This window comes from Rutidosis leptorrhynchoides, chromosome 3 (assembly GCF_046630445.1).
Source record: "Rutidosis leptorrhynchoides isolate AG116_Rl617_1_P2 chromosome 3, CSIRO_AGI_Rlap_v1, whole genome shotgun sequence".
In the NCBI taxonomy this organism is placed as follows: Eukaryota; Viridiplantae; Streptophyta; class Magnoliopsida; order Asterales; family Asteraceae; genus Rutidosis; species Rutidosis leptorrhynchoides.
Genome location: NC_092335.1, coordinates 641,579,826 through 641,651,914, shown reverse-complemented (window position 1 = coordinate 641,651,914; position 72,089 = coordinate 641,579,826). Strand labels below are relative to the sequence as shown.

At 32.1% G+C, this 72,089-nt stretch overlaps 5 protein-coding genes across 6 annotated transcripts; 4 read left to right on the top strand and 1 right to left on the bottom strand.

Annotated features, from left to right (window-relative positions):
- Window positions 1-25,965: 25,965 nt before the first annotated feature.
- Window positions 25,966-30,158, top strand: LOC139899122 (uncharacterized). Its single transcript, XM_071881939.1, has 7 exons — window positions 25,966-26,366; window positions 27,022-27,121; window positions 27,502-27,564; window positions 27,713-27,830; window positions 28,749-28,831; window positions 29,557-29,618; window positions 29,795-30,158. Exons 1-7 carry the CDS (start codon window positions 26,152-26,154, stop codon window positions 29,904-29,906), a joined length of 753 nt encoding a protein of 250 aa, XP_071738040.1. The 5' UTR covers window positions 25,966-26,151; the 3' UTR covers window positions 29,907-30,158.
- A 7,130-nt stretch (window positions 30,159-37,288) lies between these two features.
- On the top strand, window positions 37,289-39,386 carry LOC139899121 (F-box/LRR-repeat protein 12-like). The gene is made up of 2 exons (XM_071881938.1): window positions 37,289-37,337; window positions 38,093-39,386. Exon 2 carries the CDS (start codon window positions 38,114-38,116, stop codon window positions 39,254-39,256), a length of 1,143 nt encoding a protein of 380 aa, XP_071738039.1. The 5' UTR covers window positions 37,289-37,337; window positions 38,093-38,113; the 3' UTR covers window positions 39,257-39,386.
- Window positions 39,387-41,553: 2,167 nt separating this feature from the next.
- Window positions 41,554-44,488, bottom strand: LOC139899120 (26S proteasome non-ATPase regulatory subunit 4 homolog). The gene is made up of 5 exons (XM_071881937.1): window positions 44,414-44,488; window positions 42,428-42,533; window positions 42,193-42,319; window positions 41,869-42,087; window positions 41,554-41,736 (listed from the first exon to the last, which is right to left on the bottom strand). The coding sequence occupies exons 1-5, from the start codon at window positions 44,423-44,425 to the stop codon at window positions 41,574-41,576; spliced, it is 627 nt and encodes a 208-aa protein (XP_071738038.1). The 5' UTR covers window positions 44,426-44,488; the 3' UTR covers window positions 41,554-41,573.
- An 884-nt stretch (window positions 44,489-45,372) lies between these two features.
- Window positions 45,373-65,662, top strand: LOC139899118 (F-box/LRR-repeat protein 12-like). 2 transcript variants are annotated; one of them, XM_071881935.1, is made up of 2 exons: window positions 45,373-45,415; window positions 64,180-65,662. In XM_071881935.1, the coding sequence occupies exon 2, from the start codon at window positions 64,187-64,189 to the stop codon at window positions 65,354-65,356; it is 1,170 nt and encodes a 389-aa protein (XP_071738036.1). In that variant the 5' UTR covers window positions 45,373-45,415; window positions 64,180-64,186; the 3' UTR covers window positions 65,357-65,662. The 2 variants fall into 2 exon arrangements, with proteins under 2 accessions (XP_071738036.1, XP_071738034.1); XM_071881933.1 differs by lacking the exon at window positions 45,373-45,415 and adding an exon at window positions 63,299-63,354.
- LOC139899119 (F-box/LRR-repeat protein 12-like) lies at window positions 46,208-47,738 on the top strand. Its single transcript, XM_071881936.1, has 2 exons — window positions 46,208-47,397; window positions 47,486-47,738. The coding sequence occupies exon 1, from the start codon at window positions 46,218-46,220 to the stop codon at window positions 47,058-47,060; it is 843 nt and encodes a 280-aa protein (XP_071738037.1). The 5' UTR covers window positions 46,208-46,217; the 3' UTR covers window positions 47,061-47,397; window positions 47,486-47,738.
- Window positions 65,663-72,089: the final 6,427 nt, after the last annotated feature.

Below are 72,089 nucleotides of genomic sequence, written 5' to 3'. Positions count from 1 at the left end.
TATCAAATCATAATAATAGACCACAAGATTTCATATTTCAATACACATCCCATACATAGAGATAAAAATCATTCATATGATGAACACCTGGTAACCGACATTAACAAGATGCATATATAAGAATATCCCCATCATTTCGGGACACCCTTCGGATATGATATAAATTTCGAAGTACTAAAGCATCCGGTACTTTGGATGGGGCTTGTTGGGCCCGATAGATCTATCTTTAGGATTCGCGTCAATTAGGGTGTCTGTTCCCTAATTCTTAGATTACCAGACTTAATAAAAAGGGGCATATTCGATTTCGATAATTCAACCATAGAATGTAGTTTCACGTACTTGTGTCTATTTTGTAAATCATTTATAAAACCTGCATGTATTCTCATCCCAAAAATATTAGATTTTAAAAGTGGGACTATAACTCACTTTCACAGATTTTTACTTCGTCGGGAAGTAAGACTTGGCCACTGGTTGATTCACGAACCTATAACAATATATACATATATATCAAAGTATGTTCAAAATATATTTACAACACTTTTAATATATTTTGATGTTTTAAGTTTATTAAGTCAGCTGTCCTCGTTAGTAACCTACAACTAGTTGTCCACAGTTAGATGTACAGAAATAAATCGATAAATATTATCTTGAATCAATCCACGATCCAGTGTATACGTATCTCAGTATTGATCACAACTCAAACTATATATATTTTGGAATCAACCTCAACCCTGTATAGCTAACTCCAGCATTCACATATAGAGTGTCTATGGTTGTTCCGAAATATATATAGATGTGTCGACATGATAGGTCGAAACATTGTATACGTGTCTATGGTATCTCAAGATTACATAATATACAATACAAGTTGATTAAGTTATGGTTGGAATAGATTTGTTACCAATTTTCACGTAGCTAAAATGAGAAAAATTATCCAATCTTGTTTTACCCATAACTTCTTCGTTTTAAATCTGTTTTGAGTGAATCAAATTGCTATGGTTTCATATTGAAATCTATTTTATGAATCTAAACAGAAAAGTATAGGTTTATAGTCGGAATAATAAGTTACAAGTCGTTTTTGTAAAGGTAGTCATTTCAGTCGAAAGAACGACGTCTATATGACCATTTTAGAAAACATACTTCCACTTTGAGTTTAACCATAATTTTTGGATATAGTTTCATGTTCATAATAAAAATCATTTTCCCAGAATAACTACTTTTAAATCAAAGTTTATCATAGTTTTTAATTAACTAACCCAAAACAGCCCGCGGTGTTACTACGAAGGCGTAAATCCGGTTTTACGGTGTTTTTCGTGTTTCCAGGTTTTAAATCATTAAGTTAGCATATCATATAGATATAGAACATGTGTTTAGTTGATTTTAAAAGTCAAGTTAGAAGGATTAACTTTTATTTGCGAACAAGTTTAGAATTAACTAAACTATGTTCTAGTGATTACAAGTTTAAACCTTCGAATAAGATAGCTTTATATGTATGAATCGAATGATGTTATGAACATCATTACTACCTAAAGTTCCTTGGATAAACCTACTGGAAATGAGAAAAATAGATCTAGCTTCAAAGGATCCATGGATGGCTTGAAAGTTCTTGAAGCAGAATCATGACACGAAAACAATTTCAAGTAAGATTTCCACTCGAAATAAGATTGTTATAGTTATAGAAATTGAATTAAAGTTTGAATATGATTATTACCTTGTATTAGAAATATAATCTACTGTAAGTAACAAAGGTTTCTTGATCTTGGATGATTACTTTACAAGATTGGAAGTGAGCTAGCAAACTTGAAAGTATTCTTGATTGTATGAAACTAGAACTTTTGGAATTTATGAAGAACACTTAGAACTTGAAGATAGAACTTGAGAGAGATCAATTAGATGAAGAAAATTGAAGAATGAAAGTGTTTGTAGGTGTTTTTGGTCGTTGGTGTATGGATTAGATATAAAGGATATGTAATTTTGTTTTCATGTAAATAAGTCATGAATGATTACTCATATTTTTGTAATTTTATGAGATATTTCATGCTAGTTGCCAAATGATGGTTCCCACATGTGTTAGGTGACTCACATGGGCTGCTAAGAGCTGATCATTGGAGTGTATATACCAATAGTACATACATCTAAAAGCTGTGTATTGTACGAGTACGAATACGGGTGCATACGAGTAGAATTGTTGATGAAACTGAACGAGGATGTAATTGTAAGCATTTTTGTTAAGTAGAAGTATTTTGATAAGTGTCTTGAAGTCTTTAAAAAGTTTATGAATACATATTAAAACACTACATGTATATACATTTTAACTGAGTCGTTAAGTCATCGTTAGTCGTTACATGTAAATGTTGTTTTGAAACCTTTAGGTTAACGATCTTGTTAAATGTTGTTAACCCAATGTTTATAATATCAAAAGAGATTTTAAATTATTATATTATCATGATATTATGATGTACGAATATCTCTTAATATGATATATGTACATTAAATGTCGTTACAACGATAATCGTTACATATATGTCTCGTTTCAAAATCATTAAGTTAGTAGTCTTGTTTTTACATATGTAGTTCATTGTTAATATACTTAATGATATGTTTACTTATCATAATATCATGTTAACTATATATATAACCATATATATATCATCATATAGTTTTTACAAGTTTTAACGTTCGTGAATCACCGGTCAACTTGGGTGGTCAATTGTCTATATGAAACCTATTTCAATTAATCAAGTCTTAACAAGTTTGATTACTTAACATGTTGGAAACATTTAATCATGTAAATATCAATCTCAATTAATATATATAAACATGGAAAAGTTCGGGTCACTACATTACCGGAGAGAATCCAAGAAGATATAAGTTCACACGAGCCTGCCTCCATACAAAAGGCATGTAGAATGGCTCACAAACTAGTGAACCAGATTGAGGGAAGAATTAAAGAACATGCGGCCGAAGAGGCCAAGGTGAAGCTAGTCAAAAGAAAGTGGGAGGAAAACGGTGATAAGAGTCACCAAAACAACAACAACTATCCCAACAATCGTAACATCAATCGCAACTACAACAAACGGCACAACAACAACAACAACAACAACAACAACAACAACAACAACAATAACTACAACAATCATCCCAACAACAATAACAACCGCAACAACAACAATCAGAAGCAGCTATGTCAAAGGTGTGAAAAGTATCACTCGGGGTTCTGCACCAAATTTTGAAACAAGTGTAAAAGAAATGGTCATAGCGCGGCGAAGTGTGAGGTCTACGGACCTGGGGTTAACAGAACGAAAGGAACAAATGGTGTCGGAACGAGTAATGGCGGAGCAAGTTATGACAATGTAGTTTGTTATAAATGTGGAAAACCGGGCCACATTATTAGAAATTGCCCGAAACAGGAGAACACGAATGGACAAGGCCACGGAAGAGTTTTCAATATTAATGCGGCAGAGGCACAGGAAGACCCGGAGCTTGTTACGGGTACATTTCTTATTGACAATAAATCTGCTTACGTTTTATTTGATTTGAGTGCGGATAGAAGCTATATGAGTAGAGATTTTTGTCCTAAATTAAGTTGTCCATTGACGCCGTTGGATAGTAAAATTTTACTCGAATTAGCAAACGGTAAATTAATTTCAGCAGATTATATATGCCGGAATCGAGAAATTAAACTGGGTAGCGAAATATTTAAGATTGATTTGATACCAGTAGAGTTAGGGAGTTTTGATGTAATAGTTGGCATGGACTGGCTGAAGGAGATGAAAGCAGAGATCGTATGTTACAAAAATGCGATTCGCATTGTACGAGAAGAATGAGAACACTTAATGGTGTACGGAGAAAAGGGCAACACGAAGCTACATCTTATTAGTAATTTGAAGGCACAAAAACTAATAAGAAAAGGTTGCTATGCTGTTCTAGCACACGTCAAGAAAGTACAAACTGAAGAAAAGAGCATCAATGATGTTCCCGTCGCAAAAGAATTTCTCGATGTATTTCCGAAAGAATTACCGGGACTACCTCCACATCGATCTGTTGAATTTCAAATAGATCTTGTACCAGGAGCTGCACCAATAGCTCGTGCTCCTTACAGACTCGCACCCAGCAAGATGAAAGAACTGCAAAGCCAACTGCAAGAACTATTAGAACGTGGTTTCATTCGACCAAGGACATCACCATGGGGAGCTCCTGTTTTGTTTGTCAAGAAGAAGGATGGTACATTTAGGTTGTGTATTGACTACAGAGAGTTGAATAAACTGACCATCAAAAACCGTTATCCACTGCCGAGAATTGACGAATTATTTGATCAACTACAAGGCTCGTCGGTTTATTCGAAAATTGATTTACGTTCTGGATATCATCAAATGCGAGTAAAGGAGGATGATATTCCAAAAACTGCTTTTAGGACGCGTTATGGTCATTACGAGTTTATGGTTATGCCGTTTGGTTTGACTAACGCACCAGCTGTGTTCATGGACCATATGAACCGAGTGTGTGGGCCATATCTTGACAAGTTTGTCATTGTTTTCATCGAGGACATACTCATTTACTCAAAGAATGATCAAGAGCACGAAGAACATTTGAGAAAAGTGCTAGAAGTATTGAGGAAAGAAAAACTGTACGCTAAGTTTTCAAAGTGTGCATTTTAGTTGGAAGAAGTTCAATTCCTCGGTCACATAGTGAATAAAGAATGTATCCAGGTGGACCCGACAAAGATCGAAACCGTTGAAAAGTAGGAAACCCCAAAAACTCTGAAGCATATACGTCAATTTTTAGGATTGGCTGGTTACTACAGAAGATTCATCCAAGATTTCTCTAAAATAGCAAAACCCTTGACTGCATTAACGCATAAAGGGAATAAATTTGAATGGAAGGATGAACAAGAGAAGACGTTTCAGTTATTGAAGAAAAAGCTAACTACGGCACCTATATTGTCATTGCCTGAAGGGAATGATGATTTTGTGATTTATTGTGACGCATCAAAGTAAGGTCTCGGTTGTGTATTAATGCAACGAACGAAGGTGATTGCTTATGCGTCTAGACAATTGAAGATTCACGAGCAAAATTATACAACTCACGATTTGGAATTGGGTGCTGTTGTTTTTGCATTAAAGACTTGGAGGCATTATTTATATGGGGTCAAAAGTATTATATATACCGACCACAAAAGTCTCCAACATATATTTAATCAGAAGTAACTGAATATGAGACAACGCAGGTGGATTGAACTGTTGAATGATTATGATTTTGAGATTCGATACCACCCGGGGAAGGCGAATGTGGTAGCCGACGGTTTGAGTAGAAAGGACAGAGAACCTATACGGGTAAAAGCTATGAATATAATTATTCGTACTAACCTTACTACTCAAATAAAGGAGGCGCAACAGGGAGTTATAAAAGAAGGAAAGTTGAAGAATGAGATACCCAAAGGATCAGAGAAACATCTTAATATTCGGGAAGACGGAACCCGATATAGGGCTGATAGAATTTGGGTACCAAGGTTTGGAGATGTGAGAGAAATGGTACTTAAAGAAGCACATAAAACCATATGTTCATTACATCCCGGAGCGGGGAAGATGTATAAAGATCTCAAGAAACACTTTTGGTGGCCGGGTATGAAAGCCGATATTGCTAAATATGTAGGAGAATGTTTGACGTGTTCTAAGGTTAAAGCTGAACATCAGATACCATCAGGTCTACTACAACAACCTGAAATCTCGGAATGGAAATGGGAAAACATTACCCTGGATTTCATTACTAAATTGCCAAGGACTGCAAGTGGTTATGATACTATTTAGGTAATAGTTGATCATCTCACCAAGTCAGCACACTTCCTGCCAATGAGAAAAGATGACAAAATGGAGAATTTGGCGCGATTGTATTTGAAGGAGGTTGTCTCCAGACATGGAATACCCGTCTCTATTATCTCTGATAGGGATAGTAGATTTGTTTCAAGGTTCTGGCAGACGTTGCAACAAGCATTGGGGACTCGTCTAGACATGAGTACTGCCTATCATCCACAAACTGATAGGCAGAGCGAAAGGATGATACAAACGCTTGAAGACATGCTACGAGCATGTGTTATTGATTTCGGAAACAGTTGGGATCGACACCTACCGTTAGCAGAATTTTCCTACAACAACAGTTATCATTCTAGTATTGAGATGGCGCCGTTTGAGGCACTTTATGGTAGAAAGTGCAGGTCTCCGATTTGTTGGAATGAAGTGGGGGATAGACATATTACGGGTCCGGAGATAATACAAGAAACTACCGAGAAAATCATCCAAATTCAACAACGATTGAAAACCGCCCAAAGTCGACAAAAGAGCTACGCGGACAGTAAAAGAAAAGATATAGAGTTTGAAATTGGAGAAATGGTCATGGTTAAGGTTTCACCTTGGAAAGGCGTTGTTCGATTTGGTAAACGGGGGAAACTAAATCCAAGGTACATTGGACCATTCAAGATTATAGATCGTGTCGGACCAGTAGCTTACCAACTGGAGCTACCTCAACAACTCGCGGCTGTACATAACACTTTCCACATCTCGAATTTGAAGAAATCTTTTGCTAAAGAAGATCTCACTATTCCATTGTACGAAATTCAAATCAATGAAAAACTTCAATTCATTGAAGAACCCGTCGAAATAATGGATCGTGAGGTTAAGAGACTTAAGCAAAACAAGATACCGATTGTTAAGGTTCGATGGAATGCTCGTAGAGGACCCAAGTTCACCTGGGGGCATGAAGATCAGATGAAGAAGAAATACACGCATCTATTTCCAGAAGATTCGTCAACACCTTCAACAGCTTAAAATTTCGGGACGAAATTTATTTAACGGGTAGGTACTGTAGTGACCCGAACTTTTCCATGTTTATATATATTAATTGAGATTGATATTTACATGACTAAATGTTTCCAATAAGCAATCAAACTTGTTAATACTTGATTAAATGAAATAAGTTTCATATAGACAATTGATCACCCAAGTTGACCGGCGATTCACGAACGTTACAAAATTGTGAAAACTACATGTTGTGGTATATATAGAAATATATATATGGTTGACATGAGATTATGATGAGTAAGTATCTCACTAAGTATATTAACAATGTGTGATATACATAAGAAATGAGTTAACTAAGTTAAGAAACTCGAAATGATATATATAACGATTATCGTTATGATAACGTCTACTAAATACATATGTATCATATTAAGATATTGATACACTATATTTAACATGATAAAATGATATTTAAATATATCATTAAGTGTGTTAACAATGAACTACATATGTAAAAACAAGACTACTAACTCAAGAATTACGAAACGAGACTTATATGTAACGATTATCGTTGTAACGATATTTTAATGTATGTATCATATTAAGAGATATTCATACATCATAATATCATGATAATATAATAATTTAACATCTCATTTGATATAATAAACATTGGGTTAACAACATTAATTGAGATCGTTAACTTAAAGGTTTCAAAACAACACTTACATGTAATGACTAACGAAGACTTAAAGAATCCATTAGAATGTATATACATGTTGTGTTTTGATATGTATTCTTACACTTTTAAAAGACTTCAAGACACATATCAAAGTATTTCTACTTAACAAAAATGCTTACAATTACATCCTCGTTCAGTTTCATCAACAATTCTACTCGTATGCACCCGTATTCGTACTCGTACAATACACAACTTTTAGATGTATGTACTATTGGTATATACACTCCAATGATCAGCTCTTAGCAGCCCATGTGAGTCACCTAACACATGTGGGAACCATCATTTGGCAACTAGCATGAGATATCTCATAAAATTACAAAAATATTAGTAATCATTCATGACTTATTTACATGAAAACAAAATTACATATCCTTTATATCTAATCCATATACCAACTACCAAAAACACCTACAAACACTTTCATTGTTCAATTTTCTTCATCTAATTGATCTCTCTCAAGTTCCATCTTCAAGTTCTAAGTGTTCTTCATAAATTCCATAAGTATAGTTTCATAAAAACAAGAATACTTCCAAGTTTGCAAGTCTACTTCCAAGCTTTCTAATCCATTCTAAGTAATCATATAAGATCAAGGAACCTTTGTTATTTATAGTAGGTTATCTTTCTAATTCAAGGTAATATTCATATTCAAACTTTGATTCAATTTCTACAACTATAACAACCTTATTTCGAGTGAAAATCTTACTTGAACTGTTTTCGTGTCATGATTCTGCTTCAAGAACTTTCAAGCCATCCAAGGATCCTTTGAAGCGAGATCCATTTTTCTCATTTTCAGAAGTTTTATCCAGAAAACTTGAGGTAGTAATGATGTTCATAACATCATTCGATTCATACATATAAAGCTATCTTATTCGAAGGTTTAAACTTGTAATCACTAGAACATAGTTTAGTTAATTCTAAACTTGTTCGCAAACAAAAGTTAATCCTTCTAACTTAACTTTAAAAATCAACTAAACACATGTTCTATATCTATATGATATGCTAACTTAATGATTTAAAACCTGGAAACACGATGAACACCATAAAATCGGATATACGCCGTCGTAGTGAAACCGGGGGCTGTTTTGGTTTGGATAATTAAAAAATATGATAAACTTTGATTTAAAAGTTGTTCTTCTGAGAAAATGATTTTTCATATGAACATGAAACTTTATCCAAAAATCTTGGTTAAACTCAAAGTGAAAGTATGTTTTTCAAAATGGTCATCAAGATGTCGTTCTTTCGACGGAAATGACTACCTCTTTAGTAATTGACATGTAACTTAAATTTTCGACTATAAACCTATACTTTTTCTGCTTGGATTCTTAAATTAGAGGTCAATATGAAACCATATCAATTTGATTCACTCAAAACAGATTTAAAATGAAGAAGTTATGGGTAAAACAAGATTGGATATTTTTGATCTTTTTAGTTACGGGAAATGTTTAACAAATCTATACAAATCATATCCTAGCTAACTTATATTGTATTATACATGTATTCTAATATATTATGTAATCTTGGGATACCATAGACACGTATGCAAATGTTTTGACATATCATATCGACCCATGTATATATATTATTTGGAACAACCATAGACACTCTATATGCAGTAATGTTGGAGTTAGCTATACAGGGTTGAGGTTGATTCCAAAAATATATATACTTTGAGTTGTGATCTAGCCTGAGACGTGTATACACTAGGTCATGGATTGATTCAAGATAATATATATCGATTTATTTCTGTACATCTAACTGTGGACAACTAGTTGTAGGTTACTAATGAGGACAGCTGACTTAATACACTCAAATCTTTAAAACATAATAAAAATGGTTGTAATTATATTTTGATCATACTTTGATATATATGTACATATTTGTATAGGTTCGTGAATCGATCCGTGGCCAAGTCTTATTTTCGAGGAAGGAAATATCTGTGAAAGTGAGTTATAGTCCCACTTTTAAAATCTAATATTTTTGGGATGAGAATACATGTAGGTTTTATAAATGATTTACAAAATAGACACAAGTACGTGAAACTACATTCTATGGTTGAATTATCGAAATCGAATATGCCCTTTTTTATTAAGTCTGGTAATCTAAGAATTAGGGAACAGACACCTTAATTGAAGCGAATCCTAAAGATATATCTATTGGGCCTAACAAACCCCATCCAAAGTACCGGATGCTTTAGTACTTCGAAATTTATATCATATCCGAAGGGTGTCCCGGAATGATGGGGATATTCTTATATATGCATCTTGTTAATGTCGGTTACCAGGTGTTCACCATATGAATGATTTTTATCTCTATGTATGGGATGTGTATTGAAATATGAAATCTTGTGGTCTATTGTTACGATTTGATATATATAGGTTAAACCTATAACTCACCAATATTTTTGTTGACGTTTAAAGCATGTTTATTCTCAGGTGAATACTAAGAGCGTTCGTTGTTGCATACTAAAATAAGGACAAGATTTGGAGTCCATGTTTGTATGATATTGTGTAAAAACTGCATTCAAGAAACATATGTCGATGTAATATATTTCTATTGTAAACCATTATGTAATGGTCGTGTGTAAACAGTATATTTTAGATTATCATTATTTGATAATCTACGTAATGTTTTTAAAAACTTTATTGATAAAATAAAGGTTATGGTTGTTTTAAAAATGAATGCAGTCTTTGAAAAACGTCTCATATAGAGGTCAAAACCTCGCAATGAAATCAATTAATATGGAATGTTTATAATCAATATGAACGGGATATTTCAAAGAGATTAATATATCACATAATATTTACATGTTAACAATATATAGTTTCCAACAAAAATGTTAAGCAATCGTTTTTCAAGTAAACACGGTCGAAGTCCAGACTCACTAATGCATCCTACATACTCGATAAGACACACTAATGTAAATTTCTGGTTCTCTAAGACTAACGATCGGATACCAACTGAAATGTCCCGTTCATATTGATTATAAATGTTCCATATTAATTGATTTCGTCGCGAGGTTTTGACCTCTATATGAGACGTTTTTCAAAGACTGTATTCATTTTTAAAACAACCATAACCTTTATTTTATCGATAAAGGTTTAAAAAGCATTACGTAGATTATCAAATAATGATAATCTAAAATATAACATTTACACACGACCATTACATAATGGTTTACAATAAGAATATATTACATCAAAAATAAGTTTCTTGAATGCAGTTTTTACACAATATCATACAAGCATGGACTCCAAATCTTGTCCTTATTTTAGTATGCAACAGCGGAAGCTCTTAATAATCACCTGAGAATAAACATGCTTAAAACGCCAACAAAAATGTTGGTGAGTTACAGGTTTAACCTATATATTATCAAATCGTAATAATAGACCACAAGATTTCATTTTTATAACACATCTCATATCAGGCATTTCGCAAACTACATAGAAATTAAAATTATTCATATGTTGAACACCTGGTAACCGACGTTAACTTAATGCATAGAATATCTACAAAACAGAACCTCTCATCTGTATAATAATCTCGAAGTACTAAACCATCCATAACCTGAATGGGGGTTATTAAGCCCAATAGATCTATCTTTAGGATTCGTGTCAATTAGGGGCCATTTCCCTAATTCTTAGGTTACCAGACTTGAAGGGCGATATTCGGTTTAATAATCCAACCATAGAATGTAGTTTTGCGTACTTGTGTCTATTTTGTAAAACATTTATAAAGCTGCATGTATTCTCATCCCAAAAAAAATATTAGATTGTAAAAGTGAGACTATAACTCACTTTCACAGATTTTTACTTTGCCGGAAGTAAGACTTGACCACTGGTCGATTCACGAACCTATGACAAATATATATATATATATATATATATATATATATATATACATATATATATATATATACATATATCAAAGTATGTTCAAAATATATTTACAACATTTTTATTACGTTTTAATGATTTGAGTTTGTTAAGTCAGCAGTCCTCGTTAGTAACCTACAACTAGTTGTCCACAGTTAGATGTACAGAAATAAAGCAATATATATTATCTCGAATCAATCCACGACCCAATATCTACAGTCTCAGACTCGATCACAACTCAAAGTATATATATTATTTTGGAATCAACCTCAACCCTGTATAGCTAACTCAAACATTACTGCATATAGAGTGTATATGATTGTTCCGAAATATATATATATATAGATGGGTCGATATGATATGTCAAAACATTGCATACGTGTCTATGGTATCCCAAGATTTCATAATATGTATAATACAATATAATTTAGTTAGGATATGTTTAGTCTAGATTTGTTACAAAATTTTCGTAACTAAAACTAGCAAATTTATCCAATTTTGTTTTACCCGTCATTTCTTCGTTTCAAATCCGTTTTAAGTGATTCAAGTTGCTATGGTTTCATATTGAACTTAAGTTTATGAATCTAAACATAAAAAGTATAAGTTTATAGTCGGAAATACAGGTTACAAGTCAATATTATAAGAGGTAGTCATTTCAGTCGAAAGAACGACGTCTTGATGACCATTTTGGAAAACATACTTCCACTTTGAGTTTAACCATGATTTTTGGATATAGTTTCATGTTCATAAGAAAAGTCATTTTCCCAGAAGAACAACTTTTAAATCAAAGTTTATCATAGTTTTTAATTAACTAACCCAAAACAGCCCGCGGTGTTACTACGACGGCGTATGTCCGGTTTTACGGTGTTCTTCGTGTTTCCAGGTTTTAAATCATTAAGTTAGCATATCATATAGATATAGAACATGTGTTTAGTTAATTTTAAAAGTCAAGTTAGAAGGATTAACTTTATTTGTGAACAAGTTTAGAATTAACTAAACTATATTCTAGTGATTACAAGTTTAAATCTTCGAATAAGATAGCTTTATATGTATGAATCGAATGATGTTATGAATATCATTACTACCTTAAGTTTAGTAGATAAACCTACTGGAAGTTACAAGAAATGATCTAGCTTCAAAAGATTCTTGGATGGCTTGAAAGTTCTTGAAGTAGAATCATGACACGAAAACAAGTTCAAGTAAGATTTCTGCTCGAATTAAGATTGTTATAGCTATAGAAATTGAATCAAAGTTTGAATATGAGTATTACCTTGAATTAGAGAGATAACCTACTATAAGTAACAAAGGTTTCTTGATCTTGGATGATTACTTGGAATGGATTAGAAAGCTTGAAAGTAATCTTGCAAACTTGAAAGTGTTCTTGGTTTTATGAAACTAGAACTTATAGAATAAATGAAGAACACTTAGAACTTGAAGATAGAACTTGAGAGTGATCAATTAGATGAATAAAATTGAAGAATGAAAGTGTTTGTATGTGTTTTTGATCGTTGGTATATGGATTAGATATAAAGGATGTGTAAGTTTGTTTTCATGTAAATAATTCATGAATGATTTATAATATTTTTTGTAATTTTGTGAGATATTTCATGCTAGTTGCCAAATGATGGTTCCCACATGTTTAATGACTCACATGGGCTGTTAAGTAGCTGATCATTGAATTATATATAGCAATAGTATATACATCTAGAAGCTGTGTATTGTACGAGTACGAATACGGGTGCATACGAGTAGAATTGTTGATGAAAATGAATGAGGATGTAATTGTAAGCATTTTTGTTAAGTAGAAGTACTTTGATACGTGTCTTGAAGTCTTTAAAAAGTGTAGTAATACATATTAATACACTACATGTATATACATTTTAACTGAGTCGTTAAGTCACCGTTAGTCGTTACATGAAAGTGTTGTTTTGAAACCTTTAAGTTAACGATCTTGTTAAATGTAACTAATCCATTGTTATAATACTTAAATAAGATGTTAAATTGTTATGCTATCATAATAACATGGTGTATAAATATATCTTAACATCATCTATATATGTTAAAATACTATTACAACGATAATCGTTACGTATATATATTGTTTCGAAATTCTTAAGTTAGTAGTCTTGTTTTACATATGTAGTTCATTGTTAATATACTTAATGATATATATAATTATCATTTTATCATGTTAAATATAGTGTAACAATATCTTAATATGAAACATATGTATTTAGTAAGACGTTGTTATAACGATAATCGTTATATATATCATTTCGAGTTTCATAATTCAATATTCTCATTTTTATGTATATCACACACTGTTAATATACCTAGTGAGATTCTTACATAACATAATCTCATGTTAACCATATATATATATCCATATATATAACATCATGTCATTTTTACAAGTTTTAACGTTCGTGAATCGCCGGTCAACTTGGGTGGTCAATTGTCTACATGAAACTCATAACAAATAATCAAGTCTTAACAAGTTTGATTGCTTAACATGTTGGAAACATTTAATCATGTTAATATTAGATATCATTTAATATATATAATTATGGAAAAGTTCGGGTCACTACAGGTGTTACATATATCATGATGTTAGAATAATGATAATGATAATGACTTCACGATGAAGAGAACACGTGAGGTATTTGGTGGTGATGATGAAATGAAACCGTATGGTCATGCCACGGATTATAGCTATGGTGATGTTATTAAATGATGAAAATAATTTCAATAATGATTAAAATGATGTTGGTGAAGTTTAGCGTATGAAGATGATGAAATGAAGAGCACTGTTATGATTATGATGATGATTAGGGTTAGAAAAGGATGATGTACGATATTAGATGATGATAGTTATGAAGTTAGGAATGATGATACAAAGTTGTTAATATTTATGAATTACGAAGGTGATAAAATGTTGATCATGATCATGGTTTGATAATGAATGTCAAAGATGATTATAATGTGATGATATCGTGATTGATAAAGAAGAAGAAGATAATAGAACACGAATAGTATTGGGTCAAATATATATGGGATAGTATTAATTTCAGAAAAACAGGCTAGCTCAGCTGGTCTAAGGGAATGTCGGGTTAGCGGGATGTCGCGGGTTCAAACCCGGACTTGGGCATTTTTTTTAAGGGCCACTTCTTTGAGGTAGTTTACTTATTATTATTATTATTATTATTATTATTATTATTATTATTATTATTATTATTATTATTATTATTATTATTATTATTATTATTATTATTATGATTTTTATTAATTTAGTTTACATTTTTATAATTAAAATAAGTATTACGAGTATTATTATATTTAGTATGAACATAAGTATTAGTATTAAAGTTATTATTATTATTATCATTATTACTTTTATATTAACAATATTATTATAACAAATAAATATTTTCTATATAAGAGTATATTTATTACAACTATCATAATATTTCATATAATTATAAATATTAGGATTATTATATAAATATTACATATAATAAATACTGATTTTTGATATAATACCAACTACAAATATATATACATATATACCTATATATATATATATATATATATATATATATATATATATATATATATATATATATATATATATATATATATATATATATATATATATTGTAACATGACTATATGTATGAATATTGATTATTTATAAAATAACTATATATAAAATGTAACTGAAGATATAAAATATAAATAAAGTATATATATTTATATAACTACAACACTTAATATATAAATATTATGTAGGAGGAATTATGTGATTATATGTGTTAATATATATACTTGATAGAGGTTCGTGAATCCGAGGCCAACCATGCATTGTTCAGTATCGTCGTATGCATATTTTTACTACAAAATATCGTATTGTGAGTTTCATTTGCTCACTTTTTAAATGCTTTTGCAATATATATCTTTGGGCTGAGAATACATGCGCTGCTTTTATAAATGTTTTACGAAATAGACACAAGTAATTGAAACTGTTATAATAATAATAATAATATAGATATGGATAGTCAATTTTGGTGTATACATATAGTCAATTTTGGTACACAAAGTATGTATTTTTATATTGAGATTTTAGGCTATAAATACTCATGAATGCAAGCATTAAACTTGCACCATTTCTCACACTTACAAAGTGTTTCTTTCTTTCTCTCCATTATCATCTTTGTTCTTACACTTCATTATTAGTATTCTTAATCAAGAATCAAATCACTAAAGGTAGTTATAAGCCTACTGAATTATAACATCAAGAATCAAACCACTAAAGGTAGTTATAAGCCTACTGAATTATAACACGTTATCAGCACGATAATCTTAATACTAAATATGGTTGGCTCTGCCACCAAAATGATATATGGTCGGTTATACCACCAAAATGATATATGGTCGGTTATACCACCAAAATGATATATGGTCGGTTATACCACCAGAATGATATAGGTCGGTTATACCACCTGAAAAAATATATGGTCGACACTGTCGCCAAATTTTCATTTATGTTTACTAATATTTATATTTTTGTTATATAACATTTATTTATGATTGCTTACACATGGTCGACACTGTCACCTACTTATCATTTATGTTATATTAAATTTATGTTTAATGTTTATATACTTATGAATATAAATTGACTCTAATTTATCATGATGTTTGTTTTAATTTTTGATAATAGAAAATGTCGAATCTGGAAAAGCTTAAATTTACTCCTTTAGAATCAACTGGAAACAACTACATGCCATGGGTTATAAAAGTAAAAATGCATCTTAAATCAATGGGCATTCTTGAAACCATAAATGAAAACAACACTTGTTCTGAAAAAGAACAAGCTACGGCATGTTGCTTTATTCATCAACATATTGATGAATGCTTACAAAATAATTATGTGACTGTAGAAGATCCCCATGTTTTATGGGAAGGTCTCAAAAGCAGATTCAATAATCAAAGAGAAATTTTACTTCCAGCTGCAATGGAACAATGGAGAACATTAAGGTTCCAAGACTTTAAGAAAGTAAATGAATACAGCTCAGCTCTGTATAATACATGTTCACAACTTAAATTCTGTGGACATGAAATTAGTGATGCAGACATGATGGAGAAAACTTTCTCCACAATGAATGCTGCAAACATCACAGTGCAAAGAAATTTGAGAATGCTAAAGTTCAAAACATATCCTGAACTTAATTCATATCTCTTAGTTGCAGAGCAAAATGATGAGCTATTAATGAAAAATCAGCAATCCCGTCCTACTGGTACACTTGCAATCCCTGAAGCAAATACTGCAAATAATTATAAACAGGGACAAGGACGCGGGCAAGGTCGTGGTTATAATAACCATCACCATCATCATGCCAAAAGCCATAACTATGGTAGAAACCATCCTTATGGTAATGGTAATGGGCGTGGACGTGGTCGTGGTCGTGGCCGTGGTGGTCAAAGAAATAGTAATCCACGAAAATATAAATATCAACCACAAAACAAGCCCATTAAACAAGATGTTGAAGAAAATTCTTCTAAAAATTCTGAAGAATCTTGCTACAGATGTGGTAGAATGGGCCACTGGGCTAATACTTGCCGAACATCTAAACATCTTGTTAAGATGTATCAGGATTCGCTGAAAGATAAAGAAAAGGAAGTAAACTTTGTGGATAACGTCGATCCAACAGTCACTGAGAAACCATCTGATTTATATGAAGATTTCTTGAATGTTTAAGTTGTGTGTCTTTCGAAAAATAAACGATTTAATATCGTCTGTCTTTGTCATTATGTTTGCTAAATGTTTCAGTACTATCTATTTGCGTTTAAAATATTGTGTAATATTAATGTACTCACTATTTATTTCTTATATATGAAGTTCAATATGAATTTTGCTGGAATACAACATCAATCAAGTGGTGGAGATCTCTGTATAGCAGACAGTGGAACTACACACACTATACTTAAATCCGAGAAATATTTTATTGATCTAAAACTAACGGAAGGAACTATACATACAATATCAGGACCTGCTAACTTGATAAAAGGGATAGGAAAGGCAAATTTCATACTACCAAATGGTACAAAATTTTTAATAAATGATGCCTTATTTTCTCCCAAGTCAAGCAGAAATTTATTGAGTTTCTCCGACATATACCTTAACGGGTATGATTATCAGTCAGTGACAACAGAAAATGAGAAATATTTAAGTATCACTGACAAGAGTCATGTGGTTGAAAAACTGCCAAGACTTAGTTCTGGATTACATTATACACATATAAATGTACCAGAAATACATATGGTAGTTAACGAAAAATATATTAATCCTGGTGTATTCAGTTTATGGCATAACAGATTAGGCCATCCAGGATCAACAATGATGAAAAGGATTATTGAATGTACTCATGGACATCCACTAAAGGATAGAAAAATCCATCATGATACAATGGTTCCATGTACATCTTGCTCTCTTGGAAAATTGATAACTAGACCCTCACCACTTAAGGTTGAGAAAGAATCACCAATGTTTCTTGAAAGAATTCAAGGTGATATATGTGGACCAATTCATCCACCATGTGGACCATTTAGATATTTCATGGTTCTAATAGACGCATCTAGCAGATGGTCTCATGTTTGTCTGTTATCAAGCCGTAATGTGGCATTTGCAAAATTTCTTGCCCAAATTATTAAATTGAGAGCTCATTTTCCTGATTACACCATTAAAAGGGTGAGACTTGATAATGCTGGTGAATTTACATCTCAAGCATTTAATGACTATTGCATGTCTATAGGAATTGTTGTTGAACATTCTGTTGCTCATGTGCATACACAAAATGGTTTAGCCGAGTCATTGATTAAACGTTTACAGTTAATCGCTAGACCATTGATAATGAGAACAAAACTCCCTGTATCTATATGGGGTCATGCAATTTTACATGCTGCTGCATTGATTCGCATCAGACCAAGTGCAAGTCATAAATATTCCCCCCTACAACTTGCTTTTGGTCAAGAGCCAAATATTTCCCATCTTAGAACATTTGGTTGTGCAGTGTATGTTCCAATTGCGACACCACAACGTACAAAAATGGGTCCTCAAAGGAGGTTGGGAATATATGTTGGATATGAAACATCTTCAATATTAAGGTATATTGAACCTATGACAGGTGACGTTTTTACAGCACGTTTTGCTGATTGTCATTTTAATGAAACATTGTTCCCTAGATTAGGGGGAGAAATGAAAAATAAAGAAAATGATGTTTCATGGTGTGAACCTCAATTAAAGTATCTTGATCCTCGCACAAAAGAATGCGAGACAGAAGTTCAAAAGATAATGCATATACAAGAACTTGCAAATCAATTGCCTGATGCATTTACAGATACAAAAACGGTGACAAAATCATATATACCAGCAGTAAATACTCCAGCTCGAATTGAAATTCCAAAAGCTGGCAATAACGTCACTCATGAATCTTTGCCACGTCAGAAACGTGGAAGACCAATTGGTTCAAAGGATAAAAATCCTCGAAAAAGAAAATCAGCTGATAATGAAGTAAAAGAAAGTGTTCAAGAAGAACCACAAATCAGTACTCCTACTGCAGAGGAGATTGATGATGTCAATACAGAAATTGCAATCAATTATGCATATTCAAAAATATTATGGAACCGAAATGAAATGAAAAATCTTGATGAGAAATTTTCATTTAATGTTGCGTATGACATCATGAATAATGATGATGATCCAGAACCAACATCTATGGTTGAATGTCAAAATAGACATGATTGGGCTCAATGGAAAGAAGCAATACGAGCTGAATTAGAATCACTCAATAAAAGAAAGGTTTTCGGATCCATCATTCTCACTCCTAAAGATGTGAAACCTGTAGGATACAGATGGATTTTTGTCCGAAAAAGAAATGAGAAAAATGAAGTTACAAGGTATAAAGCTAGACTTGTAGCTCAAGGTTTTTCTCAAAGACCAGGAATTGATTATGAAGAAACTTATTCCCCTGTTATGGATGCAATTACTTTTAGATACTTAATCAGCCTGGCAGTTTCTAAAAATTTAGAAATGCATCTCATGGATGTTGTGACTGCTTATCTATATGGATCACTTGATAGTGATATATATATGAAGATACCTGAAGGATTTAAGGTACCAGAAGCATCAAATGCAAAACCCAAAGAAATGTATTCGATTAAATTACAAAGATCTTTATATGGGTTAAAACAATCGGGACGTATGTGGTATAACCGATTAAGTGATTACTTGATAAGCAAAGGGTATACAAATAATCTTACTTGCCCTTGTGTTTTCATTAAGAAAACAACATCCGGATATGTGATCATAGCTGTTTATGTTGATGATCTTAACATCATAGGTACAAATAAAGAGATCCATGAAGCCATTCAACTTCTAAAGAAAGAATTTGAAATGAAAGATCTCGGAAAAACCAAGTATTGCCTTGGTTTACAAATTGAGCATATGCCTAATGGTTTACTTGTACATCAAACAACATATACTGAAAAGATTTTGAAACGTTTCAATATGGACAAGGCAAAACCATTAAGTACTCCTATGGTTGTTAGATCACTCAATGTTGAAGCTGATCCATTTCGTCCATGTGAAGATCAAGAAGACATTCTTGGACCAGAAGTACCATATCTTAGTGCAATTGGAGCTCTTATGTATCTTACAAATTGTACAAGACCTGACATTTCTTTTGCAGTTAATTTGTTGGCAAGATTCAGCTCTGCTCCTACCAAAAGACACTGGAATGGGATCAAACACATATTTCGATACCTTCGAGGAACTACTGATTTAGGATTATTTTATTCTAACGAATCAAAACAAGATTTGGTTGGTTATGCAGATGCAGGTTATTTATCTGATCCACATAAAGCTAAATCTCAAACTGGATATGTATTCCTAAATGGAGGTACTGCAATATCATGGCGTTCTCAAAAACAAACACTTGTTGCTACATCGTCAAATCATGCCGAAGTGATTGCATTACATGAAGCTACTCGAGAATGTTTTTGGTTGAGATCAATGACACAACTCATTACTGATTCTTGTGGACTAGAACGCGATAAAAGTCCAACAACTATCTATGAAGATAATGCAGCTTGCATAGCACAGATGAAAGAAGGGTATATCAAAAGTGACCGAACAAAACACATACCACCTAGATTCTTCTCATACACTCAAAATCTCATTAAGGACAACCAGATTGAAATGAGATATGTGCAATCTAGCAAAAACTCTGCTGATCTTTTCACGAAAGCACTTCCAACTGCTATTTTCAGAACACACGTTCATAACATTGGCATGAGACATGTTCAAAAGATGTAACAGCTGAAGCGATGTCTACTTGAGGGGGAGTCAACTCCATGCTGCACTCTTTTTCCCTTAGCTAAAGTTTTTTCCCACTGGGTTTTCTTTAGCAAGGTTTTTAACGAGGCAGTAATTTATAGTTGATCTTCAACAAAATAAAATTGCTATCCAAGGGGGAGTGTTATAATAATAATAATAATATAGATATGGATAGTCAATTTTGGTGTATACATATAGTCAATTTTGGTACACAAAGTATGTATTTTTATATTGAGATTTTAGGCTATAAATACTCATGAATGCAAGCATTAAACTTGCACCATTTCTCACACTTACAAAGTGTTTCTTTCTTTCTCTCCATTATCATCTTTGTTCTTACACTTCATTATTAGTATTCTTAATCAAGAATCAAATCACTAAAGGTAGTTATAAGCCTACTGAATTATAACATCAAGAATCAAACCACTAAAGGTAGTTATAAGCCTACTGAATTATAACAGAAACTACATTCTATGGTTGGATTATTATACCGGATATCACCCTTTTTAGCTTGGTAGCCTAAGAATTTGGGAACAGACCCCCAAATTGACGCGAATCCTAAAGATAGATCTATTGGGCCTAACAAACCCCATCCAGGTTATGGATGCTTTAGTACTTCGATTTTATATACAGATGAGTGTACCTGTATATTTGGGGATATTCTAGATGCATTTGTTAATGTCGGTTACCAGGTGTTCACCATATGAATGAATTTTAATTCGCAGGTTTTGTGTACTATTTTATTACACAGGTTATGTGTAATATAAAAATGAAATCTTGTGGTCTATTAAAATTATGGAAATGAATGATTATGATAAACCTATTAACTCACCAACCTTTTGGTTGACACTTTGAAGCATGTTTATTCTCGGGTATTAAAGAAATCTTCCGCTGTGCATTTGCTCATTTAGAGATATTACTTGGAGTCATTCATGACATATTTCAAAAGACGTTGCATTCGAGTCGTTGAGTTCATCAAGATTATTATTAAGACAATTATAGTTGGATGTTTTATGAAATGGTATGCATGCCGTCAAATTTCGATGTAAAGAAAGTTTGTCTTTTAAAAACGAATGCAATGTTTGTAAAATGTATCATATAGAGGTCAAATACCTCGCAATGGAACCATATGTTATTGTATTCGTCCTTATGGATTAGGACGGGTCGTCTCACAAATCACGATGAAAATTATTGAAATCTACAGGCAAAGGACCAACATTATCAACACCACCACTAAGAGCACTAAAAAGTGTGTGAGCTTTAAATCCACCCATATTTGATCTAGTACTGAGTTTGAAAAGAAATTTCATGTGTTCAGGATCCAACTTCCTCCTTTTATTCAACAAATTCCTATTCTTTTCAGTTATGAGTTTGTGAGTATGCCCCTCAAAAAACTTAAAAATAACAATCTTACCCTCAATAAGTTTGAATCTAATGCAAGCTTCACAATCAACCTTAATACTAGAAGATTTACGATTAGATACTTTCCTACGCTGACGCTTTCGCTTTGCAGGTGTATCAGGAATGGAAGAATGAGGATCAGGGGCAGATTGAGATGGATTGACAATAACAGGTGGATTAACAATAGCAGTGGGAACAAGAGCTTTTGGAGCAGGACGACCTGCCCTATTACACCTATAAACTTGGTAAACAATTGAACCATCTTCATCTTTATTTTCAGAAGCTTTCTTAATATTGAACCCAGCAGCCTCAGCATATAAATCATAAAAATATAAACAATCTTGCCATGATCTAAACACGGGACCAATAACAGGATTAAAATGATCTGGAACATTAGGAAACCACAATTTCTTTCCATCAGGACCTTCATCCTCATAAGAAGACAAAAAATGATTTCTACACACAGAGTTGGTGCCTATAAATGAAAAATTCCATAAAAATAGTTATAAATTACATGATGAATGATGATTGATTATTGATGATTGATGAATCATAAATGATGAAGCATGAATGATGAATCATGAATGATACATGATGAATGATAAAAAAAAATGAAACAGCATAAAGTTTACGATGAATAATAAAAAAATTCATACAATAATTAGATTAAAATGTTATATGATGATGAAATAAAAACAAATTATGAATGTTATATATTATAAACTGCCTACAGTTATAATGAATGATTAAAAATACAGATGAATGTTAAAAAAAATACATAATGGATGGTACAAAAGTACATGAAACTGCGTATAGTTTATCATACAACACAAACAATAACAAGCACTAAAAAAGTTTATAAAAAAACATTTATTATACAACAAAACTCTAAAAAAGCAGATTTCACTGATCAATCAAACATATATCTTAAACAGAAAAATTACATTTATCATTGATCAAATGCATATCTAATTCATATGAAAAACACTAAACATAAAAAGAGACGTGATGAATGATAAAAAAATATCAGATGAATGATGAATGAAAAACTTACTAGAAAACGTATCAGGAACAGAATCAGCAGCTGATTCATTAGCCGAATTCGTAATAACATGAACTGCAAAAAAAGAAACGAACGACGTATATCAATCAAACCTAATTTTAAACATAAAACTAATTTAAGTAAAACAAAAAAAGAGGATACGAATGAACGTAACCATCAGATTGAGCAATTGAAGTTGAATCTGCGATTGAAGTTGAATCCACGAGTATATGTTGTAGATTGATGATGAAGACGATGAATATTGATAACGAATACAGAGATCGAAAGTAACAGGATCTAATTCATATGAAAAACACTAAACATAAAAAGAGACGTGATGAATGATAAAAAAATATCAGATGAATGATGAATGAAAAACTTACTAGAAAACGTATCAGGAACAGAATCAACAGCTGATTCATTAGCCGAATTCGTAATAACATGAACTGCAAAAAAAGAAACGAACGACGTATATCAATCAAACCTAATTTTAAACATAAAACTAATTTAAGTAAAACAAAAAAAGAGGATACGAATGAACGTAACCATCAGATTGAGCAATTGAAGTTGAATCTGCGATTGAAGTTGAATCCACGAGTATATGTTGTAGATTGATGATGAAGACGATGAATATTGATAACGAATACAGAGATCGAAAGTAACAGGAATATGTACTAAAATTAGAAATTACAACATGAAGAATGAACGATTGAAATTGAATCTACGATTGAAGTTGAATCCATGAATATATGTTGAAGATTAATGATGAAGATGATGAATATAGATGACGAAAAGAGAGAACGAACAGAAGAGGAATGAACGAGGCGAAAAGATAAAATATACCGAAATTAAAAATGTGAAATTCCAAAAATACCCCTCCTCGTTTTTCCAGTATAAATTGAATTTTTTATTATTAAAAGTATGAAATATGAGGCTCATATTCACTTATCCAGTTTGTACCCCATTTATTGCTTATCCATGGATTGGTCATATATATATATATATATATATATATATATATATATATATATATATATATATATATATATATATATATATATATATATATATATATATATATATATATATATATAGGGGCATGATCAATGGGGAAGTAACCAATCGAGGGGAAGCGGGGGGAAGCAAAAAAAATAAAAATTTCGTTTTTTTTGGAATTTTTTTTTCCGGCATCAAGATCACACGAAAATATGAACATTTAGAAGAGACATATCGTGATGAATGTTATTATTTAGGCGGGAAAACGATCGACAAAAATAACATTCAAGATAATATTGTTCGTGAAGAATATGAACGGTTTTTTTTTCATGTTTTGTGAAGTAAAATTTAGCCCGATTTAGAGAATAAACCCAAAACACCAAACCCTAAACCCTAAACTCTAAACCGTTCGTGTTAAAAACTCAATCTAAATCCTAAATCTAAACCCTAAACCCTAAATTTCTAAACCCTTATATCTAAACCCTATATATATATATATATATATATATATATATATATATATATATATATATATATATATATATATATATATAGGGTTTAGATATATATATATATATCTAAACCCTATATATATATATATATATATATATATATATATATATATATATCTAAACCCTATATATATATATATATATATATATATATATATATATATATATATATATATATATATATATATATATATATATATATATATATATATATATATATAGTGGTAGGATCAAGAGGGAAGTAACTAATCGGGGGGAAGCGGGGGAAAGCAAAAACTTTTTTTTTCGTTTTTTGAAAAAACTTTGTTCACGAACATTATAGATGAGATGAAAATATGAACATTTAGTAGAGATACTTTTTGATAAATGTTTTTATTTTGACGGGAAAACGCTCGAAGAAGTAATATATAACAATTATCGTGTTTTTCGAGCGTATATTGAGGTTTAGATATTAGGGTTTAGATATTAGGGTTTATAGGGTTTAGATATTAGGGTTTAGAAATTTAGGGTTTAAGGTTTAGATTTAGGGTTTAGATTTAGGATTTAGATTGAGTTTTTAACACGAACGGTTTAGAGTTTAGGGTTTGGTGTTTTGGGTTTATGGAATAAACCCAAAACACCAAACCCTAAACCCTAAACTCTAAATCGGGCTAAATTTTACTTCACAAAACATGAAAAAAAACGTTCATATTCTTCACGAACAATATTATCTTGAATGTTATTTTTATCGATCGTTTTCCAGCCTAAATAATAACATTCATCACGAAGTGTCTCTTCTAAATGTTCATATTTTCGTGTGATCTTGATGCCGAAAAAAAAAATTCCAAAAAAAACGAAAAAAAAATATAATTTTGCTTCCCCCGCTTCCCCCGATTAGTTACTTCCCCATTGATCTGCCTATATATATATATATATATATATATATATATATATATATATATATATATATATATATATATATATATATATATATATATATATATATATATATATATATATATATATATATACACACACTTAAAGTTAAATTTGATCAACTTCCGTCTAGACCTCATCTCCATCATTTTAGAACCCTACCGTCTCAATGCTGTATAAGGTCTTTTGCAACCTTGCCTATAATTAATCCCTCGACCGGTATCTGTACATCTTTTACTGAAAACCAAACTTCCGTCAAACTGTAAAACTCCCATTGCCGCCCCAAATCAGCCGTCAAATTTCCAAATTATAAAACACATATCCGTAGTATTTCTCTCTCATCTTCATAGACAAATCAAAACACTTCAAATTACCTTCCTTTTTCGTCTCAAATCTCAATTTAATAGTTAATTAACAATTTAATAATAACCCAATACACCAAACGGATAAAGATTGAATTTTTCCTGATTCGTGTTTATATTTATGGCGGCCAGTGCAAACCCATCTGGGAATAACAACGGCTCAACTTCTAATGGAAATGGTACGACCACCGGTGGTAATAATAATAACGGTGGTGGGTCCGCCGTGCCGGATAATTCGGCGGTGGGTCCTACTCAATCTGCTTTAAGGCATAATCCTGGGTTGTCACTTGAATGGGCTTCTGATGAACAATCTTTATTGGAAGAACTGCTTACAAAGTATGCAACTTATATATTTTTCTTTGTGTGTGTTGGGTTTAAGATTTTGTGAGCTAATTATTGGATATTTAATCTGTGGGTTTGATTATTATTTGAGGTATTTATTGGATTTTTGGTTTGAACTGGATCTCGAAAAGGTGTGGCTTTGAGATATATTTGTTGAGTAAAGCTATATTGAACTTTGATATGGGATTTTTAGGGTTTAGGATTTGCATAATTTGTATGTAGAATTTTGCTGTATTCTTGTTATGTTTGATGATACTGATGAATCATGGTGGAAGTTGTGAAATATTTAAGTCATATTTTTGTTTCATACCCATGTAAAATTTTGATTTCTTAGTTAATAATTCATCATTTTGAGATTTAAGTTGAAGGATGTATGGATTAAGTAGTTATTTTGTTACATTATGCTAAAATTGAAGAGATTCTCTGCCAAATGTAAATGTTGAATCTTATATAAAAAAAGATGAGAATGAGATAGTTACATAAAACAGCTGATCTAAGTATAAATTATTAGCTTATCATTAACTTTGTTGTATCCCAATCAATATAAAATAGTTCATATATATCTTGCTGAACTTTATATATTACCATTACTTTTATTGATTACTACGTATTACACAGATTATAATCATATCTCATTTTACTTATGCAGATATGCCACAGATAGCAATGTCTTGCGGTATGCAAAGATAGCAAAGAAGTTACAAAACAAAACAGTTCGGGATGTTGCTTTACGTTGCAGATGGATGTCGGTATGCTCTATATTCCTCTTCTTTCGAGTTTATTTCTTAGTTATAGAGCTCAACTTATCTACGCATATATCAATTGTGAATTTGACTATACATGTTTTTCTCTTCTATTTATTAAACAAACTTATTGACATTATAACACTATGACAACTTTATGTATTTGAAATAATACTCACTTCAATTATACAATATCAAGATAAAGGGTAAGAGTCCATGTTGGTTATAAAACTGAAATCACTTTTTAAATATTGCTCGGCCTTCTAGAATGATGTGATTTGTGTGAGTGTGGGAATATAAACTATACGAGGGGCAAATTTCAGGTTTTTATAGTGCTTTGTTGATTATCATTATTAGTTGTTGCTCATCTTCTTTGTTTTTTCCAGAAAAAGGAAAATGGTAAACGAAGGAAAGATGATAACTCATCGAGGAAAAACAAAGATAAAAAGGTATGTTTTTTTCAGGATACTGATATCATTTCTATTCGTTGTATGTATCTTCTATCTTCTATATGAATTATATATTAAACAGTAAAACCTAAAATGAAGTTTGATGTTTAATGTATATTGTTTCCTTTTTTTGTGTATGTACTTGTAGGAAAAAGTAACGGAGCATTTGGCGAAGTCATCTTCTCATACTACAAATCGTGCCAACGGCCCTCCGTACGCTCAATCGGCGGTCTCTATGGACAGTGATGATGGTATCTCTTACCAAGGTTGGTACATAGATATTATTTGATACTGATATTAATATTAATTAATTTTAATTATTATTATTAATTCAGATTATATTTCATTCGAGGTCATTCTGATTAAGAAACTAAGGATTGCATATCTAGTAACCAAAATTAAGTTGTTATCTCCTGGAAATTTAACAGTTAGACTACTAATTTCCATGTATGTATTTGAGGAATTAGGTGAAATGTCTTTATGCAGCTATATGAACATGAACATCTACTTATGAGTTTTAATAGTCAACTGAACAGGTTGATTGACTTGAATTTTTTTTTCTTTTAAATTTGTAACCTACGGTTATTGTACGGGTTAAACTGAACTTCATACATGTCTCTTAACAAACTAATGACCAAAGAAAAATGACACGCTACTCTGTACATCTTTTGTTCATTGGTAATGGTAATGCATCATCTTCTAGTTTTGGTCTAGTTTGACCGTGTAATACTGAGTTTTGACAGAGTTTGACCGTGTTTGACTAAGTTTGACCGTGTAATCGGGTTACCTTTTTTTTTGCTGAGTACTCCCAAGTTCATTAATATTTGTAAAAACACCCGTTATATGTCAGGTGGAAATTTTGACTCACTGGCTTATGAATGGGCCGGGTCCATTTGTTCTTTTCTATCTCAATGTGTCAAATGAGTTTGACAATAATATTTGTAAAAACAGAACGTGTCAAATTGGGCAAACTGGTCAAAAGTCACTGATATTGTTTGTGTGGTTTTGTTATGTATACAATCTCCTATTCATATATTTCAAACTCTTAGATTAACATTGTGATTCTATTTGCTGTTGTATTCAATGCAATGATTATCAAATAGAAGTCTAAAAGATAGACCAAAAAGTGTCAAAAAAATTTTTTAATTTTTTTCCCCCTGAAGTTGTTTGTATAATGTGTGCAGCCATTGGTGGTACGGCTGGGAAGCTTCTTGAGCAGAATGCTCAGGCTTTGGATCAAATTTCGTCAAATTTTGCTGCTTTTAAGGTATACATGAAATTTTGGTTGAAAATTATTATGGTTAGAAAGACTTTTTCCTACTGAAACTCAGTACAAATTCATCTCATTTCAATATTTACAGCATTTTTTTGTGATGCCTACACCGTCTTATCATACCATTTATGCACCTAGTACAACTTTAAAATCAAGACTTTTGTGTACGTATCAAAAGACATGGTGTAAATAACAGCTCCCCAGTCAATTTGTCTAGGAAATTTAACATTTTGATTATGTGGGAATGTGGGGCCATGCATACGATGGAAGTAGTATTTGTGGGTCCCATTTCCGAGAAATCAGGATGGTCTCTTTTTTTTTTTTTATATGTAAAATGAAGTTGATTTGGTGTGAGAGTAGAGGTGGCAGTTTTAACCAATTCAGTTTGGGTTAATATCTTATCTTTAACGGTCAAATGTGACAATCTCAAAGGTTTAGATTTAAAAGAAAATGGGTCAAACATGTTGAACGTGGCCAATAGCTTACATTATCAGATGCATACAGTCTCCTAAACTGTTTCATTTAAAGTATTACTCCGTATGTAATTACATTAGCAGTAATTCTTGTAACCGTAAGTAAGTAACTAATTAATTCTAAAAAAGTAAATAAATGGACTACGTATATTACTTATTTACCCATTTTTTGACCTCGAAATTTTTTCAGTTTAGTTAAAAGTCTACTCGGGGTTAAGTATGATATTGTACTTTTATTGTTGGCAGGTGCATGAGAACATTAATCTCTTCTGCCAAGCGCGGAATAATATTCTCTCGATCATGAATGAGTATGTTATTCGCGCTCTATTTTCCCTTTACAATAACTGGAATGTAAAAATAATGTTCACATCTCATCTTTAATGACTAGCATTTTTTTTACTTATGGTTGTGTATTTTAGTAACGTTTTATTATAAAAATAAAAAGATATTTACATTTGATATGACTATATGTTGCTAAATGCAGTTTAAATGACATGCCGGAAATTATGAAGCAGATGCCGCCGCTTCCCGTAAAGCTTAACGAGGAACTCACAAACTCAATGCTTCCCCATTCATCTCTGCAGAAAAAATCTTGAAAATCTTTTTCAACGAAACTGACACGTTAGTGTATCTGAATGTGACTGTTCTCACATCAAAAGTAAACTTGGAGATGTTATTTCCAGTAATTCGTCGAAATGTCATCTATAGTTGTTATGTGGTATTTTCGAGTTATTAGATGTATGTAAATATGTTTGTAGTTGTGACAAAAGGAGGATTCTTGTAAATTTATGTAGAATTGAATCAAAGTTGATTCAAAGTTCGTTCTGTCTATTGAAGGCAATACAATAAAAGGGAATTTCCTTAAGTTAGAGTTGCCCATTTTGCGGATTGTGGCAACTTTTTGTGCTCTAAAACTTAGCACGGATTTTGTCCATTACAAATAACTATCTATCTTTTATGACTAGAAATGACAATGGTCATCCGATACGATGAATATTCAGTTGATGCATCCGCTTAATAATCGATATAGATTCATGAATATATATACACATATTTGTGACTTCACTCGTATGTGAGACTCACTTTGTCTAAATACATCTATCTATTCTATCTATCTATTACATATTATAAATCATAAAGCTTAAATCCAATGTGTCAATCCCTCCTTAATTCTCTCTTAAATTTGTTGACATGTTAAATTCCTAATTAATCATAATTATTAAATTATTAATATTATTGAATTATTAATATTAATAATTAGTTTGCCCTGTAATTTTACGGATTAGAAACTGCCAGCTTCCAGAAACACTAAATTAGGGTTAATAAAATCGCATCTAAAATCCATCACACAATACTCAACCATTCTGTACATACATCTGATTACATTGAAGTGTTCATTATCAAACAATGTTCATCATCATGCATCCGATTTGATGTGGATGGACTCAAACCACCGTCGTCACCGACGACTATAGACAAACCACCGCCGTCACTGTCGTCGCTTCTATAGCCGTCCTTAGGGCGGTCGATGCCTCAGGTTGGATTCAAACGGGTTTGTACTTATTTGTATGTATCTATCTATCAATTTATAATTTAATTATGAACCTTATGATTATGTATTAACATTTGTTATTAGTGTTAGGGTTTGATCGAATCAGAGCATTACTCGACTGTTCGTTTTGCGAAATTAACTATTCGCTGGACCTTAATTAGGGTTTACAACTGCTACGTATGTGTATTTAACTCATAATAGTTACAAATGAATATGATAATTGTATGTTATTTTGCAATTTATGTTGACGATTAGTTTTGTATATAGTCACTTTACTGTAAATTTATACAATTAGTTTTGTATATAGTTACTTTACTGTAAATTTATACAGTTAGTTTTATGTTACAAGTGGTCAGTGGATATGATAATTGTATGTTATTTTGCAATTTATGTTGACGATTAGTTTTGTATATAGTTTGTCCCTGTAATTTTACGGATTAGAAACTGCCAGCTTCCAGAAACACTAAATTAGGGTTAATAAAATCGCATCTAAAATCCATCACACAATACTTAACCATTCTGTACATACATCCGATTACATTGAAGTGTTCATTATCAAACAATGTTCATCATCATACATCTGGTTTGATGTGGATGGACTCAAACCACCGTCGTCACCGACGACTATAGACAAACCACCGCCGTCACTGTCGTCGCTTCTATAGCCGTCCTTAGGGCGATCGATGCCTCAGGTTGGATTCAAATGGATTTGTACTTATTTGTATGTATCTATCTATCAATTTATAATTTAATTATGAACCTTATGATTATGTATTAACATTTGTTATTAGTGTTAGGGTTTGATCGAATCAGAGCATTACTCGACTGTTCGTTTTGCGAAATTAACTATTCGCTGGACCTTAATTAGGGTTTACAACTGCTACGTATGTGTATTTAACTCATAATAGTTACAAATGGATATGATAATTGTATGTTATTTTGCAATTTATGTTGACGATTAGTTTTGTATATAGTTACTTTACTGTAAATTTATACAATTAGTTTTATATTTTTGTAAGTCAAATTTTTTTTATCACTAACTCTAATTAACGTAGCATATGTTGGATGTGTGTGTGTGTTTACTGTTGTGAACTGATATTAGTTGTGTAAAGCATTAGCTTCTTTTTTTGGTGTATAGTATTCATATTCAATTAGTACATCCGTGAGAAACAAGTAATCTACATTTGTATTGAATTTGTGTTATCATGATGGTTCATCTGTGATTGCTTTCCAATAACAATTACACTGATTCACTTGATGAGCTCAGAAAGGAAATGAGACCAGTGGAAGCACTGAATGGTGTATACTGCAATGCAGGTGGGTGACACAAGCTGGTGGTTGAATTTTAACTTTCGAACATAGGTGGCCACTTCAAATCATATAAAATGGGTCAATTAGGTAAGTACATCACATATTATAAAAAGCCTATGATTTGCACTACCACAACTCAATGGGTTTATGACTTTGGTCCACTGTTGTCTAAAATCCCAAAGTTCGATGCGTGTGATTTTTTATTTTGAAAAGCCTGGTGTTTATATTTAGTGCAGTACCTCTACAAATTGCTTATAAAAAATTTGATCTTTGTAGTTGATTTGATCCAGGTTACACTGCTTAAATTGGTGTAGTTTTTTGAATATGGTATGCTAAAACATTTTTGTCAATGTTTGTTGGTTATGTGTTTCAATATGGTCTTTAACCATTTTGGCATATATATGGAACTTGACCCAAAAGATTATCAGGACCTTCAATTTCTCTTTTCTTTATTTTCCGCTTTTTCTGTTTTTGAGGTAAAAGGGACACTAAATTACAAAAATCGTATCATATAGGTGATGGAATGGCTAAAATTTTGTGTTAGTTGGGCTATGCGATCGACCCAAAGATGGCATCTTTTAACATTGTTTTGACATAATTGTCAAATGCTTCTGCAAATTCTCGAGTGGAATTTATTTAAAAAATTCTTTCGTGGCACGTGTATTGGTGGCCAAATGAGGAGGGTTGATGGGTTATATGATCACTTTGGATCACAAATGGCCAAATTCGACGGTGGTTCACCAGTGGTCAAAACAATAGCGTCGTCGTCAGTCAAATGCTGTGGATCTCGAACATATATCAAACACAGTTGAAGGTTTGATCTTTAATAAAACGATTTATGTTTCGTTTTTTTTCCATTTCAATTTCATATCCAGATGAACATGCCACATCTGCTTTGCAATTTCAATTTTTCATATGCTATGACCTTGTATTTGTTTATCTTTGATTCGGTGTGATTGATATATAAAAAAGGAATTGAATTAAACTTCTTAAACATGTCACATCTGCTATGAGATCGAGTTTGTGAAATTTTATAAGAAGAATTATTCAGGTGGTGTTTGTGATTGAACGGAAAAGGGTGTAAAAATTTCACATTTGATTTTTTGTTGAAAACAGGGTGGTAGGGTAAAAGATCATAACATATCAGATTTAGAGGGTAAAAGGGTAAATATGTCTTTTACTGGAACCCAACAAAAATGCAAGGCTTGTGGGAAGACAGATTACCCTGTGGAGCTTTTGTCTGTTGATGGTATTGGGTATCAAATAACTTGCTTCAAATATAGCCATTGCAAAGGTACCCTGAAGGTATGATGATGATTTTGTCTTTTATAATGTTTATTTCATTTGATTTGATCTATTAAAAAAAGAGGTTAAAGATTGTTTTTACATTTGAACATACCGATATTTATTACACCGATAAAAGGAGGTTAAGGCTTGTGAGGATGTCGATCTTGGATTTGTGCGCGTATAATTTTGAAAGTCTGTACATTAAGGTTAGAGGTGTCAAGATAGGCGGAATGGGTAATGGGTTGAATTGGTTCAACAAAAAATGCAAGTTCAAATGGTTTTGGTGAACAGTCCAAACGGGGGCAATTACTCTGAAGTTGGAACCACATATCCGATGTATACTTCTGAAGTGTAATTTTTAGTGCAAGTTCAAATGTGTCTGCTTGATTGTAAAAATTTATGTAGATATGGGAGTTATGCTTTAAAAGGATCTTATATGATCACACATAAATAACTATGTTCTAGAAGAAAGAATATATGTGGGCTTGTTTCTAAACATGGGTTCCTCAAGAAAGATGGCTTCTTACTGTTAATTTGTGGTTTACCTCTTTTGCATTCTATTTTTCTCCACACTACATTTAACCTAGATGTGTATGAATGGAGCTTTAATAAACAGTAGCAATTGTCATTTTCTAATTGAATATATATATATATATATATATATATATATATATAGGGGCAGGATCAATGGGGAAGTAACCAATAGTGGGAAGCAAAAAAAAAAATCGTTTTTTGAAAAAACTTTGTTCACGAACATTATAGATTGGATGAAAATAAGAACATTTAGAAAAGGCACTTCGTGATGAATGTTATTATTTTGGCGGAAAAACTATCGACAAAAATAACATTCAAGATAATATTGTTCGTGAAGAATGTTAACGTTTTTTTTTTCCATGTTTTGTGAAGTAAAATTTAGCCCGATTTAGAGTTTAGGGTTTAGGGTTTGGTGTTTTGGGTTTATTCCATAAACCCTAAACCCTAAACTCTAAACCGTTCGTGTTAAAAACTCAATCTAAATCCTAAATCTAAACCCTAAATTTAAACCCTAAACCCTAAATTTCTAAACCCTAATATCTAAACCCTATAAACCCTAATATCTAAACCCTAATGTCTAAAACCTCAACATACGCTCGAAAAATACGATAATTGTTATATATTACTTCTTCGAGCGTTTTCCCGCCAAAATAATAACATTCATCACGAAGTGTCTTTTCTAAATGTTCTTATTTTCATCCAATCTATAATGTTCTTGAACAAAGTTTTTTCAAAAAACGAAAAAAAAAAAAATTTGCTTCCCCCCGCTTCCCCTCGAATGGTTACTTCCCTCTTGATCCTACCACTATATATATATATATATATATATATATATATATATATATATATATATATATATATATATATATATATATATATATATATATACTATTATATGCTCATAAAATCAATTATGTATAAGTTGTTTTATAGGTAGTGTTTGGTAGTTGATGATGTAGGTCTAAGTTCATAATTAATTGATATTTTAGTTTGTAAGTTATGACTATGCTACCCATGTATGTGTTTCAGGGCAACCTGAGTGTCATTTTCGTTTTGTTATTATCTAATGTTTACAAATGTTGTGGAATGGTAGATGTAGGCGTTCATCCTGTTTACTTAGCAGCTCGAGTTTGGTTTTTTTAATCACAAATCTCCCAAATTGGACATGTTAATTTTATGTGATGGTATGTTATGTGATTTATTTTTATTTAATCCTCTTAGTGTTTGTGTCTCCCCTAGCCTCTTGCTAGGGAGTGTTTATATATAACTTTGATGTTAAAAAAGTGTTTGTTATTGTTGTTGTGTGGATACCGTGTTATATATATTGTTCAGGTTCGTCTTCAGGTTTTGTAAACTTCTAATATATTACTTTTGTTACTGGAAATGAACCAGAGCTAAGTAAAGTAACTTTGTAAGCAAGTTGCTATTATAAAATTTTCGTTGAAATGTTGTGTCATAAACTGAGATATATTACAGAGTATCATCCATATCCTTATTTGGTTATGAGGAGAATATTTGAAGCAAATTATTTCTTGCATTGTGAAGGTATTAATGTGTTAATACATGCTTTTCGTTTTCATACCACCATTAACAAGTCTTGATTTTTTTTATGAATACGCTTATATGTTATCATTTTTTAGTTTTATAATCAAAACTATCCACATATTCACAAAACAAAAGCTGTGGTCTGATATTATCAATATGTATTAGTCAAAGTAAAGAATGGTTTAAAGAGATTGTTAACAAAGGAGATCTATCATTAATATTTGGCTCATATTTTGTTTATTTTGTTTAAGTATGTTGATAATTATTATTATATCAAGTTACATGTCAAATGTGTCAACATTAAGCTTCAATAACAATCATATTTTCTATGTAGGTAGAAATGCATTCATCAAAATAGATGCTCATATTGTGGTGTAACTCAACTCAGTTCGGTTAAATGAGCAAAAGTACGCAGCTTATACTTCGTTCTACATCGTCATGCTTTGAAACTTTCAATTATTAAAGTGTTATGGTTGTCCATTTAGACACTTTAATCCGTTTTGTATTTTTTATTTTAGAAGTCTAACATGTTGTAGACAAATGACTTTATCAAAATAGGGCAACTTCAGTAACAACATTTAAATTACTTCTTAATCTTTGTATCAATTACTTTGTTCTTTTAAAAGCTTAAAGTCAACTTGAACTTTTGTATATATGTCGTATGATCATAACATGGTAATTTCATTAATAATATGTTTTTATCATTGTAATAAGTGTATAGTACAAGTAATCGATTTCAATATAAACGCATTCGAATACTATATTTTTGAGCTGCCGTACAACGCACGGGCTCTTAAATCTAGTATACATATATATCTGTTAGGAGTACTAGTATTTATCCCCACGTCATTCGTTCATTTGGTACAAATATTAAAAACACCATAAGTTGAGGGGCTTAACTTGTACCAAAATCAAAAAGTGCTATTTCAGGATTCTATAGTTAATATTAAATCTCTAATTTTATTTATCTTCTACTTTTTAGTAAATTATTTTTTTTCTTTTCATAATAACAACTAAATAATTATTCTGTATTATTTTTATAACGAACGTGATTATCTTCTGCATCATATCTTATTCTTTTCTTTTCTTCAATCATAACAACTAAATAATTTGGGTAAGTCAGAGTGTGGCTAATATTGTGTAATATATTTGTGTGAGAATAGCAAATCTCTTATAACATACTTATATAAAATTTCTTAAACACAACAAAATATCATTCATTAGTCAACTTTTTAAACACAAAATATCGGATCACTTTTTAAAATAATTAAATATCCTATCATAAATATTATTAAAAATATAAACACTCAATTTTATAACAAAATTTATAATTATTATATTATTATTATTCAACTATGAGTTTTTTACGAAATTAATTACGTTACATATGTATACAAAATATACGTCTTAATAAAATGTTGTAATTTAGACTATTATGACACGAAAAATAGCAATTGTGATGAAAATTTAAAGAAGGTCGTGGGAGAATAAATATAATTCATTTATTCTGATCAAGTTAAGTATATAAATATATTTGTAAAAACAATGACAAGTTTCTTGATCAGAATACGTGGTTCCACGGGTCATTAAACTAAATGACTTTAACATTTACGTTCACTTAATACCTAAAACATATCATTAAACTATTTCATTAAAACAAACCCGTGGTTTTACGGGTCAATTTCACTAGTTTAAATATATACAGCAACAAGTAAGCTGATTATTATTATAAACCATAACATCAGAAGTCGAACAATTTCTAATTCAGCAATTCAGCTTCCATTGACCATCAGTACTGGTAACGCGCAGAACCTTAATGTATTAAAATAGTTACTGAATCATTTCTAAATTACGTTTATTAGATAGTTTATCATATCGAGGTTCATGTTTTGGTTACAATTATTGTGTGAACTTACAGATCGATCGGTTTTGTGACTTTTTTTGTAAAATGGTAGTGTTTCTATTATCACATACCCGTCTGGTTTAGATAGGCTTAATTCATTACTATATCTATATAATTGTTCGTGAATATGCTAGCTATATATTGTTATTGATGGTTAATAGTTTTTTTATTTAAATCGCGTACTTTGGAGATTCAAATATGATAAAGTAATTTGACTTTATTCGTATATATCACTGCCCTTAATTTTATTTCTATGATTAACTTATTGGAGATATATATAGATATATTCATATTTACAGTCAACTGCTGTAACTCAAGCTGCAGAAAAGTATGGCTTGAAATAGGCTAAAATGAAGTTTGTTACTTAATTTGATGGAAATCTCAGCTTAATTGTAGCGTGTCATGAAAGATGTGACACTTGATGCATGCTGTTTACTGTGCTTATAGTGTTAATTTGGGTCTATGCTTGTATTTGTTTTAGGCAGGTTGTTGAATGTGCCTTTGTTTGTAACTTGGTTTATTTCCTAATGTACGAGTTTTTTGTTTGCCAGTATATTATAGACGAAAAAGGTTGCATGTTGCATAAACAAATTCAATCCACGTTATATTTTTTTTTAATGTATTACTCCGTATTGCTTATGTTTCAACAGGTATGTATACGTAGAGAACTAATGGAGGATTTTTGTGCTCAAAATCAGAACCCGTGTATTACAAACCTTCCTGATCTTCCGTTGGAATTGATTTTCAGAAAGTTAAAAGAACAAGAGGATCGAGAATCTTTTGGCCTAACCTGTCACAGTTTTTTTAAAGTTCAAAACTTAAGCCAAAAAAACTTACATATTAGAAATTACCTCTTTGACTTGGATCCATGTATGCTAGATAAATTGCTTAATCGTTTTTGCAATTTACAGGATCTGTCCTTGGCCAATTGCAGGAAAATCCACAATTCAGATTTAATTAAATTACAAAAAATTGGGTCTACATTGCAGTGTCTTTCTCTTGCTTTTTGTCGTCGAGTAACGAATATAGGAATTATTTCAGTTGCTTCCTATTGTCCATTGCTTTCTGTTATCTGTCTTCACAGATGTTCTATCACTGATAGTGGGGTCGAAGTTCTAGCAAAATCCTGTAAATCTTTAATAGAGCTCGATCTTGCTTCATGTAGAAACATAACTGATTGCGGGATTCAATATATATCTCAGTACTGTCGTCAAATTAGGGCACTCTGTATACATGGCTGCATTAAAATTGTTGGTATAGGCTTCAAAGGGTGTTCTTCTACCCTGGCTATTTTAGATGCCAGTTTTTGTGCGTTAGATTTTACTGGTGTTAATGAAATCTTAAGTGGAGGTGGTCTTGAATATCTAAATTTTTCCTCACTTGATTATAAGCATACTATGGGACAAGGGCTGGCAACTATCGGTTTAGGATATGGTGCAAATCTTAAAATCCTTGATCTACAAATGTTCAGATTCGTTGAGGATAATGATGTCATAAGCATATCAAAAGGGTGTCCATTGTTGAGAGAGTGGGACCTATCGTTTTGTGATAAAGTTGGTTTGCCTGGCTGGGAGTCGATTGGGTTGTACTGTAAGAATTTGGAGATAATACGTGTGTGGGGATGTAGGAATTTGTGTGATAGTGGATTACTATCTTTAAGTAATGGCTGCAAACGCCTGTCTGTCATATACATGGGTGCTTGTCGGGAGATCACTTCAGATGGGATCCGTGCCTTCAGATTACAAAGACCGGATGTGAAGATCGAAATGAAAGTCTATCTGGGGGCCAGTTTTCCCTGTTTTAGTTTTACTTAGCCATTTGCATAATGTTTCTTTGTTTAATTCTCGAAGATTCACAATTAGCTGAAAGTACAGAAATATTAGCACAATTTGTATGATGCCAACTTTGGTTAAAAACCAATGATTATTAATGTAATGATTTATAAACCACCTGTTATAAACCACCTTATTATCTTGTGCTTTGTTTCTATTTTTTAAGATTTCACAGTTCTCTCGTGAGATTAATTTAATTTCACAGTTCTCGAAAAGTGGTAAAGATTTGATGATGACCATGTTCAGGGGCGAGTTTATGTATTAGCCCGTGGGGTCACGGGACACCGCTAGTTAAATTTTTTTTAGGTAGAAACTACTTTTTAAATTGTATAGGACACTACTAAATTTAAGTAGGGGACCTCATATATTTATCGAATTTATGGTTTTTCCTTATAAGTGCTCCAGCATATGATCACAAACGTTATATTTTCTCAGTATTAACTTAATATAATTAGTAAAATGATTAATGATCTCTGAACATGAATGCAGATTCTGGTAAAACTGTAAAAGTGATCGATCACAGTAGCAGATATAAAACTACCGTTCATGCAAATGGTTCTTCAGGGAACAATGGCTTTTCAAGAAGCTGTTATTCACAACTTTCACAATCACCAAAGAAGCAGTGCTTCAACGGTACCCGTCCCTTTGAAGCTGGGGCCCCATGTTTGGAAGCTTTACACAAATGGGCGCAGGTTCGAGTCCCGGGGGGAGCAATTCCCTCGGAGTATGCCTTCGGGTTAGGCTCGTGCTTGCCACTCATGGGGTATTCGGTGGAGGTGATTTACAGGCATCCGGCTATTACGGGGTTGGCTTGGTGGGTTGCCAAAGGCAACACAGGGTTAAGGTGTCCCTGCCAATCTACACTTTTTTTTTTTTTTTACACAACTTTCACAATCTCAGAATTTGTCTTTGGCAACCGAAAATGGGCCCGCTTCTAATGGTGTTAGTACACGAGGTTCTTGTATAGGTCTTACGGAATTGCATAATCTTAGGAACACTTGCTTCATGAACAGTGCAATACAGTGCCTCGTTCATACACCGGAATTTGTGAGCTTTTTCAATGGAGATTATTATCAACAAATAAATTGGCAAAATCCTTTGGGCACTAAGGTAAGTTTTAATCCAACCCAAAAATATATCTACTGTTTGTTATACTTGTATGCTGCTCGACACTACAAACAATGGCTTTTCATAAGTACATTTTACCTTCTTTTAGATGACATTTGGAAAATCAAATCGGTCTCCTTATAAAAAGGATTAATTGGGATTTTACAACAGTGAAAATGAGTTTGGATTGGATGAATGTGGAAAATATGATGTCATCATTATTTTCTTTGTTCAGGGTTATAGGATAAGATTAAGATGTGCTGAATTAGGTTTGAATTAATTAATGATGAAATGCATAATTTTGCTTCACTTCTATTTATGATAATATATATGTATTTTCTCGATTGTCAACTTTTCTATTTACATTAAACTTTTAGATCAGTTATCATGTTTACTCTACTTAAGGTTATTTTTTACTAATATTTTTGGGGAAAAAAAAAAATTACTTTTGCAACCGGTGTGCAAACATATATTTGGTTGTTTGGTGGATGAGAGGGTAGTCACGTGAGTGACATGTGAGGTCAAGAAATATTTTGTTACGGAGTAATACGGACTAACATGTATAAGATCCATCCCTTGGATGTTAACAAAATCGAACGTTTCAACGAGGTATTCGATTCCGTATTTGAGCATTAACGATTCCGAATTCGAGTCGAGTTCAAACAAAGGATTTTGTTGATTAACGATTCAGAATTCGAGTCGAGTTCAAACAAAGGATTTTGTTCGATTAGTTTCATGAGCCGAGTATAAAAAATTTAATATTCAGCTCGCTTGGAAAAGTTGTTTAGTAGTTGAGCGAGGTAATCGAACGCACTTGGCTCGAATAGTTCATAAGCTCATTAATATTCGAACTGAGCCGAGCAACACAAACTATGCAAAAAAAATATATAATCACACCTTACAAGATTCGACCCAAGGAACTTTTGCTCATTCGCAATGGTTTAAGTAAGCACTAAGCTAGAAAATATTTTTATTACTTTGTATTCTGTTTTGTTAAGGGTATAAAGGTCAGACTAACGATTAGCATTGAGTTAATGAGATCAATAATTAAATCTAATGGTTCGATGTTTGGCATGCTTCGTTTGATGAAAAAAAAAAAAAAAAAAAAAACACTTTATCTGCTCTTAACTTAGGCACATTGTCTCCTGACATGCTTATGTATATCAGTATATGCATTTGTAGCGGACATGGATCAAACACCCCTCTTCCTTTTGCACGACTTCACCTTACCATTATTATCTGCTTTAACATATTTATAATGTGCAGCTTGATTCTTTCCCTTGGGATCTTTGGCATTTTTATTTCTTGCTATCTCCTCTTCTTCAGCTGAATCAGATGGGAAAATGTCTGGATACCTGAAAGTAGATGTTGCCAAACAAAAAAAAAAAAAAAAAAAAAAAAAAAAAAAAAAAAAAAACAAACTAGTAACCAAAACACACTGCACATATACATATATAACCATGCGAAATGTAAATAATGATTAAAACCTGGATATGATATCAGAAGCAAGTGTATCAGGCGTAAGTTCAAAGTGTTTAATGTGGTTGTTGTAATTATTATTGGCAGCAGCAACTAATGCATCAAGCGCAAGCTTTGTATTAACGTAGCAATTCGGTATAAGGAAGTGCAAAACATCAACAGCTACACCCGTTTTATTGAACGACTTTCCATAATGCTCCCCAGTCATCATACCGAAACCTAAATAACTGGCAGGGCAAAAGCAAACATAACATATATTAATATTAAAATATAAAAAGTAGGGAGAAATATACTAGGGTGAAACATTTTAGTATGTATACATACATACATACCCTCCAATAAAGAGAAGCAACCTTCTCTCACTTGATTTTTCACATTCAAAGCTAAAACACCACCGACTAAGGCTGATCCCTCCCTTAAAGTCCAAACCACCAGACAAGGTAGGTTCATCTAGTACACCTGAGAAACAAGTTGAAATTGATTAAATAATAATGATCCTAACCTACAATTGGTGATTGGTTATTGGTGATTGGTGATATAACATAAAAACGAGAGTAGGAAGTTAACCCTTAAGGTAACTCATGATTTTATCAAGTTTTCTAGTAGGTTCAAGCCACTTATAAGCATCTTCACCACCCATTCCAAATATGCCTATCATATTCTTCGGATTAGACTGCAACACAAAACAATGACAACATTTTGGTGATGTGTCAACAGCACAATGAGTAGTTAACCTAAATGAAAAAGAATAAATAATTGAAACATACAAAGATACGAACCGAAAGAGCAACTTTATTATAATTTATCAACTTATAAAAATATAATGTCTAACCCATTGGATCTGATCCTTATAATATTAATAACGAGGTTTGGATCGGTCCGCGCGTTGCGGCGGATCTTTCGACTTGCATATGCATATTTAACGTAGCGTTTTGTATTTACAAAAGAAAAAAATGGCCCATGTGTTGAGCCCCGTTTTTAGATGTCGATGCGTTTAACGTTTTTTAAAAAGTGTCCGTTTCGAACGTATGTAGTTTCGTTTTGTGCGTAAAATTATTTCGTGTTTAATGGTTGTGGCGGTGAAAAATAACTCGCGGCAAATATGAAGATAAGGCCCGTTGAAGTTTTTGGTGGTTTTTTTATACAAAAAATTGAATTTACGTTTATATCCCTCGATAAGTTACAAATTGAACTTTAAAAGAAGGGGTCAAATTAAAAATTATGTTATTATACTAAAAGAGGCCAAAACTACACATTTTGACACCTCTTTTAGTATGTAAAGGATTAATTAGGGTTCTCTTTATTCATTTGGTTTTAACACAAGTCAGATATACCAATATATGATTCAGATTGGAAAATTACACATATATAATTTAAAAATAAATCAAAAATAATATAACCTCATTCATTTAATCATCAGCTGCGCAATACACATTCTTAAGTGAAAGGATATAGAGAGAACTTGACATAGGAGAGAACCCATAGCACCATGTTATTTCACTTACATGCCAAGCTTTTCTTAGCACCATGTTATTTTCTTATTTCACTCATATTAGTAAGGGGATTTTCGTCATATCACATCAATTCATTCTTAAACATAAATTAGGGTTTAGATTTAGGGTTTATATTGAGTTTTTTAATACGAACGGTTTAGAGTTTAGGGTTTAAGGTTTTGGGTTTAGGGACTAAACCCAAAACACTAAACCCTAAATCCTAAATCCTAAACTCTAAATCGGGCTAAATTTTGAAAAAATCGGAAAAAAAAATTTACAAAATTTTTTTAAAAAAAAAGTAAATAAATAAATTTACGAAATTAAAAAAAAAATTACGAATTTTTTTTTAAAAAAATTGAATTTTTCCCCGCCAGCATACCACGTCAGCAGACTGACTGCCACGTCAGCACAGACTCAGCCACGTGTCAGTCTATGCTGACGTGGCAATCAGTCTGTGCTGACGTGACAGTCAGTCTGCTAACGTGGCATGCTGGCGTAGAATTAAAAAAATTTCGAAATTTTTTTTCTAGAAAAAAAAAAAATTCAAGGAAATTTTTTTTTTTTTTTTTTTGAAATTTTTTTTTTTAAAGAATAGGTGCATATAGTAGGTGCATGTACATTAATATGTGAGTTCTCTATGTTCTCTTTCTATAGTTATCCATGAATCCTCACCCCATTCTTAATATATTGATACTAAATCAAGTATATATATATATATATATATATATATATATATATATATATATATAATATTAATATATATATATATATATATATATATATATATATATATATATATATATATATATATATATATATATATATATATATATATATAATAATAATAATAATAAAAAGGACCTTCAGTTTAGCTTTGCAATAGGATCGAATACAAGTAATTTGAAGCTCAAGTCCATAAGGACCTATAAGATTCATAAATGAAGAATTGTCGAAACCGATCATATCATATACAATATTAAAGCAAACAAGTTTAATTACATAAATCTATAGATACAGATACAAAGCATAAAAAGAAAAGAAATAAAGAATAAAAGGATACCTCAGCCACCATGGTTTTGAATTGGGAATGAAATTGAAGAAAACTTCCAGATTATAAACCCTAGACGAGTAATTGTGCGAATGGTATTAAAAAAAAATGGCTTCCTAGTTCCTATGTATATATCCCACGAGCAGTTCTGAATTACCCTCTTATTTAAACAATCTAATCACAAAACAGCCCCTAAACTTATTAGATTTGCAAAATCACAACTCATTTTATTTTATGGTTATGGTTATATTTAGGGGTGTTCTCGGTCCGGTTTGATCCGGTTTTGACTAAATCTCAAATTAAACTGGCATTCACGATTTCAACATATATCAAACCATACATATATCAAACCATACCACACTGAGTAAAATGTCGTGCTAGATGGTTTGGTCCGGTTTAACTATTTTGAGGTTTTTTATAATAAAAAGTTTAGTTACATCAAAAACAAACAAGGTCACTAAGAATTATTTACATATCTTTTGAGTTTCTCTAAATCATACTAGATACCAAAAGTTGAAGAAAACCTGGATACCAAACAGGAGGAGCAGTGCAGATAATTATTTAAATGTCAACCAATATAAGATCTAATTGCTCTCGCACATGCATATTTTCTTGTACAAGTGATCCATTCTAGCGTTTCCATTGAACCATTTTACCATCTTTGATGATGATGATTGTGTGTAAATGAGTAATGCTATATTCTCATAATTTATACAAATTAATATTAATAAAATGACGTGATGTTTAATATTAATAAATGAGTAGTAATATTTTAACAAAACAAATTGTTTATGTTTATATTTATGTTTATGTCTATTACCCCCCAGTCACATTATTTGGTAAATAATTAAAAAGGCAAAAAGTTTAAGGGCTTAACTTGTACCAAAATTAAATAGTGATATTTCACGATTTTAAAAATATATATACAGCAACTATAAGCTGATTAAAACCCTAACGTCAGAAGGAGAACTATTTCTAATTCAGCAATTCAGCTTCCATTGACGATCAGTACTGGTAATGCGCAGAACCTTAATTTATAAAACTAGTTACTCGTTCAATTTCTAATTTACAATTATTAGATAGTTTATCATATCGAGGTTCATGTTTTGTTTGCATTTATTGTGTGACAAATGCTAAACTTACAGATCGATCCTTTTTGTGAATTTTGTGTAAAACGGTAGTGTTTCGCTGGTTTAGAAATGTTAAACTCATTACTATATTTATAAAATTGTTCATGAATCTGCTAGCTATATATAGTTAGTTATCAAAATTTAGCAATCACTACTTATTATTGATGGATAATAGTTTTTTAATTTGAATCGCCTACTTTGGAAATCAAAATATGATAAAGTAATTTGACTCTATCCGCATATATCACTGCCATATATTTTTATTTCTATGTTTAACAAAACCTTAAGTTCAATTTATTGGAGATAGATATATTTATAGTCGACTGCTGTAACTTAAGCTGCAGAAAAGTGTGGCTCGAAATAGGCTAAAATGAAGTTTGTTACTTAATATGACGGAAATCTCAGCTTAATTGTAGCTTGTCATGAAAGATGTGACACTTGGTGCATGTGTTCTATGTTTGTGTACTGTGCTTATAATGGTAATTCGGGTCTATTGCATCATGTGCCTTTGTTTGTAACTTGGTTTATTTATTAATATATGAGCTCTTTTGTTTGCCTATATATGTACAGACGAAAAGCGGTTGAATGTTGCATAAATGAATTCAATCCATTTTATAATTTCTAATGTATTGTTGCGTATTTTTTTGTTGCATATTTTTCTTCTGGTGTGTATACGTAGAGAGCTAATGGAGGATCTGCGTGCTCATAATCGGTACCCATGTATTACAAACCTTCCCGATCTTCCGTTGGAATTGATTTTCCGAAAGTTAAAGAAACAAGAGGATCGAAATTCTTTTGGCCTAACCTGTCACGGTTTTCTTAAAGTTCAAAACTCAAGCCAAATAAGCTTACGTATTAGTAGAAATTACCGCTCTGAGTGGGATTCCTGTATGCTCGAAAAATTGCTTAATCGTTTTTGCAATTTACAAGATCTGTCCTTGGCTGGTTGCAAGAAAATGCCAGATTCTGATTTAATTAAATTACAAAAATATGGGTCTACATTGCAGTGTCTTTCTCTTGCTTTCTGTCGTCAAGTAACTGATATAGGAATAGGAATTATTTCAGTTGCTTCCCATTGTCCATTGCTTTCTGTTATCTGTCTTTCCAGATGTTCTATCACTGATAGCGGGGTCGAAGTTCTAGCCAAATCCTGTAAATCTTTAATAGAGCTCAATCTTGCTTCTTGCAGAGACATAACTGATTGCGGGATTCAATATATATCTAAGAATTGTCGACAACTTAGGGCACTAAAAATAACGTGCTGCACTAAAATTGTTGGTGTAGGCTTGAGAGGGTGTTCTTCTAATTTGGCTATTTTAAGTGCCGGTCACTGTGCATTAGATTCTACCGGTGTTATTGAAATCTTAAGTGGAGGTGGTCTTGAATATCTAAATCTTTCCTCGCCTGATAAAGAGAGTACTTTAGGAAAAGGGCTGGGAATTATCGGTTTAGGATATGGTGCAAATCTTAAAATCCTTGATCTAGAGGAGTGCAAATTTATTGAGGACGATGATGTCATAAGAATATGAAAGGGGTGTCCATTGTTGAGAGTGTGGGACCTATCGCGTTGTACTAAAGTTGGTTTGCGTGGTTGGGAGTCGATTGGGTTGTACTGTCAAAAGTTGCAGATAATACGTTTGTGGGGATGTTGGAATTTGTGTGATAGTGGATTGCTATCTTTGGGTAATGGCTGCAAAAACTTGTCTGTCATTTACATGGGAAATTGGTCCAAAATCACTTCAGGTGGGATCAGTGCCTTCAAATTACAAAGACAGGATGTGAAGATCGAGTTGATTTATAAGCCGGGGACCATTTTTCCCAGTTGGAAATTTACTTGGCCCTTTGCAAAATGCTTCATGTTTTAATGTAATTATTTATAAACCACCTGATTTTCTTGTGCTTTGTTTTCATTTTTAGAGATTTCAGAGATTGATATCATGTTTGTTGTGTGCAGCTAATTAATGAGAAAAAGTGGTAAAGATTTGATGATGACCAAGTTTTATATGTAAATGAAGCTGATGTGGAATCGAATACTTGGAAAATGATATTGAACCTGGAAGCAATGGATCTTAGCTCGGTCATAAGAATAGTAAACTTAAATTGAAATTTCTATATTTTCTTTGGATATGCAGGTAATTGGATTTTTTTTTAGACTTGTTTACTGTTAGTTTCCGTTTTTTTTTCTCTTAAATTTGACCTTAATGGTAAAGCTCTTTACGAACTGCTTTATATAAAAAGTTTTCACTTTAATAGAAAAAACTAAAAAGGAATTCTTAATGTATGAAGAGATATATAATTAGATTAGATTCGATTTGAATAATAAGAGCATGGGGAGTGGCATCGCGTCGCCACCCCTTCCCCCACCCCTCAACGCCGTCCCTCACTCCCTCCCGTTGCCTACACCCGATTTCACCTCAGTCAGTCGCCCACGCGACTTAGAATGCAACGGTTATAATTTCTTTTATTTATTTAAAAACTCCCGACTTTCTCTATATAAATCCACTCCCCACTTCAATCAAAATTCACCAACTTTAAAAACTCCCCACTTTCTCTACACAACTCACATCCAAATTTAAAAAAAAAATGGATTCTTGCATTGTTTCGATGAATGTTACGATGGCGAATTGAGCGAAGACTGGAAGATGTATTACCACCCGCAATGTAAATTGTTCGATTCACCCGATGTAACGTTGTGGGACACAACACTTGTTCAGCTATTTAAGAGAGCATATCGACTTCGAGGCCTCGGATTTTATATATATTGTTCCAGAAACGGAGAAATTTGAGTTTCTCACGATCGAAAAAAGAATGGCATCAAATTGTCAGGAAACCAAAACTCAAATGCGAGCATATCGAGTTGTATTGTATCCATATATGGTCCTGACAATTCATCACCCGATCACATCCTCACTACCCGCACAACAGTAGCGAAGAGGGATACGTGAGTGAAGACTCGATCGTACCGGTTTGAGTTCGTGTCTTTTTTTTTTTTTTTTTTTTTTAAATTTTAGGAACTCTTTGGTTTTCTTTTTTTATTTTAGGAATTGTAATGTTTTTTTATTTTATTTTAGGAATTGTAATTTTTTTTTATAGGAATTGTAATGTTTTTTTATTTTTTTTAGGAATTGTAATTTTTTTTATAGGAATTGTAATTTTTTTTTTTTTAGAAATTGTAATGTTTTTATTTTTATTTTTATTTTAATGGAAGTTATTTTAATTGAAATATAATTTTTGTAATTATAATTATTAAAAAACATTAAAAAAAAAAAAACAAAAAACTAACACACCTCAAGTGACATAAGTTATCACTTTCCAACTTTTTTGACTCAACAAGTCACCACTCACCAGTGACATGTCAAGTGACCTGGGTCACCACTCCCGGTGCTTTAACTAATAATTTTTTTCTAAAGCAATCTAGTTGGATGAGATGCATTCATTGTTATTTGTAAGCTAATTTGTAAACTTTACACTATTGTTTTACTCCGTATTAAAATCCGAATCTTATTTGTATATGCGTGTTTAGCAAATTAGTTAGAGTGTGAAGTTGTAATTTGATATAACATAATAGAAAAAAATATATGATAAAATCTTGTACAAGGAGTATTTAAGTAACTTTCCATTTTAAGCTACAAACTTCACGTTATTACCTCTAGATTTTAATCAAGAAAAATCAAAAATTCTAATGTTAACGAAGACATTAAATATTTTAATAGTAGTATATAAGTTGATATCAAGTTGTTTCTCAGACGCCATAACCACCAGAGGGTAGAAGCTATGGTGCTGCGAGTGCGATCCTTTTGAGACCTTTAGCCATGCCATGAGTTTAACCAATCGAAGAGCTCGTCAAAGGAAGACAAGTTGACCAATTCACATTAGACTAACTCGATCTCTATTACATACCGTGAGCGCGTTATAACAAGTCAAGAATAAGTGGTCCCATGACTCGACACAAGAAATACTTATTTACTTGGAGATTTACTTGGCCATTTGTGAAGATTGATAAATATTTCAGGCTAGGGACCAGTTTTCCCAGTTGGAGATTTACCTGGCCATTTGCAAAACGTTTTTGCTTTTAATCTTCGAAGAATTATAATTAGCTGCAGAGGCAGAGGAACAAAAGAGAAGAAATATTAGCACAATTTGTATGTTTACTTAACAGTTGTTTAATTTATTAAGTCTTCAGAGTCTTGTAAGTTGTAAGGAATGTCTCAATAAGTAGATCCTGTTTGTAATTGTAGACCGAAAAAACTTTTGACCAGTCTATATGTGAAAACTCATTAACCAACTAGTTGTTAGTTAAATTCTTATAAGGAAAAAACTTAAATTTAATAATATTAGTGGTTAAATTTTTATTAATCTTTTGGTTATGCATAATAAGTGGGATAGACATTAAGTTTTACATAACTTGTCTCTGTATATCAAGTGTGCTGATGAGAATAGCTTGGAGCATTTGTGTACTGTTCATCCCGTCAAGGATGAGTTGGTTTTCATCGGACCTTTCTCTTCCCGGATTGAATGTTTTTTCCGTTTCTCTTGAATCAACATCTCTGGTATTCTGGCTAACTTCTTCTCGGAGGAGAATATTAAGGAAATTGTGGCGGGTAGGTTTTACATGTTGCTCATACTTCGTCCGATCTCAAACAAATTGGGGTCGCTTATGCCTTCGTCGAATTAGATTGTCCGTCTTTGCTTATTGATGCGGTTAAAGAAGTCAACATAACTTGGGATCAGAATCTTTCTTTATTCGTATCATTGAAATCCCATCAAACGAGTGTGATCGCATTTTTACAGATGAATTTCCTACGATTGATTTGATTAATTCCAATCGTGTCGTATGTGACGAAAACGTTTTAGCCGCGCCTGTTTCTAATGCTCATAGTCATGTCATCTCATCTTACCACGTTAATTATGAGTCTGTTTCCGAAAAGGTTAAATCGGCTATGGCAGCCTCCAATGTTAACGCTTCCTACGTTGGTGATTTGGAGTTCCCTGTTATGGCAAATCGTGCGTTAAAAAGTGCCTGAAATCGTTGGAATTTTGCCGTAATTATAGCGATTCGTTTAGTTGTTTGGCTAGCAACTCTACTGCTACTATTGAGAAGGGGAATAATTTTGTTCTAGGGTTGATTCAACCGGAGTCTAATGACTTGTTTGTTGGTAGTGTTCGTTTTACCACTTCTGATGTTGTAGAATCGGATACGGCGATAGTTAATCAGGATAAGGTTTCTTCTATCGAGTGTATGCTTTCGGTTTTCGATTCTGTAGACGAGCTTGATGATGGTTTGGTTAATTTGGATCCTGGGTTGGCGACGAAGGCTGATGCCGGTGATGCAGCCATATGCAATCCAAGTGTTGTTGATGAACTAGGTGTTAATAGCGGGTCTAAGGGTAGTGGTGTGACAACCCGGCTAATTTTGACCAAATTTAAACTTTATCTTTAAATGATTTAACGTTTCCGACACGATAAGCAAAGTCTATGAAGTTGAATCTCAAAATTTTAGAACTGTTTAATTACATTTGACTGCTCTCGACGATTCATGAACAATTATATGTATGTATATATATATATATGTACAAGTAAAAACGACTTTCCTACAGTAAAACACTATTTGCTACAGTAAAATGACTTTGCTACAGTAAACACTGTTTGCTACAGTAAACACTATTTGATGTCGACGAACTAGCAAACAAAAACGGATAAGGCGGCCATGCGATCGCATGGCAAAAACACTAAAAACTCATGCGATCGCATGAGGTACTGTAGCAGGCCACATACTATAAAAGCTCGATTCATTCCTCCGTATTATTATTTTATTATTATTATTATTATTATTATTATTATTATTATTATTATTATTATTATTATTATTATTATTATTATTATTAAGATTAATATTATTATTATTAATCTTATTATAATATTATTATTAGTAGTATATATACCTAAAATACTACGACGAGTTTATGAGCGTGTCACCTTCAAAATGGGTTTTTGAGCGGGATAGAGCTAAGGAAATTATGGGTTATTGCCAAGGAGGTTATGGGTAATGTTCGAGGGTATATTTGTGAATCAAATCTAGTGTTTATCATCTCTGTTGCGTCTACGTACTTTCCTACAATATTGAATCTCAATATTGATACGTAAGCACTCATATTTTATCTTTTATACATTAATTGTGTATCCATGTCTAGTGCTCGAGTATATATATTTATGCATGCTTGTATGCTAAATTTTGTCGTTAAACAGTTATGATGAATCACGAAGTAAATACATATATTACTGATAAAAGGTATATGATATGCATGTTTTTGGAAAGCTGGCGAAAAATCAATAACTTTTCATTTAGAAATCGCGTAATTTCGGTGAACGAATTAAAAGATATGATCAACTGAATTATGATTGACGTTGATTGAAATTGCTTTTGAAACTTGTTTGTAAGAATGATAAACTAGATTTTTGAATATTACCAGCCAAGTAAATGAATCCATATATAAGGCACATCTCGTTTTGTTGAATTATTGTCAAAATTGACTTTTTGAAACGACTTTGGATAACTTTTGTATGTCGATCTCGAGCATTAGAATTTTTATACACTATGACCTGACCTAGCTTGATAGACATTTATTGACCAACATATGTTCTCTAGGTTGAGATCTACGGTTATTTGATAATCCGAGTTTCGATCACATTTTGGTGAACGACTTTATATGTTGCTAAGGTGAGTTTCATTGATCCCTTTTTAATTGCTTTTGCAATATATTTTTGGGCTGAGAATACATGCACTTTATTTTAAACGCAATGGATACAAGTACATACTAAATTCTACACTGAGTTTGAACCGAAAATTCCTTAGTTTTGGTAACTAGTAACTGCCAGTTATAAGAACTGGTGGGCGCGAGTAGTAGTATATGGATCCATAGGGCTTGATATCCCCGTCCGAGCTAGAGCACCAGCCTTTTAACGGACGTATGCTATTTGAGAAGCGTACACGTTGGTTTGCGTGTATTATTAAGATGATTATACAAAGGGTACAAATTATATATACGTTAAGTTTAGTTACCAGGGTGCTCAATTTCGTAGAATATTTTGATAAACGTTTCTGGATTGAACAACTGAAATCTTGTGATCCACCTTTATATACAGATTGTGCGCAACATTAAAACTATGAACTCACCAACCTTTGTGTTGACACTTGTTAGCATGTTTATTCTCAGGTTCCCTAGAAGTCTTCCGCTGTTTGCTTATATGTTAGACAAGCTATGTGCATGGAGTCTTACATGGCATATTTATCAAGGAAACGTTGCATTCACCAAATCATCACCATGTATCTTATTTTGACTGCATTGTCAACGAAATTACTATTGTAAACTATTATTTACGGTGATTGTCTATATGTGAAAATCATCAGATGTCGAAAACCTTTGATTTAAATATTCATTTATGGTGTGCCTTTTCAAAAGAATGCAATGTTTACAAAACGTATCATATAGACGTCAAATACCTCGCAATGAAATCGATGAATGACGTGTTCGTCCATATGGATTTGGAGCGATCATCACAAGTGGGCCTGTGAATTTGGACTCATCTATTGCTGGGCCGAGCCATTGTGCTGAAGAACCGAAAGAGGGTTTGGTTAAGCTTGCAAGTGTTTTTCATTCCGTCAAATCTATTGGTAACAAATCTATTGGTTGGGATCCTTTTGCGGCTTTCAACAATGTAATGGATAACATCGGAGGGGTACAAAAGGGAGTCGTTAACAATTATAGTGATCCGTCTTCCGAATCAACGATTGTTAAAAAGCCGAGAAAGGAAAGAAAAAAGAAGTTGTCTCATGAAGAGGAGATGGAAGTGTTTGGTGATTTTGTCAAAGAGGCTTGAGTCTTTATGTTTGTGAGAAGGCGGTCGTTTTTGGTCTTTAGATGATTTTTTATTTTCCGATGGCCGGTTAGATGGTTTATCATCTTTTTCTTACTGGGGTCGTGATCTTTTGAGTTTTGAAGTCCTTATGTATTTTAGTTGGTTTTGCAAGATTTCACTTGGTCTAGTTTAGTTTTGCTCCGCATTATTGGTTTGTATCTTTCTAGGAGGTTTCATTTTTTTGATGAACCTTCTAATGATTTATAAAAGTTTTCCGTTTTTCCGCCGAATAAAAAAATTATGAAAAAACTAATAGGCCTAATTAAATGGGCCTGATAGGCGAATATGACACATAAGCATATTTAATGAATATGCAAATTTAGTTAGGTCTATATATTTTTTTCGAACGGTGATATTGACATGAGGAGACTTAACCACCTTTGCAATATACTACCCACATAGAAAGAAAATCAATTCGCGACGATATTGTCAATACTATTGAAAGTTGGAAAAACACCCCTCCCTTCCCAAAAAATAGAATAAAGAAAAAAAAAATAGCTTACATTATAACAATTTTTTTTTTTTTTTAATTTTTATGATGTTCATGTACGTGACCGTTTCTTTTTATTTAGCTCTATCGACATAATTGGTAAAAGGTTAAAAAGACGGAAAGTTGGGGGGTTTAGCTTGTACACAAATAACTCCTTACACATTCTAGCACGAGCTGCCAATGCTGATCTCAGGTCACAGGGTGAGGTACAAGCTCCAAAACCTTCTGTGTCTCATGATCCCAGTCTTTCTCAACGGGAGGAAGGTGAGGACACACCAACCACGCAATCACCCCATGCATATATTCCACCCCAACCTGAGACACAAGTCAACTTGGTTAGTGTGTTGAATACTTTGACTAAGTGGACTACACAGTTTGATGACAAGCTGACAAGTGTGCCTGCTGGGTTTAACAACTTGAATAATAACTTGGCAACAAGAAATGAGCTGGCGGAAGTAAGGAGGTTGGTTGGGAATTTGACAGGCGTGGTGATGCAGGTACAGAAAGATCAAGCAACCACTTCATGTTCTAACAATGCTATTTTACAGACTATAATCAGGAGGTTAGATTCAATGGAGATAGCTGTTAAGGAGGTTTATAGTCTTCGATCTGAGGTTGCTGGTCTATCTACAGAGTTTGGTACCATCAAAGATCTTTCAGAAAGGATATATGATCATATTACTCACATAGATCCGCCACCAATGTCTGATGAAGATCTAGATGTTGTCAAAAAGGGGGAGAACAAGAGAAAGCTAGAAATTGACGCGTTCATTGCAAAGCATCTAGGTAAAAGGGTTAAATTTTTAATGATGGTGCAGGTAACTGGATTCCTTGGATAGTAGGTGTTGGAGGTTTTACAAGGGTTGAAAAGGAGTCAAAGGCTGAAGGGGACTCAAAGGCTGAGGGGAAGCCAAAGGCTAAAAACAAGTCACATGCTGAAGGTGAAGGTGAATCAAGGGTTGAGGGGGGGGGGGGGGGGGGAACAAAACTGAGCAATAGCAGCAACAATCTAAACCTGAAGTCACCAAGTTGTATTCAAGGAAGAAATCTATTTTAAAAAGGAAAAAGAAGGATGAAGGGTGTAAGCCAAGTGTAATCAGCATTGAGTCTGGTGATGATAGTGATGGTGATGATAATGATGATGATATGATTGCTGTTTTAGCTATGAATAGGGCAGAAAGGAGAACAGCTAGAGCAGAAAAGAGAGCAGAATATGTTAACAGAGCACATATTCAAATGTGCAAAGAAGAGAAAAAGTTGCTGGTAAAAGAAAATTGAGTCCTGCAGAGGAGGCAGTTGATGATTTGGTTATAGAAGCTGCTGCTGCAGAAGGAATGCCTATTGAAAATTATCTGAACATGATAGAGGAACAAGAGTCAAGGTCCAAAGCTGAGAAGTTTGTTTTGAAAAGATTAGAGGAAGAAAGGAATCTGAGTTAGAAGTTGAATGATAGATTTTCATATAGAGGTTTTAAAGACAATACAATTGCTGATTGTATTTTAAGAAGGAATGATGATGGGATTATAATTGTTGAGATGATCTTGGATGATAAAAGCAAAAGGGTAATTAATTTGGATCATGTGTTCATTTTAGGTTTCTTTGAATGGAAAGCTATTGCAAGGTGTGTTAGGAAATTGCAAGAGTGAGATTTGAAACCAGACGTTCTTAGACAGATTCACATGTTAGTTCATGTTTCATATGAACTGGGAATGATAGCAGAAGAAGAATATAAAGTATACTGCAGAGTTCATTCAGAGGAAGAAAGAACAAAAATTGATGGGGTAAATCTGATTTTTGAAGATGAGAAGAATTCAATGTTCCAGGTTCCAAGTCATGTGAAGTTTGAAGATAATTTTTATATATCTGATCCTGGAGGGCTATTGTATAGAGACAGAAAAGATACCGAGTATTTGATGAAAGTGAACAAGTTTAAGGACACACAACTAAGCCATCTAATTGCACTTCTTAAGAAGTGTGAATCCAAACAGAGTCTGCCATTCAGAAGAAAATTAGTGGAATTCTTATTTTTAAATTTGACTGAAATTGAAGGAAATTCAAATCTGAGGTTTATGAGTGGTGAAATCAAGGATGAATATGCAAAGCTTCAGAAGAAAAGAGTAACAGTTGAATCTTCAAGTCAAAGGAAAGATGGAGGAAAGAAGAGAAAAACTAAATGGTTCTAAGTTATTGAGTCTGTAAGTTTATTTTAATGTTTACAGATAAATTCAACTTATAGTTTTGTGTATGTGTTTTGACATCATCAGATAGGGAGAGATTGTTAGGAATTTTATAAATCGGATGAGTCAAAGAAGTCTTAACTGAAAAGTATTTTGAGTCTGTATTATTTGATTCTGTATATTTAGAGACTGTAATATTTGGAGTCTGGAAGATTGAAGAACACAGACTCTGCTCAACGAGAAATACAGATTCTACTGGTGCTGAAAAGAGAGAAAGATCAAATCAAATACGTGTAAAATAACTGAAGATAAGAATGAAGAGATTCCATCTAAACAAATATATCTAAACGAATATCTCTGATTTCTAGGAGAAGATCATTATAGAGATATGATATTATTTAGTTTTCTTTTATTTAGCTACGTTTGTTTTGGAATAGATTTGAGAAGTGTGTTTCTCAAATCTATAAATAGGGAACTTGTAATTCATTCCAATTCGTTAATTCAATAACAATTATCTTCTCTATTGTTCATTCTTTCTGTGTCAATTCAATTTGCAAAGTTCAATTGATTCCGCACTTTATAACTTATTTGTTATTCTGTTCAATTGATTTCATATAAGCGTTCTAGGTTGTTGATTGTGGACCAACGGTACTGTAAACTTCTATGCCTTCAATTTTTCAACTTCGCTTCGTATCTTTAAATCTTCACAACATATAATACCAAATATATGATCAATAATAAGAAAATTTTAGTCCAACTAACCAATAACCCTTTAAATTAAAGAATAGACTTAAACTTAGTTATCAAACCAGCTTGAGATATTATATACCCCGGTTTGATTGGATGTTACCAACCCTTTCCAAGCCACCACAAAATATTCTTCCTAGACAAGACTCGAAACTGAGACCTTCTTGCAAGGATCTCAGTGAAGCGAACCGTCCTAATCCATCTGGACGAATACATTACAATTGATTACATCGCGAGGTACTTGACCTCTATATGATACATTTTACAAACATTGCATTCGTTTTTGAAAGACAAACTTTCATTACATCAAAAGTTGACAGGCATGCATACCGTTTCATAATATATCCAACTATAATTGACTTAATAATAATCTTGATGAACTCGATGACTCGAATGCAACGTCTTTTGAAATATGTCATGAATGACTCCAAGTAATATCTCTAAAATGAGCAAATGCACAGCGGAAGATTTCTTTCATACCTGAGAATAAACATGCTTTAAAGTGTCAACCAAAAGGGTTGGTGAGTTCATTAGTTTATCATAATCATTCATTTTCACCATTTTAATAGACCACAAGAATTTCATTTTCATTTCTCATAAATATACGTCCCATGCATAGAGACAAAAATCATTCATATGGATTGAACACCTGGTAACCGACGTTAACTTAATGCATAGAATATCCCCAAAACAGAACCTCTCGTCTGTATAATAATCTCGAAGTACTAAACCATCCATAACCTGAAGGGCGATATTCGGTTAATAATCCAACCATATAATGTAGTTTTATGTACTTGTGTCTATCTTGTAAAACATTTATAAAATTAGCGCATGTATTCTCAGTCCCAAAAATAAATTGCAAAAGCATTTAAAAAGGGAGCAAATGAAACTCACAATCCAATATTTTGTAGTAAAAATATTCATACGACGAAACTGAACAATGCAGGGTTGGCCTCAGATTCACGAACCTATATCATTTGTATATATATTAAAACACATAATCTTATTCGAACAATTATACATATTTTTACTTTATATATTATAGATTTCATTTGAATATATATTTGAAAATGATGATTATTTATATAGTTGTAATGATAATAATAATTTTTGTAATATGATAATAAATTTTTAATAATAACAATTCTAATAATGATAATCATATTAATAATACTTTTGTTATTAATAATACTAATAGTACTAAAAAAATGATACTAATGTTAATGTTTATGAAAATAATAATAAATTGTATTATTTTGATAATAATAATAATAATAATAATAATAATAATAATAATAATAATAATAATAATAATAATAATAATAATAATAATAATAATAGTTATAGAATGATAATATTACTTAATGATGATAATAATAGTGGTGATAATGTTAATGATAGTAATAATACTAATTATAACAATAATAATATTAATAATAATGATAATACTAGTAATAGTAGTGATAATAATATAATTTATGTTAGTGTTTATAATAAACGTCATGATATTAGTTTTAATAATAAATATTAGTACTCTAAAATAATAATAACAACAACAACCTAATAATAATAATAATAATAATAATAATAATAATAATAATAATAATAATAATAATAACAACAACAACAACAACAACAACAATAATAATAATAATAATAATAATAATAATAATAATAATAATAATAATAATAATAATAATAATAATAATAATAATAATAATAATAATAAGAGTGTTACCCTTTAAAGAGCTTTTTTTAAAAAAAAAATTCGCCATGAACCGGGCTCGAACATGAGACCTCTCGATACCCGACACAACCTCTCAACCATCACGCCATACATGCTTTTCTGATTTAATATGAACCTTATATTTATTTATTCTATATTTCTGTGTTCTCTTCTTCTTCACCCCAAATCTTAATCGATCAGAGTTTAAACCCATTTATTTATGAATCCAATACTTAGTTTTTTTTTGAATTATTAAACGCAATAGGTTTGGTTATTAGACAATTGAAATGTTTGAATTTAACAGATAACAAAAAAAATATAAATAACAGAAGAAAGAAAAAAAAATAGCTGAAGAACCCGTTTGCCATCTCAAAATCAAACTCGGATTTTTAGAACGTTTTAGGCTTTGATTCCTGAATGAAAAATGTTTTAAATTATCATTTGAAACTTTATGAACCCTCAATTTAAATTAAAACTAAATCATGTTTGAATTTCAACAAAGAACAAATTTTGACTTTATGAAATTGAAACTTTGACTTCGAAATTTGGCTTCGTTAGAAAGAATTGGAGTTTAGGATTTTTCAGAAAGATTAAGTAAACAATTCCTAACCAGACTGCATCAACACATTTTCAAAATTAATTCGTTTTTGATGTTTTTGAAAAAAAATGGAGCAAAACAGGGAACGGGAGCTGTGTTCTTGCATTTTCTGTTTAAAGAATTTAATCAATTAAAACAGATGAAGTGATGATTAATATAGAGGATGTGCAGTTGATTGAGTGTGGTAAATACTCTGACTAATTCAGTTGTTTTATAGCAATTTCAGTCGACTCATTTCATTATCAGAATCATAAATAAATAAAAAAAAAAGGAGAAAAGATCTGATAACAGATTTTGGATGGTTTTGAATTCAATTTCAACGATTAACACAGTAATTGCAAATCAAATACAGTTTGATAATGATTTAACTGATTTGGATTCTTATAACTTATAATACGTATTTATCTTTATATATATTTATGTATTTATCAGTATTTATATATATAATTATATATACATATATAACTATATTATATATATATATATATATATATATATACCTATTTATATATCTGAATTTATATCTCATATAACTGTATATATATATCAAATTCTTAATTTTTGATAATGACAATTATAAATATATTAATACTACTAATAACTAATAATACTAATAATAATATTAACCCTTATATACTAAAAACATGACAAAAATGTTTTTAATAATAATGATATTATTGATAAAGATAATAATATGATAATATTAACAAGAATGATAATTTAAATAAATTAAATTTCTAAATAATAATAATAATAATCTTATTAATGATACTAAAATAATATTAGTTATAATGATATTAATGATAATAATAATAATTATAACATAATAACTTATACTTTTCAAATTTTATATATTTTCTATAATAATACAATTATTAATATTAACATTTATAATGAAGTAAAGTTATTAGTATAACTTTTATATTTTAACTTGTATTTAAATTTAATATGTAGAATTTATATCTTATTAACTATATAATAATTAATAATTTTATTATATATCCTATGACAACATTTATTAGATATTGAATATTTATATATTTTATATATATTACAATATAATACCAATTATTAATAGGAATCATATATATATATATATATATATATATATATACACACACACACACATATAGTTTCATAATAATATCATATACATGTTTATATATACTCATTTTAATTGTACTTAATTATTCTGTTTATAAATTTTAAATTTTTAATTCTAATTAATTAAAGTGCATTTTTATTTTTTTGCAAAATATTATATATACACCTTTATTTATATTTATATAAATATATTTACATATATATCTACAGACAATAGTTTGTGAATCATCGAGAGTAGTCAATGGTTAAATGAATATATTAAAATAGTTCAAAATTTTGAGACTCATCATTACAGACTTTGCTTATCGTGTCGAAACCATATAAGATTCAAGTTTAAATTTGGTCGGAAATTCCCGGGTCATCACACTCAGGGCCCCAACCAATGGGCTATTTGTATGTCAAATTCGTTATGAAAAGTATCGTATGAATTTAAAAGACATTTAACTCTTGTTTTATTCGATTTTAAAGAACCTGATTTTCTTTTGAAGAACTTTTATAAGTGTTATATATCTTATGAATTCATGTCATTTAACTAGTCTGGATTATATAAATATACATATTATTATGTTTTATTTTAAAGGCAAAGCAGTATTATATATTTATATACGTGAAATAATTACATCATGTATAGTGGTTAGTTACTTATAAGCAACATTACATACACATGAAACAACTACGAAAAATATAAGCCAAACAGAAGCAATGCAGAAAACTATTTGATTGTCAGCCAATATAAGCTCTTTTTGCTCTCGAACCTGCATATTTTATTGGACAAGTGATCCATTCTAGCCCTTCCATTGAACCGCTAGTTAATGACCCGTGGTTTCACGAGTTAGATAAAAGAATTATCTTTTTTAGTAGCTGTAAATGACCGTTACCCAAATTGACCCCATTTAACCCTGACCAGTCAAGTGTCCAAATAGTCAAAACTACCATTACCTTCAAGTGCTAGCCAAATGCAACCCTAACGAAATATGGAAACAAACACAAAACCCATTATAAAATCTCTAATTAGTAACGAAATAAGAGGAAATAAAGCAAAAAGAAGGGAAGAACACCGAAAAATTTTGATGCAACAAACACACATGTATGAAATCACAATAAAACTTACATAAAAAGGTAACAATACACCTAACTTCCAACAACAGAATGCAAAACAACATGGACCGAACCGTTAAGCCATTATCATCCCCTGATTCAGTTGCTCCTCTCTCAAGAAGACTGCCACACTTCAGTAATTGGATTTTGTGTCAATAATGATGAATTTGTCAATAACTTGGAACTAATGTTAGCATTTGATATTTAAAGATTTGATAAGCTTTAACTCGATAAGTGTAAAACTGTTGATTTGGTACATGACAAATTTGAATTATGAAGGTCAAACAAATTTGACAAGTTTAAGATATTATTAAGTTTCTGTCAGCACTTGCGACTCCACCATTGCTACCTGAGAAAATTTACAACATCCCTCATTGTGGCAACAGATTGTATTCAACGACCAAATACCTTTCGAGTCCCTTATTTTTTAGAGTCTATTTCGCCTTTTAATTTTTATCCACACAAATCATGTTTCATCATCGTTGGAGCACATATAAGTCTAATAAGCATTAAACTATCCCAAAGAAACAAATAAGAAAAAATTAGTATGACTTGATAATACAAAATACCTTTTATGAACTACTGTAAGCACATATGGTGTGACTTTTGCAACAACCGGGTATACTTCTTGATAACCTACAATAGCACAATCACAATGAACAACAAAGATGAACTTTTTAAAAATCAGATTCTTAACACGAATTTCACTTTATATTACCCTAAATTTATTTTAAAATACATCAGTTACAATACATTTATATTTAAATTTATATTTAATATAATACCAACACTATAAGTGATGAAGAACATGATTGTAAAATACATCAATTTCAAACTGAAATCATAAACTCATTCATTACTACTCACATGTGCAAGTGCAAAGCATTAACAAATGTGATAAATTCCATATTCTATACAATTTCAGATTTAAAAAACCTATTACCTGAGAACCAACGAATTCCAGATCTAAAAAATTGAAGGTAATCAACGATTGTCGGCAACACCATTTCGTCGATGTTGTCATTGTTTACTATCTCATCTTTTAACTAAAAAACCCTAAAATTCTCGTTAATTTCAGTTGTGTTTACTATCTCATCTTTCGCCTGGAGATTGAAGAAGGGAGCAGAGGTTGAAGAATGAATGATACAGAGAATCGTGCTTTGTGTAATGAACGATTTCGTTAACCTAAATCTAGAAGAAGCGTGGTATTCATCTTCAAAACCAGTAATTTAAATTTGAACAGTAGAGATGGAGGTGGGTATTGGATAGTAGAGCCAATTAAAAAATAAGCGTGGTATTACATTGGGCAGACAAATATTAAAAAGATATATGAATAAAGTACTCTGAAGAGTAACTGATCTTTTTTAAGACAATTTATGCGTGTTTTATTTAAATTGAATTTTCTTTTACTAATATAATTAAATTAATATTATTTTAATAAGGATTTGTTTAAATTAGTATTATTCTTTAATGATATCATCAACATTTCTTACCATTTTTTTTATTGAATTTTTTTTAAACTTGTGAAAAAGCCTTTTATAACATCATCTTCCTAGTCTTTTACTCCGTATAAGAATAGAATAGATTTTACCATCTTCGATGATGATTGTGCGTAAACGAGTAATATATTCTCATAATATATACAAATTAATTGTCCCTGCAGATACACATGTTTTGAAACAATATACAAATTAATATTAATAAAATGACGTGATGTTTAATATTAATAAATGAGTAATATTTTAACCAAACAAATTGTTTAAGTTTATGTCTATTACCCCTCTCGTTCACATTATCTGGTAAAAACTTAAAAAGGCAAAACGTTGAGGGGCTTAACTTGTACCAAAATTAAAAAGTGAGATTTCACGATTTTAAATATATACAACTATAAGCGATTAAAACCCTAACATCAGAAGGAGAACCAATTCTAATTCAGCAATTCAGCTTCCATTGACGATCAGTACTGGTAAAGCGCAGAACCTTTAATGTATAAAACTAGTTACTGGTTCAATTTCTAATTTACGATTAGTAGATAGTTTATCATATCGAGGTTCATGTTTTGGTTGCAATTATTGTGTGACAAATGCTATACTTACAGATCGATCGGTTTTGTGAATTTTGTGTAAAAACGGTAGTGTTTCTCTGGTTTAGATCGGTTAAACTCATTACTATATATATAAAATTGTTCATGAATCTGCTAGCTATATACAGTTAGTTATCAAAATTTAGCAATCACTACTTATTATTGATGGTTAATAGTTTGAATCGCCTACTTTGGAGATCAAAATATGATAAGGTAATTTGACTGTATCCGCATATATCACTGCCCTATATTTTAGTTCTATGTTTAACAAAACCTTAAGTTCAATTTATTGGAGATAGATATATTTATATATATTTATAGTCAACTATTGTAACTTAAGCTGCAGAAAAGTGTGGCTCGAAATAGGCTAAAATGAAGTTTGTTACTTAATTTGACGGAAATCTCAGCTTAATTGTAGCTTGTCATGAAAGATATGACACTTGATGCATGTGTTCTATGTTTGTGTACTGTGCTTATAATGGTAATTCGGGTCTATTGCTTGTATTTGTTTTGGGCAGGATGTTGCATCATGTGCCTTTGTTTGTAACTTGGTTTATTTATTAATATATGAGTTCTTTTGTTTGCCTATATACGTATAGACAAAAAACGGTTGAATGTTGCATAAACGAATTCAATCCATTTTATAATTTCTAATGTATTGTTGCATATTTTTTTGTTGCATATTTTTCAACGGGTATGTATACGTAGAGAATTAATGGAAGATCTTCGTGCTCATAATCGGTACCCATGTATTACAAACCTTCCCGATCTTCCGTTGGAATTGATTTTCCTAAAGTTAAAGAAACAAGTGGATCGAAATTCTTTTGGCCTAACCTGTCACAGTTTTCTTGAAGTTCAAAACTTATGCCAAATTAGATTATATATTAGAAATTACCGCTCTGAGTGGGATTCCTGTATGCTCGAAAAATTGCTTAATCGTTTTTGCAATTTACAAGATCTGTCCTTGGCCGATTGCAGGAGAATCCCAGATTCTGATTTAATTAAATTACAAAAAATTGGGTCTACATTGCAGTGTCTTTCTCTTGCTTTCTGTCGTCAAGTAACTGATACAGGAATTGTTTCAATTGCTTCCTGTTGTCCATTGCTTTCTGTTATCTGTCTTTCCAGATGTTCTATCACTGATAGCGGGGTCGAAGTTCTAGCCAAATCCTGTAAATCTTTAATAGAGCTCAATCTTGCTTCTTGCAGAGACATAACTGATTGCGGGATTCAATATATATCTAAGAATTGTCGACAACTTAGGGCACTAAAAATAACGTGCTGCACTAAAATTGTTGGTGTAGGCTTGAGAGGGTGTTCTTCTAATTTGGCTATTTTAAGTGCCGGTCACTGTGCATTAGATTCTACCGGTGTTATTGAAATCTTAAGTGGAGGTGGTCTTGAATATCTAAATCTTTCCTCGCCTGATAAAAAGAGTACTTTGGGAAAAGGGCTGGCAACTATCGGTTTAGGATATGGTGCAAATCTTAAATTACTTGAACTACAGAATTGCAATTTCGTTGACGACAATGATGTCATAAGCATATCAAAAGGGTGTCCATTGTTGAAAGAGTGGGACCTATCATATTGTACAAAAGTTGGTTTGCGTGGTTGGGAGTCGATTGGTTTGTACTGTCAAAAGTTGCAAATACTACATTTGAATGGATGTGGGGAGTTTTGTGATAGAGGATTACTAAGTTTGGGCAACGGATGCAAACGCATGTCTGTTATTTACATGGCAAATTGCTCCCGAATCACTTCAGATGGGATCAGTGCCTTCAAATTACAAAGACAGGATGTGAAAATCGAGACGAATCTTGATATGGGGACCATTTTTCCTCGTTGGAGATTTACTTGGCCATTTGCAAAATGTTTCTGGTTTTAATTTTCAAAGAATCACGATTAATTTCATGAATGTCGTGTGCAACTAATTAGTTAGAAGAAGTGGTAAAGATTTATTAAGGATCATGTTTTAACTGTCAATGAAGGTAATGTGGAATCGGATACTACTCATGTGCGTTTCTATAGTCGGGTGGAAAATGATGTTGAATTAGGGAAGCAGTGAAGATTGATGTTCTTAAGAGCTTCAAACCACAATTGTTTTGAAGATTTGAATCATTTGAGTCTAGAATAATAAACTTAAATTGGAGTTTCTGTATGTTCTTTGGATATATATGCAGATAACTGGGATTTTTTTTGGACTTGTTTACTGTTGATTTCCTTCCCTGTTTTTTTTTTTCTTTTTTCTTTTCTTTTCTTAAATTTGATCTTGGTGTAGGTTAGTGGTAAAGCTCTTTACCAAGTGCTTTATATGGTAACCAGTTTTTACTCCAATAGAAAAAACTAAAAAAAGATTTCTTAATGTATGAAGAGATATTTAATTAGATATGATTAATAATTAATACAAATTTATAAAAGAATCTAACTGAAGATGATTTAATGTTATGGAAGTGTAAGAAGATTTTAATGATTATGATTGGCAAAATCGGTTAGTTGGATAACGTATCAAAATGTACGTATTTCATACCATGTTACAAACCCTAATTGAAAAGTTGCCATTTGTTTCAAGATTCCAAATCCATGAATCAGGAAAATTATCAAGATGAACACGTTAAATTCGAGATAAAGGAATCAAGAGAAGCCTCATTGTTGCTACCCAAACTTTGCCTTTGCCAATGCCACATCCAATTATTATCTAGAAACTTGTCACGAACGCTACAATCCGGGTTTAATTTGAGTCTGAAGAGACGAGGATAGCAATCATCACAGTGTTGGTGTATTGGTGGTGACCTCATTTTTCATAAGGGAGGTCCGAGGTTTGACTCTCATGAGCTGCAAAAAATAATTCTCTTGTGGTTATCCGCCAATGTCATGGGCCTAAGAGGTTTTGAACTTCTATGCGCTAAGAACTTTTTTGTATGCTGACGGGTTCGGTGTTTTGAATTTTTAATTCAGTTAAATTATAAATGAAGTAATGTTATCTTTTGGCAAGGTTTTGAAACTTTCTACACCACACCCGTCAGCATATAACGACTAGTATGATAACTTTCTACAAGGAAAAGTTTTCAACCCGTAGCAACTTCTCATAGTAACATTGTTTTCGGATACATTATCAATTTGAATGGGTTGATTTTTGGTGGGTTTGGTGTTTTGGAATGCAAACTTTCTATAATTGACAACGGAGACTCGAACGATTTGATAGATTTTATTGTGATTCAAATTACTACCTGAAAAGTTGATTTTTTTTTTTTTTTAAATAGCATTTTTTTAGTAGGATGCTTTCAAAAATAGAAAAACTAATTTTTTTTTTTTACAAAAATGGTAAAACCGAAGTTTGAAACTTCGGTTTTGATGAACCCGAAGTTTCAAACTTCGGTTGGTGTGTTTTTTGACCATGTACCCTAAATCCGACGTTTCAAACTTCGTATTTGCTTTTTTTTTTTTTTTTCAAACAGTTAGACTTATGAAACGAGGAGATGATGTCCGTGATTTTTGATGCCATGTATATATTGTTCAGAATGTTAGGAATAAATTTGTGATTTCACATGAAAAAGAGTTTTAGAAGATGAAGAGAATGACGGATAATAACTACTGAATGTTTTTGGTTTTTCTGCATGGGTTGAATAAAATACTGAAAAGTCTAAGCATTAAGCCTCCTACGAAATGTAAACGTATGTAAAGTTGGGAAAAGCAATGATGATTAAAGTTTTGCTGTTATCCGATTTAATTTCAAATTTAAATTTATAATAATAATTAATAATAACATATTACTCCAAAATATTAACATTAACATATTACTTAACATATTACGAGTAATATATAGTTATACGGAGTAATAATTAAATCGAGCTCGACATCTAAAGCTCGAGCTCGAGCTCGTATACTAAGCGAGTCCTATATTAAGCCCGAACTCGGGCTCGAGCTCGTTTAGGCTCGGCTCGAACCGAGCTTTAGCGAGCCGATCTCGAGCAGCTCACGAGTAGTTCGGCTCATTTACAGCCCTATCACAAACACCCTCAACCACAAGGGTATAATAAAATATAAAATAATTACACAAGGGTATTATGGGAACCACACTATAATTATAGTGGATTTATAAAAAAAAATAAAAATGGAAATATCATCACCCACTAATTATATAGGCATAGGGTCAAAATTTTTTTTAGCAAATCTGAAGTTTGAAACTTCAGAGTTAAGGTACATGGTCAAAAAACACACAAACCGAAGTTTTAAACTTCGGATTTGGCAAAACCGAAGTTTGAAACTTCGATTTTACCATTTTTGTCAAAAAAAAAATCCACTTTTTCTATTTTTGCAAACATCCTAACAAAAATTACCATTTTTTTAAAAAAAAATCCTGAAAAGTTGCTATGAAATTGCATACGTGAAGTAAGTCAAGTAACGTTATTTTTTGGCGGCGGGGCGGATTATCCACCACCATCACCCAACTAAAAAAAGATTTAATTTAATATTATCAATAGATAGATGTTATGAACTTCCCGGATTCGATAGAATCGGAGAAGTTCTTCGTAATCAACCTGGAAACGTATGAACAAGAAACAGTTTCGAAATTGATACGATTTGACTATTGATTGTTAACCAAACTATAGTTAAGATATTACAGAGAATAAGAGGGAGGAGTGTTTTCACACACATACATTTTCACAAGCTATCTATTACATCCCTTAAACTAGTATTTATACAAAGACAAAAGAAGAGCTAAGTGATCATGTGCCTTGCACATGACTACCTAAATAATCCATAACAATAGACTGAGGCATAAATTTCATATTTCGATAGTTACCCACTTGATTATCTACAATATCATCGTCTGGTTTTAATTTGTGCTCAAAATCCAAGATTTTTTTTTTTTTTTTTAAGAGCAAACTTTTATATTAAAAACCAAAACCTCGGAGATGTACAAAGAAAAGGCCCCAACAAGGGGACACCAAACGAAGCAGACTAGGTTGCAAAGACAGCAACCAAACCTAGCATACAACTTACAACTTACATGCACACAAAACACGAAGAAGAAAAAAGAAAAACCGAAGTTACACGTCAAAAAGCAAGCCGTTCGGATTCGAAATCGAAGTTAGCCATTCCATCTTGAAATCCTTAGCTCTCGAAGAAACTCACCCAAACGATTTTGCTTGAATCTCACTTAGTGCAATTGGAACATTCCACACTTTGTTTTGAAACACATGTTTGTTTCGGAGGCTGCAAATTATATAGAGCCCGGACCATACGATTGCTTGCCAATACTTTTTCCCAATACAAGACATCGAATTAGAAAGCTGGCCATCCAATAATCCTGCTACTGAAGTCGGAATAAGATGGCCAATTCCCCACCAATTGAAAATCCGGCACCATAAATCCTTAACCCGATTACATAATAATAGCGAGTAGATCACCGATTCCGACACCTCATTACATAAGGGGCATAGCACGGAGTCAAGATCAATGCCTCTTTTGTCAAGTTCGAGTCGTACCGGTAGCCTACCCTTTTTTACTCGCCAAATAAAAATTGAAATCTTTTTCGGGACGAAAGGATTAAAGAAAGTAACCCGCTGTTTAGAGAACTGGTTCAACATAAAGTCTTCAAGGGCAGTTGTAAGTTTCTTGACAATGAATAACCCGTTTGGGGCGAGGCTCTACTTCCAAGAATCACGCGAGTTGTTGCTAAGTGGTGTTGTTGCTAGAAGGCCTGTTAACGAAAGCAGTTCATCTGCAGTTCTACCCGTAGGAACTCGACACCAATTCCACATTAAATTTTGACCTGCATCTGACATTGTATCTCTTGCTTACTTTTGCGTCTTGCTCTATCTCTAAACGAAATAACCGCGGGAACGTATTGCATAATTTGTCGGTCCCAATCCAATGTTCTGTCCAGAAAAAAGTCGAATCTCCCTTGCCAATTGTCTTGATGAACGAGTGCTTCAAGGGGACTTGGAGAGCCTCACATGTCGAACTTGCACGAATAATTTTACACCAATTGCTTGTTGAGGAGTAGTGAGTGAGATCACTTCATATCAACAAACCACCGCAATGGCCATAGATACTTTTAATTACATTAACCCAAAGTGCGTTGGTTTCGGTTTTAAAGCGCCACCACCACTTCCCGAGCAAAGCAAGATTTTTACATTTTAAAGATCCGATATTTAAAACCCCCACCCAAAGGAATTAGAGAAATATTCCCATTTTACCCAATGAATTTTTGAACCCGAACCCGAACCGCCTCAAAAGAAGTTTCTTCTCACACTCTCAAGGATTTTTAAAACACTCGACGGAGCACGAAATAGCAAAAAATAGTACAATGGCAAACTATTGAGAACCGATTTAATTAGGACAAGTCTACCCCCAAAAGACAACGAACGCATTTCCACCCCGAAAGTCTCGCATTAAACTTCTCGATTACCGGATTCCAATCACTAACTTTTGTCATTTTTGCCCCAATAGGTAATCCGAGGTATGTGAATAGGAAATTACCAACTTGACATCCCATATATTGAGCTAAACTAATAATTTCCGAATCCTCAACCCCCACACCATAAAGACAACTTTTCCTAAAATTCACCTTCAAACCCGAGGAGAGTTCAAAACATTTCAGGAGATTCATTAAGTAAAGTGCATTCGTCCTACTCCAATCACCGAAGAATATGGTGTCATCCGCATATTGGAGATGCGAGATTAACACCTTATCCTTACCTATTTCGACCCCTCTGAATAGGTTTTTCTCTAAAGCAACTTTTGTTAAGATGTTCAAACCTTCGGCCGCTAGTATGAACAAGAAAGGTGATAAAGGATCGCCTTGTGTAACACCTCTTTCAAGGTTGAATTCATTAATCGGTGACCTGTTTACTAGGATCGAGATGGAAGCCGAGTTTAAGCAAGTTGAGATCCATTTTATCCATTTATCTCCAAACCCTATACTCCTCATTACTTTTACTATGAATTTCCAATTAAGGCTATCGAACGCTTTCTCGAAGTCTACCTTGAAAATTATAGCTTTTTTTGGGGATGTTTTCAAAAAATCAATTGCTTCATTAGCGATTAGTGCACCATCTAAGATAAAACGCCCCTTAAGAAATGCGCTTTGCTCCGAACCCACGAGAGAATGTATGACTTTCCGAAACCGGTTCGAAAGAATTTTTGAAATGATTTTGTAGTACCCTCCAATCAAACTAATGGGCCGAAAGTCAGTATGGCCCAACGGGTCCGGAATTTTGGGTATTAATGTAACAAAGGAGGCGTTGCAGCCCCTTGATATTTCACCTCATTCCCAGAAATAAGACAAAGCAGCAAGCAGGTCCCGTTTTATAAGATTCCAAATTTTTTTATAAAAGTGAAAATTAAAATCATCGGGTCCTGGTGCCTTTGAACTACCACATTCACTTAAAGCCTCGAGCACTTCCGATTCAGTGAACATTTCTTTTAAAGCAGCAGCCTGATTAGCTGATATTGAGGGGTATCGAATGTCCTCCATAGAGGGCATGTCATGGTCAGGTTCGATGAATTGCTTGCGAAAGTGTTCAAGGGCAGCAGTTTTGAAGATTGTTGTACTTAAATTAGCAGTGTGTTTCCATGGTAGTAGCTTCACTGTTAAATTGGCAGTAGTTTTTTTTTTCAATAAGCTTGTCAACTACTTTACATGGTCGGTCAACGAAATAAAAATTTGCATTCCAGCAAGTCTTAAAATGAATAAGAATTCTGACATTGTTTGTCTGGGTAAATTTCTCTTTAGTCTATTGGGTAACAATGTTGTACGGAGTTGATTCAGTAATCTGGTAGTGATTTTTAATTTATACGAGTATTTGTTTTCTTTAATTAATTTTTGAACTGTAATATTTACCGAGTAAATATTTTCTCATCTTTAAAAATATTATAAAAATGACACATAATTAGTTGACCAGTTTAACAAGGTAACTAGTCAAATTTTGTTTACATCAACACGCAATTTAAAAGTTTATGAGTTACAATGTTATTTTTGAAACATATAACTTACACTGAAACAAAATTGAAAATATATATGATTGATTTGTTTCCCTTTTAACTCTAATAAACCCTTGTTTTATTTCATTTTAAAGAACTTGACATTCTTTTGGAAAACTTTTGAAAGTGTTATATATCTCGCGACTTTATGACATTTGCGATGACGGAAATGAATAAGTGGATCACACTCTAATTTTTTGTAAATGCGTTTGAAGTTTGGTCTCGTATATTCAAATGGCAGAATTTAGGAATACCATCAATTTTGAGTTTGTATGAAATATTCAAAGGCAATGAATCAAGCTTGAACTTGACATCAAGAAGACTCATATGGCAAGCGGTTGATTGGACCAGTGACTACACATTTTGGACGAAATCAAACAACATTTCAGAAAGCAAAGTTCGAGTACCCTCAATCGTAAACGAGATTCAAGTTAAATCATTGTGGATATTGAATAGGTTAAAAAGGACCACTCGAGTGGCACAGATGGTTATCCCACCTAGGCTCATTCGATGTTGCAGTAATGGCAAGGTTTGGGGGTGGGGTAACTAGTTGCTCTATTAAACTCTCTATTATTCGAGCATGTAAACATTTGTAGTGTATCTTGGTTCATTATCATGAACATGCAGAT

What these genes read in the sequence shown, in the direction of transcription:
- LOC139899122 (XM_071881939.1), top strand. Translation starts at nt 26,152, where the DNA reads ATGGCGGCCAGTGCAAACCCATCTGGGAATAACAACGGCTCAACTTCT. An exon ending in TACGTTGCAGATGGATGTCG is followed by an intron (nt 27,122 to 27,501) that starts GTATGCTCTATA and finishes TGTTTTTTCCAG; the next exon opens with AAAAAGGAAAATGGTAAACG. An exon ending in GGAAAAACAAAGATAAAAAG is followed by an intron (nt 27,565 to 27,712) that starts GTATGTTTTTTT and finishes ATGTACTTGTAG; the next exon opens with GAAAAAGTAACGGAGCATTT.
- LOC139899121 (XM_071881938.1), top strand. Translation starts at nt 38,114, where the DNA reads ATGGAGGATTTTTGTGCTCAAAATCAGAACCCGTGTATTACAAACCTT.
- LOC139899120 (XM_071881937.1), bottom strand. An exon ending in AATCATGAGTTACCTTAAGG is followed by an intron (nt 42,320 to 42,427) that starts GTTAACTTCCTA and finishes CTTGTTTCTCAG; the next exon opens with GTGTACTAGATGAACCTACC. An exon ending in GCTTCTGATATCATATCCAG is followed by an intron (nt 41,737 to 41,868) that starts GTTTTAATCATT and finishes ATCTACTTTCAG; the next exon opens with GTATCCAGACATTTTCCCAT.
- LOC139899119 (XM_071881936.1), top strand. Translation starts at nt 46,218, where the DNA reads ATGGAGGATCTGCGTGCTCATAATCGGTACCCATGTATTACAAACCTT.
- LOC139899118 (XM_071881935.1), top strand. Translation starts at nt 64,187, where the DNA reads ATGGAAGATCTTCGTGCTCATAATCGGTACCCATGTATTACAAACCTT.